The sequence below is a fragment of the Palaemon carinicauda genome, chromosome 27, assembly GCF_036898095.1.
Source record: "Palaemon carinicauda isolate YSFRI2023 chromosome 27, ASM3689809v2, whole genome shotgun sequence".
Taxonomy (NCBI): Eukaryota; Metazoa; Arthropoda; class Malacostraca; order Decapoda; family Palaemonidae; genus Palaemon; species Palaemon carinicauda.
Window position 1 is genome coordinate 28,216,686 of NC_090751.1, and position 72,089 is coordinate 28,288,774.

Below are 72,089 nucleotides of genomic sequence, written 5' to 3' on the forward strand. Positions count from 1 at the left end.
AAGCTTTTTATAGGATAAAAAGCAATTTTGTTCGTGCATATACACATGGAATTTCTAGATATCGGCTATAGCAACCATTGACATCATTACTTTATGAGAAAAGTCTTCAATATTTGTATTTATATTTCAGAACTTTCAGTACAACACAATGGGCATTGGCAACACAGTTTAGGAGGTAGAAGAGATGACCAGTAACCGTTCTGTTTGAGCATAAACGATAATTGCAGTCACTACAGTATTGTGTTAAGTGCTTATGCAATGTTTGCTTTCCATGGAATGTTTGTGCAATTCTACTACATCAATAATGCCGGAAGAGCTCTAATAACCAGAGAAAAATCAAGAAGGATGTCTAGAGAGACAAAAAAAAAAAAATTAAAAAGAAAAATGGACGACTAAATACCAGAAGCTTTATAAAGCTATTGAACCTGGTAATAATGAGTAGTTGGCAACTATGAAACACTGGTCTCTAAGGTGTTATAATTTAATTTAGCTTATTATATTACTATTATTACTATTATATCTCTTTACTATGAGAGGAGACTAGGAGCCTAGTAACACGCCTAAAAGATCTAAGAAGGGAAGTAAAAGAAAATCTTGAAATGCATTTTTCTCAAATCATACTTTTTTCATTTCAAATTCCATCTACTTTAGTTTTAAACATATTTAAAAAATTTAAAAAGCTTTATGCTCAATTCTGATGTTTTTCAAGCAATCACTTGAAAATTTCAGCCACATATCTTTTTAAGTTAATGAATTTATAAAAAAAATTTTTTTTATTTTTTTCAAAATTCGAAATAAAAAAAATATTCTATAGCATATAAAGTAACATTTTTTATTCTATATAAATTATATTCATTACTAAATGGTGATTTTTAAAAAAAATTGAGATATAATTTGAAAATAAAAACATTTCACGCAAAGTAAAATTAGGGGAAATAGCTTCTGATATACATATAATCAAACTGTGACTACAACACCCTGCTCGGAAATGATCCCTTCCCCGTCAATACCCATAAGGGTCTCTGCAACATCCCTTTGGTCCGATCTATACCTTCTGTTATACCTTCGTTTTCATTTCCTTCTTCCACCTTGCCATACAACTAAGCAGAAAGGCTCATGACTTTTGGCCAGGGACAAACTCTTTTATGGTGAGCAATGTTGACATTTATCAACCTAATCATGTTTGATATTTCTGGGAACAATTAATAAAAAAAAATAAATTAAAAAATGAAAATTGCATTAGGGAGGTAAATAAATTTTCTAGATACCACTTAAAGTTACATAAACTGATGATATGACCCTTTATAGTGCAATTTCAGGATTTCCTCCAGTTGCAACTTGGCAATGAATGACATATCTGGCTCTTACCCCCTCCTTATAGGCCAAAATCACAGGTTTAAAGGTCTAAAGGTTGCTCATGAATGGCAGAGGCAATAGATAGGACTATGCCCTATAGACAGGACAATGTTCTAGAGACTGATCATATTTACATATGATCAGCACCCAAGACCCCTCTCCATCAAGCTAAGATCCGGGAGGGCTAGGTAATGGCTACTTTTGACTCAGCAAGTACTTAGACTCCCATAAACTCATCATCCCTAGCTCACAAAGACAACGAGGTTGCAGGCACGACAAGTTGCAATATTACAGAGCTCGAGTGGATCTCGAACTTCTATCCAGCAGAATATCATGGAGGGATGTTTCCAGTAGGCTACCACAACCGTAAAGATAATCCGATCTACCTTTAGCTCAAATCATTTCTATACGGAAAAATAACCTCTACCATGTAAAGGAACAGCTTAGCTTTAAAAATGCAAATTTTTTGAAGACTTGAGAATTAAAACCTGATATCAATGATTTTCTTCAAAATCCTGCTACATCCAACTTCCTAAGCACTTGATGGTAACCAAATAACCCTAGGGTAGAATGACACCAACTAACAATAATTCCTGTTGCAGAAGCCTTATCAAATAAAAATGGCCCTCAACCATAAGTGTAGATCATATAACCTTGCTCTTATAAGAGTCCATGACACTCTTGCTATCCCGATGAAGTGGTATCAATATTAACCCTTTCACCCCCAGGCTCTTTGGAAATTTCCAACCCTTAACCCCCAAAGGGTTATTTTTCCCCCAGCACATTTTGCAGGATATATTTTTTAAATTGCTCTAACAGCCTTAATTTTCGTCATAGAGAGGTCAGGTTGGTCTCATTCTCTTGGAAAATGCCTGAATTTTCTCAAAGAATTATCAAAAATATGAAAAAAAAAATTTATAGCATTTTTTTGCAAGGACATACCGGTACGTCCATGGGGGTAAAGGGATAAGTTTTGTGAAACGTACCAGTACGTCCTTTGGGGGTAAAAGGGTTAATCTACAAGTAAAATAGATCCTTTTCACGTGGTTTTGTGGTCTAGTGAATGGCAGTAATGAATTCCTCATCAATAATCTACTACATGAGGGATGTAGGGAAACTGTAGCCACCCAATGAACCTTGTTTACTTGATCTTTTAATCCTTAGATTTTTCATGAAGCACGAGCTAATCCCTTTGATGTCATGAAAAAAACATTCTATTTGTTCAGTTATACTAATATCAACTGGTATCTTTTAACACAAAAGCAAAGCAACTGTTGAATTGAAATATCAGAGCAATATACAAGCAAGAAAACCTGCCCCGGAGGAACTGAATGCGATATATAATCAATGCCCTCTAAATCCCCAATATAAGATGATGGTTCGTTAGCTTTAAAGATGTTGAACTCATTCTAAACCAGGAAAACCACAAATCACAAGACAACACATTCTAATCTGCCTACAAAATACTGTCAGGAAACCTCATAGGATGCCCTCATCTCATTTCAGCCAAATGACCAAGATATAATTGACTATTTGTCCTACAACTCTAATGTGAAAGCAACATACCTCGAAATCTGCGACATCACTTATTTCTCTGGTAGATAGATCTTAACCCTATGAGATTCTTGGAAGGGTCCAATACTGGCCACACTCGTCTATGGTAAAACTCACACTGTTCTGTAAAATTTATATTTCATGATATAGAGCTAATTTTGAACTCATTTTAAAGCTGAATTGAAATTTTTGTCTTTATAGATCTTGAAAAATTAGATAAAGCAAACTTTTTAACTCAGGATTTCTTTAGTTATTGTAATAAAAAAAATATGAGGTCTATACACTACAGTACAGCATAATGTTTTTACACAAACCAAGTATAATAAATTTCCCTTCCAATGACATAAACCTACAATATCACTTAGGTAACCAATTTCATGAAAATGCAAGTCCTACTATAGACTGTTTACCAATGAAACAAATTAACATTTTTGTCACTATCATTATGGTCTTGAGGGGTTTATCTATACTGTACAATGTTCATATAAACTGTACAATATTCATACATAGTACTGTACATATTTATTTCCATGTACTATACATGCACATACATAATTGCATGTGCATAAACTCAACAACCCAAGAAGGAAGTATGAACAAAATTAAAATTACCTAGAATTATAAACAGGTATTAAAAACTTATATGAAAATACCAATACTCTGTTTCTGAAACTAAATACATCCTCAATATTAAATCTCTGGTCAAAGATATCATATTAAGATATCATAAGGAGAGAGGAGATACAAGAAAACACAAACTCTATTATAAAATATCTTTATTCGTTTACCTTTGAGATTGTTAAAAATATTTCACAAAACCAAAATACAGTTGACATTATCATGGGATATTGACTGACAAATGTTTCAAAAATATCTATATTGTACATAAATATTGTACAATAAATATCCTATTTCAGATATAATTGTAGATCATTTGTGTTTAAATCACAAAGCTATTAATTAGCGTATGCATGCCACTATTTTGTATAAATTTAGAGATAATTACCTATGACCTTGAATAATGGAACAATAACAATAAAATTTGGCCAATGCAAGTAAAGTAAATTACAGTTACCAAATAAATCATCCATGTTGTACATGCCATCCCACTCATTAAACATAAAACTTTGATTATTATATCTACAGCATATACCGATTTATAATAGAAAATATGTGACATCCCCACAAATAATAATGTCTAACATCAACCTCTAAAAATAGGGGTACAAACTTCAAAGTTTTACTTCAGTACCATCATTCTTGGAGCAATATTCATTGCCATAAGTTCTTGGAACAATAATTTACATGCATAAGGAAGTTTAACTTGCGAAATTTGGGTTTTGTTGCGACAGCCTTTGCACTCAAAAGTGTTGTTGCGTAAATTTGCAATACACATCAACCCACATAAATTACACACATGAATTGAGTAAGGATCACTAACTTCAAAGAGACGTTCCTTAAGGAATTGCGCAGCACCATGCGCAATCTGACAATCCCGTTCCATCTCTCCAAATCGCAAACCTCCCTCTCTCGCACGACCTTCCATAGGTTGTCTGACCAATATCTGTACGGGACCTCTTGCTCGGGAATGGATCTTGTCATCCACCATATGCTTAAGACGCTGATAATATGTTGGTGTTAAGAAAATTTGGGCATTCATTTTCCTGCCTGTATGGCCACAGTACATAACCTCATTTCCTCTTAAATGGTAGCCATACTCCTGCAACAAGTTTGATATTTTCTGTACATTGACAGCATCATTGAACGGTGTTGCATCACCAATTTCTCCTTTGTTTGCACCAAGTTTCCCCTGAAGGGCTTCAATTAAATGACCAATGGTCATACGTGATGGAATAGCGTGGGGATTAATGATGATGTCAGGAGTAATACCCTCGACAGTGAAAGGCATATCCTCTATTCTGTACTGGATACCACAGGTTCCTTTCTGACCATGTCTTGAGGCAAATTTGTCTCCAATTTGTGGGATGCGCACTGATCTTACACGAATTTTGGTGAAACGGTCACCATCTACATTTACAGTTAACATGACTTGATCAACAATACCAGTTTCAGAACCTCTAAGGAAAACGCTGGCATCTCTCTTACTGAACCGTCTAGTCTGACCCTCTAATTCATCTTCATTTTCAGGTAAAGTTATAGTTTTGCCAATGATGACATCGTCACCTGAAACACGCATCCCAGGGGATATGATTCCATCATCATCCAATTTATCATAGATAGCATGTCGCATACCCTGACAAGTGTCTCTGGAGGGCTTTTCAAATACATTTTCTTCCTGCAAACCAGAACGTCTGGTTTCAGAATCTTTGTAAGAACGGTAGAAACAGGAGCGGAAGAATCCACGTTCTACAGCAGACAAATTCATAATAACAGAATCCTCTTGGTTGTAACCTGTGTAACAAGCAATACCGACAATAGAATTGATTCCAGCAGGCAATTCTCGGAAACGAAGATACTCCATGGAACGTGTGGTAACAAGAGGTTTTTGGGGGTAAAATAACACATGAGCCAAGGTGTCCATACGCACGTGGAAATTAGTAATATACACGCCCATAGCTTGCTTACCCATAGCACTTTGGTAAGTATTACGGGGACTCTGGTTATGATCAGGGAATGGAATAATGGATGCACATACACCAAGGATCATGGCAGGATGAATTTCACAGTGAGTGTACGTGTTACAATAAGTCTTTTCTTCTTCAACACCCAAGTCTTCCAGTGACATGGAAATCATGATTGTTTCTTCTTCTGAACAGTCAATATATTCTACTACACCACTAGCGACTAGATCTTGCCAACTGAAATTATTATATTCTCTTTCCTTCAAAAGATCAATGTGTCTTTTCTTTAAAAGTAACTTACTGTTTTCTACCACAAGTAACGGACGGCAGATACGTCCAGCATCTGTATAAATACGGATTTCTCTGTCTCGGATATCTCTCACCATACACACCTCAGACACAATGATGTCCATCTGACGTCTAAGTTTACGCAATGTCATAATCAGCTGTTCAGGATCTCTGTGAATACCAACCCAACAACCATTTACAAATATCTTTGTAGCATCTAGAATAGATGAAGGAGCAATTTCTTCCAAGTTTTCCATCGACCATTCTTCCAAGAACTCCAAAATAGGGGCTGGTTGAGAGCCTACAGAAATGTAAGACATCAGAGCCAAATTTTTTACCAAGCCGACAGCAGCACCTTCAGGGGTTTCGGCAGGACAGATCATCCCCCACAGAGAATTATGAAGCTGTCTTGGTTTAGCAAGCTTACCATCACGTCCAATGGGAGAATTGACTCGACGTAAATGAGAAAGAGTTGAAGCGAAAGTTAATCTGTTCAACACCTGAGATACACCAGCTCTGGCCTGATGAGCTTTCTTCTGATCTCCCCAGTTTCCTGTGGCAAGAGAGTACTTCAAACCATCTGTAATCAATTTTGGCTTCACAGCAGCATCTAAGCCATATTCTTGGCCTTTGTCCAGTAGTTTCTGAGCATGCATACGTACCTCCTTCATAAGTATTTTGAATAAACCTTTAAACAACAGTGCCATGAGAGGACCAGCCAAATCCAAGCGTTTATTACCATAGTGATCACGATCATCGAGTTCACGACGACCAAGAGCAGCTAACAAAAGTCGATGTACCATATAACCTAAGAAATAAGCCTTCTTAGTTTCACAAAAATCAGATACACCAACATGAGGCAACATTTCCTTCTGTAGAATTTCTCTGGCATACTTTATACGCTTTTCTTTTGACACACCTGGCCGGGCACCACGACCTCCAATGAAATTTAATGCCACATTTTGTTCCTGAATCACAAAAGCCTCATCAAGTGAGGGCTTGACCATTTCCATCATCTCAGGGTCATCAAAATCATAAATAATATGTTCTAAAATATCCCTGTCAGCTACAAACCCAAGAGCACGGAAAACAATCATAATTGGAATTTCCTGTTTAATATATGGAAGAACACCAATAATACGCTGTCCGATGGCTGATTTTTTAGCACTGCTACCACCCCTAGCCATCATGTTAACCCAAAGAGTTGATACAGGTCGAGCTGAATGCTCAATTCCAGAGCGAATCTCACACTTATATGCATACTTACCATCCTTCATGCTGAACACATACACAGTGTTCGTTGCCATTTTCTCCTGAGCAATAAGGACTTTCTCGGATCCATTGATTACAAAATAACCTCCAGGATCTAACGGGCATTCGTTGACTTCATGAAGATCACGATCAGTCAGACCACTAAGTAGGCAGTATGTTGACCTCAACATGATAGGAATTTTACCAATATAGATCTTCTCCTCTTTGTGTTCAATTGGTTTCTCCCCATCTTTGATCACTGTCTTAACAATATCCACATACAGAGGTGACGAATAGGTAAGGTTTCTCAGACGGGCTTCGTTTGGCATCATGCTGTAATTGTAGCCATCCTTCTCCCAGTTGGTCGGCTTGCTCAGATAGATCTGCTCAAACTTTAGCAAATGTCTTGGGGGAGTCTCTAACTCTCCACCAACGTGCTGTGCTTCAGCTTGTAGATCTATGGCTGGAGAATCTTCCACTATCCTCTGAATGGTCATAGTTATGAACTCATCAAAGGAATCCAGCTGCTGTCGCACAAGACCTTTCTCATCGAAATAGGAGGAAATTACAAGCCAACAGGCTTCCTGCCAGATATCGGGGGATATTTCATCCCCTTCTTCCTCTCCATACGCCAGGTCCTCCTCGATGTCTGCGTAGGCCATCATCTTGCAGGGCGTTTATGAAAATCTTCTCTCTGAAAAGAATAAAATAAGACTAATAATACTGTTAAATATGCTATTAAATTTAAAATTCTAGCATCCATCCAATGGGAATGTTAAGCTAGAGAAGGAAAAAAGGCCATGATAGCATCGTACAAACTGCTCTTAATTCAATACAGTACTAACTACATTCTAATCAACAAGAATCCTGACTTTCTGCCACCATACAATCTATTGAGCACTCTAAACTACGGTAATTTATTTAATATGTACTATATACTGAACTATTAACTACATTATGTGTACAACAAATTACACTAAATTCACTAAACAGTAGTTTGTTCAGACACAGACAAGAGTGTAAAGCAAGACTGCTATTACTACTAAAAATCAAATGTCATCATGCCACCTTTGCTCTACTTGTCTTGCTATGCCCACAGTACCGTATGTGCGTTAACTTCTTGCATGCTTACCATCTTTTGTTCTACTTTTACCATGGGCTTAAAAGGCTGTGTTCTCTCTCATCAAAACTAATAAGCGTCTCATTACCTGTTATTGAAAAGCTTGTACTGCCATAGGGATGAAAAATGACAAATTTGAGGATAATTTGTATTTTTCCTAACCATACAAACCTTAGCTATTTACATAGGGTTTCCTTTCGGCGTAGCTGAAATGACGAGCCATTAAAGTTTTAACGAGGGTTTAACTACCCCCGTGCTAACTAGCACGGGGGTAGGGAGGGGTAGCTAGCTACCCCTCCCCCCTCCACACACCAGTGAGCTGCCTCACTTCACTTACGAGGTACTTGTCTTGGGGGACAGGGCTGGCGGGCAAATATGTGTAAATAGCTAAGGTTAGTATGGTTAGGAAAAATACAAATTATCTTCAAATTTGTCATTGTTCCGTAACCGAAATACAAACCACGCTTTTTACATAGGGTGACTTACCCTTCGGCAGGGTGGAAAGTCCCCAGCTTTACTGGCTTTGGCTTACCCGGGGACTCAGAATCCGAGTGCGTAGCACTTCGAGAAAAAGTCCCTGCACCTCACAAGTTTATTGCTACGCAAGAAACGAGCGGCCTACATGAGTGTGTGTGGAGAGATGAAGTGTGACTCGTCCTAGGAAGTTGACCTGAAGTCCTTTATATGGAATTCTAGGCTAGGACGTCCCCATACCACCTCGTCAGGGTATGGGGGACGCAACAATATTGTACTTAATACTAGGAACACAAGGAAGCATGGTTTACCTGCAGAGATTTGAGGTCAGCTATGCAGAGACCCAGGATGCTGCATTCCCCAAGATAGGGGAGGATGAAGAAAGAAGTAAGGGCCAGACATACTTTTTCATTCACACAGACTAAAACCGGGTAACAGTGCCCTCACCCTTCTGCTACCTGTCCATTAAGGAGCCTGAGGTTAGACCAGCTGTTGTGCAGCCACCACAGGGCCGATAGAAAAAAGTATCGAGGCTCCTGTGGGTCACGTCCTGCAGGTAGTGGGCTGTGAAGGTCGTCTGACGCTTCCAGACTCCAGCTTGTAGAACCTGCGTCACAGAGAAGTTTCTCTTAAAGGCCAGGAATGTGGCGATGCCCCTGACATCATGTGCCCTAGGGCGACGTGACAGAGGAGGGTCTGGATTTAAAGCATGATGGATGGTCAGTCGAATCCAGGCTGAGATGGTGTTCTTGGTGACCCTCCTCTTCGTCCTACCCATGCTCACAAACAGGGCTTGCACGCGGGGACGGGCTGCAGCTGTTCTCTTCAGATAACGTCTCAGACTTCTCACTGGGCAGAGTAGCAGGTGATCTGGGTCATCTGTTACGGAGCGGAGACTCACAACCCTGTAGGAGTCGAACCGTGGGTCCGAAACTCCAGGGTTCTGAGTCTGGGCAACAAACTCAGGGACGAACTTGAACGTTACCTCCCCCCATCCCCTTGAATGGGCAACGTCGTATGAGAGACCATGAAGTTCACAGACTCGCTTGGCCGAAGCCAGAATGAGCAGGAATACCGTCTTCCAAGTCAGGTGTTGGTCAGAGGCCTGGTGTAATGGTTCGAACGGAGGTCTCTTCAGAGCCCTGAGGACCCGAACCACGTTCCAAGGAGGCGGTCTCACTTCCGACTGAGGGCAAGTAAGCTCGTAGCTAGGTATGAGTAAGGAAAGTTCCAGCGAGGAGGAAATGTCTATTCCTTTTAGCCTGAAGGCAAGGCTTAAGACCGAGCGATAGCCTTTCACCGCCGAGACTGAAAGGCGCATTTCCTCCCGCACATAAACGAGGAACTCAGCTATTGCTGGAATAGAGGCATCGAGGGGAGAGATACCCCTCCCACGACACCAACCACAGAAGACTCTCCACTTCGCCTGGTAGACCCCTGCGGAAGACTTTCGCAGGTGTCGAGACATCCTTTCCGCAACTTGTTGCGAAAAGCCTCTCTCAGTGAGGAGACGCTGGATAGTCTACAGGCGTGAAGCCGAAGCGATGCTACGGCTCTGTGGAAGATGTTGCAATGTGGTTGTCTGAGTAGCTCGTGTCGTAGGAGAAGCTCTCTCAGGGGATGCGTCAGGCGCTGCAGAAGGTCCGGAAACCACTCTGCATGATGCCATAGCGGAGCTATTAAGGTCATTGACAGGTTGACCAATAGTCTGGTCTTGTTGAGCACCCTTCTCATCAGACAGAACGGTGGGAAGGCGTAGACGTCGATGTTGTCCCACCGTTGTTGGAAGGCATCTTGTCAGAGTGCCTTGGGGTCCGAGACTGGGGAGCAGTACAGAGGCAGCTTGAAATTCAAGGCTGTCGCGAACAAGTCCACTGTCGGGGAACCCCACAAGGTCAGGACTTTGTTGGCTACTTGAGGATCCAAAGACCACTCGGTACTCACTATCTGCGAAGCTCTGCTCAGATTGTCAGCGAGCACATTGCTTTTCCCAGGAATGAAGCGAGCTGATAGACGTATTGAGTGGACTTCGGTCCATCTTAGTATCTCTACTGCAAGATGGTATAGCTGTTGTGAAAAGGTACCTCCCTGCTTGTTGATATAGGCCACTACTGTGGTGTTGTCGCTCATCACCACCACAGAGTGGCCCGCCAGGGTCTGTTGAAGGGCCAGAGCTCATCACCACCACAGAGTGGCCCGCCAGGGTCTGTTGGAACTGTTGAAGGGCCAGAGAAACGGCCTTCAGCTCTAGCAGGTTGATGTGGAGATACTTTTCTGATTCTGACCATAGGCCTGAGGACCTCTGGTTCAGAACGTGGGCACCCCACCCTTCTTTTGACGCGTCCGAAAACAACATCAAGTCTGGGGGAAGGACGAGAAGATCCACTCCCTTTCGGAGGATGTCGTCGGTCAGCCACCACTGCAGGTCCGTCAGTTCCGCAGGTCCTATCGAGACCAGGAAGTCCGGGGAATCGGTGCCTTGATCCCACCGGGACTTGAGCCGCCACTGCAGAGATCTCATCCTGAGGCGGCCGTTGGGAACTAGACGGGCCAAGGAGGCTAGGTGACCTAAAAGACGTAACCACGATTGGGATGGAAGATCTTCTCGACTGAGGAAAGGTTTTGCAACCCTTCTCAGCCTTGCTATCCTGTCGTCTGATGGAAAGGTTCTGTGGAGATCGGTGTCTAATATCATGCCTAGATATACCAGTTGTTGTGTTGGGAGCAGAGAGGACTTCTCGAGATTTACCAGGATCCCTAGATCTTGGCAAATTAACAGAAGCTTGTCTCAGTGTCGAAGAAGGGTCGACTCCGAGTCTGCCAGGATCAGCCAGTCGCCCAGATAACGAAGGAGACGGATGCCGTTCCTGTGCGCCCACGAAGATATCAGTGTGAACACTCTGGTGAACACCTGAGGTGCTGTGGAGAGACCGAAACACAGCACCTTGAACTGGTAGATCTTGTTGTCTAGGCTGAAACGTAGGTACTTCCTGGAAGACGGATGGATTGGGATCTGGAAGTACTGTATGCGTTCTTCAGATCCAGTGTGCAAATGAAGTCCTGCGGTCTCACTGCAAGTCTGACCGTGTCTGCTGTCTCCATGCTGAACGAAGTTTGCTTGACAAACTTGTTCAGGGCTGAGAGGTCGATGACGGGTCTTCAGCCTCCAGACGCCTTCTTTACAGGAAAGAGTCAAATGAAGAAGCATAGGAGCTCAACGACACTGGATTCGCTGTCAGGGGAGGTGGAGATGAGATGAACGGGACGCGATATCTTTGTCCGACCACAGAGGTCGTCCAGGAATCGGCCCCGAGTTGATGCCACCTGAGCAAGCAATTTTGTAGGCATCCCCCCACAGGTGGACACGCAGGGGGATTGCCAATCCTAGCGGTTGCGGCCACGGCCGCTCCTCCTAGGATTTTTGCCTCCTCTGGAGGACTTTGTGCCCTTCTTGTCTTTGACAGGAAAGGGCTGCAGTTTAGACACCTTGGTCTTAGCTGCCGGAGCCTGCTTCGGTGTCCTGCGAGGCTGCTGTTGTTGTTGAGGAGCTGGAGGTTTGTAGGGCCGGGATGTAAGGGCCTTCTGGAGGAGCGAATCTTGACTCGTCTTCCTCCACCTCTCAGCTGTCCGTTCTACGTCCTTGGGCTCGAACAGGCTTCCTCCAAGAATGGAGGAGTGTCTGAGCTTACTGACATCCATAGCGGGGACCTTCGGGTGGAACCTCTCGGTCACCGTGTCACGGCGCTTGAGAATCGAGTTAGCCCACCTGGTGAGCTAAAAACTCGATAGAGCGCGTTCCCGAGAGGAGGAAGGTCTCCAGGGCCTTCCTATTGCTCTCCTTGGACAAGTCCTCAGAGCGCAATAGGATGCCCAAAGACCCTAGCCAGACATCCAGCCATGAAGTGGTCTGCATGGCACACTTCGCGACCTTCTCCTGGCTCAGGACCTCCGACGCTGTGAATGTCATCTGCCGGGCGTTGAGTTTCTCTACAGAGACCCCCCTGGTGAGCTCTTCCATGGAGTGGTGGAGGGGAAGAGCTAAACAAGGCTCCTCCCTGATCTTGAAGTACCTCCTCTGCTGTACGCGAGGAGGTGGGAGGAGCTTGTTCCCGGCAGAAGAACGGCTGGAGGAGGCAAGCTCGGAAAGCTGGCCCTCGACCTTGTCCCTGGCGCTCTTCACCCCTTGGGACCAGGGCAGGGCTGCACTGGTCTTGGGGGGCTTCTGAATGCCATAGACCTGGTCCAGGACCGTATCCCTGCCTTCGCGTGGGGCGGTCTCGGGATCCTTGAAACCATTGAGTTGCCTCATTAGTCCTAGGACCTGTCAGAAGGCGTGCTCCGATTCTTGCAGCTCTCCTCCTTGTGGAATGGCAGCTAAGTCTCCTGTCCCCATTGGCTCTTCGTGGGGGGACACACGGACGTTCTCCCGGGGAAGGGCTGGCTCTGGACGAAACCTCGATGATGATTTGGGTAATGTCTTGGAGTCCTTGGGCTCCCTCCTGGGAGGGATACAGGACTCCAGCAAAGTGGTCTGGAAGGTACTTCCTACGCAAGACGTTTCTCTTCTTTGAGGTGGGGTTCCTCCCATTGGTGCTGTGGGAGAGTGTCTCACCTCGCTGGATTCTCCCGAGGACGGGAAAGGTTCGTCCACAGAAGGAGAAAAAGTCTGTGAGGGGGAAGGGGCCTTCCCGACGGACCTCTTGGGAGCCAGCTTAACCCGAGGAGAAGTCACCGCGAAATCTACTCCTCTCCTTCTCTTCAGTGGGGGTGAGGGAGCCTTTGGTTTTAGTCCCAGATCAGTGAGGGCTGGCTTCATAGCCTGCACCACCGCTTTCATCAGGGAACCGAACCAAGGCTGGCGGCTGACTAACGCAGTGTCAGCGATCCCCGCTGGAGGGAAGGGGATCGGTTGATCCTTCGGAGTGGATACTACAGGGCCTGTCTGGAAAGAAGAAGGGGAAGAAGAATGTTGTCCGGACCTCTCTGATGACTCTTCTTGCTCCTGGACGCGTGCTAGGCGCTCCCGTGATGGCAATCGCGAGGATGACCTGGAAGTGTGTGGCCCTGGTGCCTCGCAAGGCTGGGCGCGCTGCGAAACCCGACGGGAATCGCGCATGGGTGCTGGGTCACGCGCATGCGCGTGGAGATGAGGGCGCTGGCGACTTGGCGCGTGGGCGAGTGGGCACGCAAGCGAGGGTGTGCGTGAATGCACAGGTGAGCGCGAGTGCCTGGGTGATCGCTGGCGATCAAGAGAATGATGGCGCGTAGGCGAACGATGTGGCCTAGGCGAGATCAAGTGCATTAGTGAGCGATGTCGCGTTGGTGAGTGACGGCGTGCTACCGAACGACGGCGCGTCGGTGATTGATGATGCGTGGAACGCGTGGGCGACCGACCGCGTACAGGTGAGTTGGCGCATGGACGAGTCGGAGCCCTGGGGCGTGTTGGTGAGCGCTCGCGCGCAGGCGAAGAATCGTGTGGGCGCGTAGGCGAATGCTGGCGCGTTGGTGAGCGCTCGCGCGCAGGCGAAGGATCGCGTGGGCGCGTAGGCGAATGCTGGCGCATCGGAGATCGCTGACGCGTAGGATGGCGCGACGTGGCTGAAGGTCTCGGCGGTAAAGTCTCGTGGGCGGGCTCAGGAACTGGTTCGTGGCTGCGCGGGCGCGTAGGCTATGCACTTTAGTGCGCGCTGGAGACTGGAGCGCAGGCGGTGGTCGGCGCGTAGGGGAACGCTGACGAGGCAAAGGAACAATGTCCTTGCCTGCGCCCAGATCCGAAGATCGTGGGAGCGCGGGCGAGCGTTGGCGCGCTGGGCGTGAACCAGGAACTGGGCATGCCGTAGTGCGCTGATGTGCAGGAGGTTGACGGTGCTCAGGAGACTGTCGACGCGCAGCAGGGGCTGAAGTGCGCGTGCGCACAGGTGAGCGCTGGCGAACAGGGGTGCGTTGGCGATCAGGAGAGTGCTGACAGTCAGGAGAGCGCTGGCCAAGAAGAGTCTAACGACTCATCTGCCGTAGAGCGCTTGCGCGCAGGGCGCTGACGAGCAGGAGAGCACTGGCGAACAGGAGATCGCTGGCGAGCAGGAGAGCGCTGGCAAGGAGAGTCATGAGACTCTACGGCAGGAGAGCGCTGGTGAGGAGAGTCATGAGACTCTACGGCAGGAGAGCGCTGACGAGCAGGCGGGCGCTGGCGATCAGGAGAGCGGTGGCGCTTGCGCGCTACAGAAGAACGCACAGGTGAAACCTGGCGTGGAAGGGCCTCCCCCACATTGTGAGAGAAGTCCTTCTACCCCGAAGAGACCGGTGCTTGCGTAAGCAAGGGAGATCTGGCAGGCACAGGAGATTGAGAACGATCAGCAGAGAGGTCCAGAGGAGTTACTGCTACGGTCTGCTCCCGACGAGAAGAATCCTTCACAGGAGACGACGATGATGACGACCCGAAGAGGAGGCGCCTCTTGACTCCCTTGTAAGGAGAAGGAAGGCCTTGGCGACGAAGAGGAGGGCGAGCCTTACGGCGAAGACGACCTCGTGGCAGGGTATCAGCATCGTCGGTCCTCCGAAGAGGAGTCTCTGTTAGTGCACTCCCCCGAGAAGGAGCAACACTCGCAGGAGAGACCGTTGGACCCAGCTTCCCCCTCGAAGGATGTTCGGAGGGGGAACCTGGACCTTCAGCAGCAACAGCAACAGTAGCAGCAGGGGTTTGACCCGACCCGTCGGACGCCTCTGTCACAACAACGTCGTCAATAGCCAAAGGATCTACCTCTGGTATTACCGGCGACTGTTGGACAGCTGCCCCCAACTGGATCAGATCAAACAGGGCTTCCTTTGAGGGCGAGCCCTTAAGCGCCAAGGAAGCTCACGAGAGACCGAACGAGTGGGAGCTTTGGAAGAGGTTCGGGCAACGGAAGAAGAGTCCTTGGAGCCTTCCTTCCCCTTGGGGGGGGGGGGGACGGTCTCTCTTAGAACTCTTCTTACGCCGCTGCGCAAACCTCTCCCACTGGGAGGTAGGCCACTCCCGACATTCCATACACAGATTATCACTATTACACCGTTGACCTCGACACTGCGGGCCGACATAAAAGTTCCACGTGGGCGATCGGGAAGTCCAGGGCATTTCCGCATGGTGGAAAGCAAAGGTAGAGGCCAACTTCAAACAAACACACACTGGAAGAAAAAGCAAACACATTAAGGCTGTCAATATGCAAGGACGGGACAGAAACGTCTGTACATCGTCCGAGCCAAAAGTGAAGTGAGGCAGCTCACCGGTGTGTGGAGGGGGGAGGGGTAGCTAGCTACCCCTCCCTACCCCCGTGCTAACTAGCGCGGGGGTAGTTAAACCCTCGTTAAAACTTTAATGGCTCGTCATTTCAGCTACGCCGAAAGGAAACCCTATGTAAATAGCGTGGTTTGTATTTCGGTTACGGAACAACTTCAACTTTGAAGTTCATATTATCTAACTACAAAGTAGACCAATCATGCTTCTGACGCTACTAAAGCTATCTACAGGGAATAAGTTTGATCAGGGACAACAGGTGGCCATGAACAGTCAACTGGATATCACAATGTGAGAATTACTTTGGTACTGTACTCTTAAATATTGACATATTTACGGTTCCAAAAAATAAAAGGAACATACATTTACCCCCTCATGATCACTTTCTTATATGTTGCCACTCCTTATCTGCAGGTATTATGTCCAAGTGTCTCCCTTGGATAAGGAATTCCAGGGATAATAAGAGAACCTAAAGTCTAAGGATAGTACTTTACTTACAAATATTGACTGAAGAACTATAGTTGTATTTCAAATGTATAATAAATTACAGCAGTCAATACAGTATATTGAACTGTAATGATGATAAACAGTCTAGTACAGTGCATTACAACCTTATAATGCCAACACTAATATCCCCATTTCTCTCACTCTATCATATACATATTGTATATGCATTTTTAATATGATATACAAAAAGTCCTCAACTTAAAAATTTCATAAGATTAAAGGAAGTTGTTTGCAAGTAGAATTTTGTTATATTTTGTACTTGGGTTGGCTTAAGCTATCTTGCATTCCTATGTTTCTTCAGCTGTAAAAGTCAACAAATAGTACCATTTCATACTGTATTGCACATACCATCTTTCTTACTGCATTATATGATAGTTTTATTACTATATTTCATTACAAACTTTTGATACAATATCTCATATTAAAGTTGGATTTGTATTTATATCTCCAAATGTTTATGTTGAAAACCATCTGTAAGACACTAAACTGTTCAGTATAAGAATTACAAGTAGTTTATAATATACTGCATTAGTAGTAACATGATACTGTTCTATATGAAAATAATAGTACTGTACTGTACAATAGTAATGAAAAAAGCAGATAAATACACTTCATCACTAACACCCACAAACTATTTGGTGTAAATTGTATCAAGTCATATTATCTCATACCGTACACTAGAGATATTACAAAAGAAAATCATTGAGGATCTAAATATGTACAGAATATGTACTCTCTCTAAAAAAGGAGAGGCTACCTAAAAAATCAAACTTCAAAGTAATTTGTAGTTTTCCTAATTATATAAACTGGAGTCTTTTTATAGGAGTATAACTTCAGCAAAGTTGGAATAACCATTAAACTAACGAGATATAACTACCCGCTAAGGTTGGGTGACAGTGTGGGAAGCAGGACCCTACTTGATCAAATAGACAATAGTGAATTCTCAGACCCATAGATCTAAGAAATCCCTATGTCTAAGGCACACACAAGTTAGTTCCAACCATGGTAACTCAAGAAGCGAGGTCTTTGAACTTTGAGGCGTGCCGAAACAACGATAGACATCTGTTAAACCCACTTTAACAAAAGTTGCTATTGTCTCTGCAATATCATTACATTCACAAGTGAGTAACGAATACTCCTTTTCCTTAAAAAGGGAGGAGGTCTCAACAAGACCTTATAAAGACAGTTTACAGTACAGTATTTTCCCCCCAGAGTTATGATCTGGACAGAACAGAACCAGGAGTGTACCCTAAAGAGGATGAAGGGGTGGCCAAATCGAAGATCAGCCTCCTGTTTAGAGACAATACTGTACAGCATTCTGCTTTTATGCCCCCAGAGACTGGCTAAGTACAGCATACTTTAGCCTCTGTGGTGTATACTGTATAGGGTGGCAAACAGGTGTGTTGTGTGAGTACCGGTCACTTGGGGTGAAGAAGTTTGCCACTAATCGCTCAAACTAGATTTGGCATCTTTGAGCATTCCAGAGTGGCTATTTGTTCTTGATCCTGGTTGCGCAAGCCCATGGGAACTTCCGGCATGAGGAATGGCCACATGGGGAAGGAACAGGTGATCCCGTTCCCACATACACAAGGGCATGGGGTAGCCTGAAGGTCATAATGAGAATGATCACAATATTAACAAGAATCGTATTCAGATCACACTTACATGTGGGAATGTTTCATTGCTTGTAAAAGCAAGTAAACCAAATCGACAGTTCTGCTTGCACCATCATAAGCAAATTTTTCTCATTTCGGGACCAAAGTATCCTTAGTAAGAGGAAACAGGGTCTGTCTTTATCATCCAGAGGAAGAGACAGGTAACATCCCTGTACCTCCTACCAAAACAACTTCCCAGTCTAGGTTGGTTCTGGGTTAAACCCGCTCCCACTTCTATCTCTTTAAGAATAGAGATCGATCAAACATCCGGAAAAAGGGGGAACAAGAGCTGAATTCTTCATCCAGACTACAAGTGCATGTGCTCGGTCTGGAACAAGAACGAACTCTGGTAAAGTATGAGAGCCCCCTGCCACCCCCCCCCCACTAAGTTGGTTCTTTGCACTAAATCGCCTTTCTCGTGCTTAATCAAAGATCGTTCGGAGTATTGAGCAATTCCTATCAATTAATCTTCCTGGACTTCAATATCTTCACTTTCTTAAAAATAGCATCGTTTTAAAAATCTAATGACAACTAGGAAAAGGAGGAGGAAAAGGAGGAGGAAGAACAAGAAGAGGGGGAGGAGTGCACATACTTTTCCTTTCCAGCCTTCTTTGGGGTCAAGGCCACAGGGGGCTCTTCAAAGCAGACACAATACAGTACCAGCAGGTCCTGCCACGCCCCTCAGTGCCTCCACAGGTGAAGCATGAATTTAGAAGAGACTGCAGGAGCAGCCTTAGAGCTCCTGGTGGAAGCAAAAAAATGCTTCTCCCACCGATGGAGCACTAGTGATGCCCAAGGAAGACCTAAGTCCTTAGGCAAGGTTGTCATTGTGGTCATACAGCCACACACAGCTAGGGGATAACTGTGGAGTCATACCACCTGCAAAAGGCACAAGGATGATGAAGTTAATGCTGTAACAAATTTGAACATAAATCTGTTACACATTTGCCATTATATCCGGAAACAACTGCATATCCTCGTACTGTATTTTTCATTTTACTTATCAAGGTTTATCTGAACATAACAGCATGTCTGCAGACTCATCCATTTATTCTGGAAAGAGAAAGCAAAATACTAAAACAACCAAGATTGAAGAGGCAGCACAAGTCCATCTATACTGATTGCGGCCAAAGTCAAAAGCAAGCATCCTCCCGACTGACAGATGGGATGAGATTACCTGCAAAGCACTAGTAATGAAAACTACCTTGGTAAAATTCTAACTGCCGTTCTGGGTTCACTAAAGTCATACTCCTAAGAATTGGTTTGTATTCATGTAGGAGCAAACAACCAACCAACATTAATTATTGTGAAATGTTATTTTGATAATAAAATAAATTTTTGAATATACTTACCCGGTGATTATATAGCTGCAACTCTGTTGCCCGACAGACAACTCTAAGGTAAAAACTCGCCAGCGATCGCTACACAGGTTGCGGGTGTGCCCAACAGCGCCATCTGTCGTCCAGATACCCAGTACTCAATGTAAACAAAGACTCAATTTTCTCCTCGTTCCACTGCGTCTCTATTGGGGAGGAAGGGAGGGTCCTTTAATTTATAATCACCGGGTAAGTATATTCAAAAATTTATTTTATTATCAAAATAAAATTTTTCAATATTTAACTTAGCCGGTGATTATATAGCTGATTCACACCCAGGGGGGTGGGTAGAGACCAGCAATATATGTTTACATTTTTATGAGCTAAGAGTTTTTATTTCATTTTAGAAGTTATCAAAATAACAAAAACAAAATAAATAGGTACCTGGTAAGGAAGTCGACTTGAACAATTACTCTGCCTTTTAAGTACGTCTTCCTTACGGAGCCTCGCGATCCTCTTAGGATGCTGATCGATCCCTAGGATCTGAAGTATCAAGGGTTGCTACCCATACAACAGGACCTCATCAAAACCCCTAATCTAGGCGCTCTCAAGAAATGACTTTGACCACCCGCCAAATCAACCAGGATGCGAAAGGCTTCTTAGCCTTCCGGACAACCCAAAAAAAAAAACAACAATAAAAACATTTCAAGAGAAAGATTAAAAGGGTATGGAATTAGGGAATTGTAGTGGTTGAGCCCTCACCCACTACTGCACTCGCTGCTACGAATGGTCCCAGTGTGTAGCAGTCCTCGTAAAGAGACTGGACATCCTTTAGATAAAAAGACGCAAACACTGACTTGCTTCTCCAATAGGTTGCGTCCATTATACTTCGCAGAGATCTATTTTGCTTAAAGGCCACGGAAGTTGCGACAGCTCTAACTTCGTGTGTCCTTACCTTCAGCGGTCTTCCTCACTCAGATGGGAATGAGCTTCTCGTATTAACAGTCTGATAAAATAGGATAAAGCATTCTTTGACATAGGCAAAGATGGTTTCTTAACTGAACACCATAAAGCTTCAGATAGGCCTCGTAAAGGTTTAGTTCGTTTTAAATAGAACTTAAGAGCTCTCACAGGGCATAAGACTCTTTTTGGGCTCAAGCCATGGCGTCCTGATGGAAGGTTCCTTTTTGGTAGCTTCCTTGGGTATAAAACTACTAAGATATTCCCAGAGAATTTAACCACAGGTTATCACAGAATTCTAACTTCTGGAGCGAGTATCCCAAAGGTTTCCCTTTAAGACATCGTATATCAACAGGGGACGCATGTCTGAACGCGCCACATAGCTATCTTCACCCCGAACAGAGTTAATGCTTCGGTGTGTAAGGGTTGAGAATAGCTGGGAGCCGCTCCACAGCCAATCTCACTCGTGGCTACTACTGATACTCGAGACGTAAACAAACGGGCGCCATTGCTCAAATGACGTCACGCCCGTCTTCATCCTTTGTTTAGTAGCTGCCCTACTTAGACGGATTTTCCCTGTGCTTCATTTATCGATTTGCATCTACGTTATGTCGCTACCTTCGGCCTCGCCTTCTTCTGGAAAGTTGAGTACAAGGTTCCAGTATTGTTTAGTTAAGCTCTGACCGTAAAGTAAATATTACTTTCCGAGATAATTGCTGTTTTGTGGCAGAGCTGTGTCTCTACCGGACCCGCCATTTTATGGCGTCGTTGTTGTTATGCATGCCTTATTTAGTTAGCCACAACAACGCTTCCGGCCTTATTTACTAATCGAATACATTAGTTTATTTAGTCTTCATAGCTAGGAACTTTTATATCGTGTTTCGACGCTTTTTATCGGTCATCGATTGACCTCATACCAGTCGGCTACTATAGCCCCCAGGCCAGAGAGCCTGCATATAAGTGTTCATGCATGATTTATTAGTGATCCTAGGCTAAGTTATGAAGATAGTGGCATTATTTTACAATACTTTTGACCGTGATGCAAATGTTTTTCGCCTTCAGGGACCATATAGGGGATAGGTTAGTTAGTGACTCTTTCTAACCTAACCTACTTGTAGGACCCCTATATGCTTCCTTCATCCCCTGCCTTGGCATTCCCTCTAATTAGCCTTGATTCCTTTTCTGAGTAAAGGGATCAAATGTCTAATAGAGTATTTATCGCCTCTCAGTCCTCCCTAAGGGAATGAACCCCCCCTTAGGGTTGCGTCCGAGAGTGAGGTTAGGCTAGCCCTACCTCTATGGCTAGGATTGTCTATGACTTTCCTGCGATAGCGATATGTCTTCTTCCTTTCCTAGTTCAGGACTTTTAGCCCTGCTCTAGGTTGGGTTAGGAAGGTTTCTCTGTTCCCTGCTGAAACTGTACTCATGCACCGTTTTAGCCGATCTGCCTTATCTTAGGTTAGGGAGTGTCCTCCCTTTCCCTAGTGGCCGCTCTGGTACAGAAACCCTTCCTTGGAAGACTTCTCTCTTCTCCCTTCCCCACCTATCTCTTGTATAGCCTAGCCTATGCTTAGGTTAGTCTATACCCATCTGTCCCCTGTCCTACAACTCCTCCTTAGGGTGGAGTAGTAGGGCTACCCGAGCTTCCATGTGCAGTCCGCTCTGGTACATATACCTTCATAGTGTCCTATGGGGTTAGTTTCTAGATTTGTTCTGCATATGGGGGTCTCCCCCCTTTTGGGTGTCCCCTAGCCCTCCCTTGGGCTACCTACAGTAGGGTCCCGAATTATGCGAGAATTTGGTCGATTAATGACCTCGTGTAAATGGAAAATCGCGAATTTCGAAACACACAACTAACAGAAATAATTCCATTGTGGCCATGGCAACCAGCAATTTGCCTATTCAAATGTGTTTACTACCCATTTCCAATACTTTCTTTGTACTATACTGTATTTCTTTATAATATCAAATTGTTTTTGTAAATAAATAAAACATTTAATATACTTTAAAGTTCTAATAACTTGAAAAATGGTTAAAATTATAACCAGGATAGGTGTAAACACCATATATTTCCCGTTACAACACAACCCAAAATACAGACAAATTTTAATGTTTGTCATATCTATTGTATAATACAACTGGTGAATAGCAAAACCATCACTCTATAGACTAGCTTGTTGTATGATTGAAAATCCAGAATTATCAAAATAAAGGCGATTTTATATCATGCGTTTCCTAAACACGCTAAAAAGCAGAATAGAAAACGACAACCAATGTTTTGTTTACGTTTAACTCTGATCACAACGAAGAAACAGACGCATTTATACATCTGTGTTTTTGAATTGACAGCAATTTTACCAAGTATAGATTATATGTTGAATTTGTTATTACCAATGTTCTAATTATTTTTTATTAGAACTTTCAAATAAATGAAATGAATGCCATTTATGAAATGTTTTCTTTATGATGCCGCCTGAAACGGAAACCTTCCATTTGTTTACGCTCCATCTTCGATCATAATAAACAAACGAATGCATTAAACACACATGATCTAAGTCATAACTAATGATATTACAAACATTTAGTAAACATTATGTTATTACAAATATTTTACTTACCGTATCCATATAAATTCCTAAATTCGTAGCAAAGCTGGAAATTTTTTTTTCCTTATGCGTTTAATCCACAATAGCAAACTGCCGCTAATGACAGAGTGATAACTTACGATAATTCTAAACTGTTACGAAAGATAATTGTCCTTTCCATATCCAAAATACTTTTCCTAACTTCAGTTATAAGTCAACTTGTACCCATCTCAATTATGGATCCATATGCAAAAAAGGTAAAAGAAGAAAGTACTAGGCCTATTTTTAAAGTCACCGAACAATTAGGTTACCGCTATAACGTTCGATGTGAGAGAGAGAGAGAGAGAGAGAGAGAGAGAGAGAGAGAGAGAGAGAGAGAGAGAGAGAGAGAGAGAGAGAGAGAGAGAGAGAGAGAGATGGTTTTAAAGTACTAAACAATAAATATGATAGGTTATAACACATTGGTGTTTATGTAATATTAACTGTATAGATGGTTTGAATAAGTTAAGAAATGGTGTAAACAATTCTTTGTTATTGTATTCGCGCGGAAGCTAGACATCAGCTGATGTGATCACAGCCAAAAGTAAAACAAAAATAAGTTAGCAATACTCGATTTTTAAAACACACCCGAAATTTTACAACATAAGTACATGTTTTATTATAGCGCAATTGACATTTAAAGAGTAAAAATTTTCTGGAACAGAATGATGTTTCCTAAAAAATAGTGGTTTGCTGACGAAATCGGTTACCGTATTTTAAGCTATGATTGAAATGGATGTATACACGGTATAATTTTTTCGTTTTGTATTTAATTGACACTTCAAGAAAACCGATTTTGGGTTCTTCATCTATTTGTAAGTATTGTATAACGAGAGAGAGAGAGAGAGAGAGAGAGAGAGAGAGAGAGAGAGAGAGATTATGACGCAGAAGGTTACAGACCTAGAACAGGGGAGGATGAAGGTGGGGGGAGTGATGAGATAGGCTGGGTGGACTCGCAGGGGAGACGGTAGGAGACGGGGGAAGGGGGGATTTGGTTGCCAGTGGCTAAAAATAGATTCTGAAAGACGGTAAAGGGAAAAACGAATCCCATCGAATAAACAGAATAAGGAAAGGGAATAAGATTCAGAGGAATAATAGATATAATGGAATGAAAATGACTAGATGGTGTTAGTTGTGATAAGAATAATTTAGATATTTGAAATAAGAGTGTCTGAGGAGGTATAGAAGGAATTCGTGATAAATATAGAGGAATATCAAAGGATACAGTTAGTTTGCATTAAAGGGTTTGTTATCGTTTATCGGCAGTGAATAGCCTAAACTTCGGTAACGAGTCGTCAATATTTAGTCATATTTTAAACAGTATACATTTGATTTGCAAACATTGGTTTTGTAGAGTAGACGGTAAAATAAAATCTAGAGAGAGAGAGAGAGAGAGAGAGAGAGCATTTGATTTGCAAACATTGGTTTTGTAGAGTAGACGGTAAAATAAAATCTAGAGAGAGAGAGAGAGAGAGAGAGAGAGAGAGATTTCTGCCATCAAATCTCTCCATCAAATCTCTCTCTCTCTCTCTCTCTCTCTCTCTCTCTCTCTCTCTCTCTCTCTCTCTCTCTCTCTCTCTCTCTCTCTCTCTCTCTAGATTTTATTTTACCGTCTACTCTACAAAACCAATGTTTGCAAATCAAATGTATAGCCTACTGTTTAAAATATGACAAAATATTGACGACTCGTTACTGAAGTTTAGGCTATTCACTGCCGATAAACGAACCCAGTCTACTCGTGAAAACCTTGAACGCCCAGAGGGAAAAATAAGGCTTTTAAATATACTGTACTAAACAAAAATAATGCTTTAATATACCATCATTAACACTACCATTACAATTATCGTAAGGTTGGAGAAAGATAAAGATTGCCGAGAACGTAACCACATTTCTGTTTACATTTTGTCAGCTGGACTCGCACAATTAACAGTTGATTTCATTGTTGATGTGGAATTTTATCCTTAAATAGGCTATTCATTATGAAATTATGTTAATGAAATGTAATGTTAATATTGTTTTGTAACATTTATTATAAATCACCGTATTTAGGGCTACCAATATACTTAAAAAGACTATAGATTTGATACATTTTGTGGTGCTTGACTCGCGAACTTTGAACAGCCTCGTGGATACAGAAAATTTATTTTTGAAAAATAGCGATCGTGGAAAAGGGGAATCGTGTAATTCGAACACGCTTAATTCGGGACCCTACTGTAGCTCCCGGTCCTCAGTGACCCCTGCTCCTGGATGATAGAGCCTGCCTCTATCATGGGTACACCCTCTCAGGGGGGGGATGTCCGGAGTCCATGACTGAACTTCCTGCATCCCTTCCCCCCCCCCTGTCTCTCTCACTATCCGGGTGCTGGTCTCTTGCCGCCTCTACTGTCGGCAATACCTGCCTCCTACCTTGGTGACTCTCCCTACCCTTGCCGCCAGCCCCCTGTGTGCCGGGGGACTGCCGACTGCCGCCGGCTCCTACCGGTAGCTCTCCTTCCTCCTAGCTTGTCGTCCGCTCGCCGGTCGGCCGCCGGAGTGCCGGCATCTACTGCCGGCAATCCGGTTCCGCTTTAACCATCCTTATCCCAGTCACCAAACCGGCATCCTCCGACTGCCGGAGCCGCCGCTCCCCTGCCGGCGTGCCGCCGTTGTACCGGCGGCCGCCACCCTGGTATATATTTGACTTTAAACATTGTCTGTCTTAATGCCAGAAACTCTGCTGGAGCAAACTCCGGCATGCCGGCGGCTTGCCGGAAACCCCCGGAGGCGTCAAGAATACTTGCACCCCCTTCTTCTAGCTATCATATGACACTGATAGCCCTATACCGCAAACAGATAGGCTGTTTCCACTATTAAGATCAATACCTTGGTACTGTTCTGTTAGTGATCATGCTGTCTCTTTGCATTCTTCTAAATTCCAGCATGCTGCGTGCATCTTAGCACGGCTGGTTGCCGGAAGCAGTTACCTTAAAAGGAGGCCTTCTAGCCCCTAGCTTGGGACCGAATGATCTCGGTCCCAATCTTACCCTTGGGTTTTTTCCACGGAATTCCATTGCCCTATGGAACTCTAAGGAACTCTATCCGGTGCCTTCGGTCGCTCGGATTATCCAAGGACAAAGCTTACGGTAACCAGCCGGGCGAGATGCATGGAGTATGTTCTCCTTTACTATTTCAATCTCTATGCATCACACCCTTCATTAAGTTAAAATTAATAATTAATATTAACTTAGTTTAAGAGCCATTCTTATGACTCCCCCATACTCATTTTCTCTTTCTTCCACAGGAGGAGCAGATGAAGTGTGACTTCGCCTTCTGCGCTGTGAAACGCCCGCAGTTTTACGGGCATATGGCTTGCAGGACTCACGCCCCTTGTGCCGACAAGAAAGGGGATCTGAAGTTTTGGAATCCACTGAACTGTACGGTCTGCCAGGCTCACCTAGTTGAAGCCTTCCATAACCCTCCCTCAGCGGAGGTCAGAGACATTTCTCGTGAAAAGCTACGCAAGTGGGTGCGTGGCTTCCAGAAAAATGCCACCGGACCTTACCTGGCCACCGAAGAATTGAGGTCACTTCTGTTCCCTAAGGCCTCCCCTGATTCAGTGATACCCAAAGACGTGATTCCCACTGTCCAAATTACAGTGGAACCTGATGTTGTCATGGCTCAGTCCATGCACGAGTGCCGCTTGGATTCCGAAGATGACGAACAGATATCGGATGTCTCGGAAGACACGGAGAAAACGCTTATGGCTCAAGGAGCCGAAGATGAAGAAGACAAGGTGGAATACGCCGAGTCGGAGCAAGAGGTCGCTCCTCCTTCCATCCCCGCTCCTACTCCTACACCGTCGGAAATGTCTATTCCGTCTACCTCCTCGACCCCGGATCCCTCTTCTTCCACTCAAGAAATGATCCGACTGATTAGAGCCGTCATGGACGACAGGTTGAAGGAGAATCAGGAGTTCATCAGGTCCATGATGGGATCCAGAGAACCGAAGAGGATTTCGGTTAAGGATCTCCCCGCTTGCTCACATGCCAACCCGTGGAGGTATGCTGAGCATATGGTTATCGCGACCGGCAGGATCTTCGTCAGTGATAAGATCGGCACGGTCCCTTTGGAAGACGTGGAGTTCTTCCCAAACTTTGAGGCCTACCCGGACTGTTACGTCCGTCTGCGTTCCGAACCTGCCTCGAAGGAAGAGACCGAACCGAAGGAAGAGATAGTGTTCGATCTCGCAAAGGCCCAGGCTATGCTAGCCACCGCATTCAAGAGTAGAGGCTTTACCTGCTCTAAGCTTCCGGCCCTGAGCAAGAAGCACCCTACTTATGTCGCACCTGAAAGTGCGGTTCTTCCATTCCTGGAAAAGGCCTTAACTGCGTGCCTTAAAGCTGCGGATGAAGGGAAAGCCTGCCCTGCACTGGAGGAGTGCAGACCCTTCTCCATAGTTACTCCCCCTGACGCTCGACACTGGAAGGATGTCCAGCATACTTTCGTCGTGGGAAGGCTAGATCCTGATGTCGCCGGACGTCAGTTTAATGAAGACCTCCCTAAGCTCAACGATCACCTCCTTCGTCGGGAACAAGATACGAAGGAGAGGCTCGCAGCATCCTTATCTCATCAAGTCCAACTTGAAATTATGGCCTGTGACACCAGAGTACCAGACCACTACATGGTACTCTCCGAATCCCACCTGATGACCGTGATGAAGGACTTGTACCACTTCATAAAGGCTCGGAGAGCCTGTCGTGAATTCGTGTTTGCAGGTGCCACTGTGAAACACGAACCCCGGAGGCTGATTTCCTCCAACATCTGGGGTAAACACCTCTTTCCTTCTGACCTCGTGAAGGAAATCACCGACAGAGCCGCCACGGAGAATAGGAACCTTCTCCACAAGTGGGGCATGTCCAGGAAAAGGAAACCCTCTCAGGACGACGGACCTCAACCTAAGAGGAAATCCCAAAAACAGAAACCCCAGCAACGTCAACAAAGACGTCAGTTTCCGGGACCCGCTACCTCCCAAGTGGTTGCCCAACCACAACAGACCTTTCAATTGGTCCCCCAACCGGTGTTGTCACAGTCACCGGTCTTCACCCCTGCTTTCGAGCAACAGTCAACTACCTTTCGTCCCAAAGGTAGAGGCTCATACAGAGGTGCAAGCAAAGACGCTTCTCGCCGTCCCTCCAGAGGCAGAGGAGGAAAGGGAGCTAGCGGCCGAGGCAGCAAGCCCTCGGGACACCAGAAGCAATGAAGTGCTTCCGGTGGGAGGAAGACTCCGCCAATTCCAGGATCGTTGGACCTTCGATCCCTGGGCACACAGCATCGTCAAGAAGGGTCTAGGCTGGAGTTGGACTCAACCACCCCCAATCTTCCAGCAATTCTTCCAACAATCAACCCCTCTTCTGGAAGAATATTTCCTAGATCTCTTGAACAAGAAGGTGATAAGGAAGGTAAAGTCCACCAGGTTCCAAGGGAGACTGTTTTGTGTCCCCAAGAAAGACTCAGACAAACTCAGAGTCATTCTGGACTTATCCCCCCTCAACAAGTTCATAACGAACGACAAGTTCAAGATGCTGACTCTTCAACAGATAAGGACCCTTCTGCCTCGAGGTTCCTACACGGTCTCCATAGACCTGGCGGATGCCTACTGGCACGTTCCAATGAACCATCACGCTTCCTCCTACCTAGGATTTCGACTCCAAAGGAAAAGCTACGCCTTCCGGGCCATGCCCTTCGGCCTCAACGTGGCCCCTCGGATCTTCACAAAACTGGCGGATGCCATAGTACAACAGCTCCGCCTACGAAACGTCCAGGTGATGGCCTACCTCGACGACTGGCTAGTCTGGGCTCCATCGCCCGACGATTGTGTAAAATCTTGCAACAAAGTCACCCAGTACCTAGAACACCTGGGATTCAAGATCAACGAGAAAAAATCTCGCCTCTCTCCAGCTCAGAAGTTCCAATGGTTGGGAATCCACTGGAACCTTCAGTCACACCGCCTTTCCATCCCCCAGAAGAAAAGGAAGGAAATAGCAGGGTCTGTCAAGCGACTGCTGAAATCCAAACGCATTTCAAGACGCCAGCAGGAACGAGTTCTAGGCTCTCTACAGTTCGCCTCAGTGACAAACCCAGTGCTTCGTGCACAGCTAAAGGATGCCGCGGGAGTCTGGAGACGTTCGGCATCCATCGCTCGAAGAGACCTCAAGAGACGGCTTCCAAACAGACTGCGACTTCTCCTAAAGCCGTGGTCAGAAGCAAAGGCCCTGAAAAGGTCCATTCCTCTCCAACACCCTCCTCCATCACTCAACATCCACACGGACGCTTCGCTGGAGGGTTGGGGAGGTCACTCCCACCAAAAACAGGCTCAAGGCACCTGGTCTCCCCTGTTCAGGACGTTCCACATAAACATCTTGGAGGCCATGGCGGTCCTTCTAACCCTAAAGAAGTTATCCCCGCCGCCCTCGATCCACATCCGTCTAACCCTAGACAACTCGGTGGTAGTTCGTTGTCTCAATCGCCAAGGCTCAAGATCGCCCCAGATAAATCAGGTGCTTCTCCCAATCTTCCGTCTGGCAGAGAAGAAGAAGTGGCACCTGTCTGCAGTTCACCTACAAGGATTCCGCAACGTGACAGCGGATGCTCTATCTCGGACAAACCCGATAGAGTCGGAATGGTCTCTAGACGCAAGATCGTTCTCCTTCATCTCTCACCAAGTCCCAGAACTTCAGATAGATCTCTTTGCAACGAGCGACAACAATCAACTTCCTCGGTATGTGGCCCCGTACGAGGACCCCAAAGCAGAAGCAGTGGATGCCATGTCACTGGATTGGAACAGATGGTCCAAGATCTACCTGTTCCCCCCCACCAACCTTCTGTTGAAAGTCCTCTCCAAACTGAGAACCTTCAAAGGGACAGCGGCCCTAGTGGCTCCCAAGTGGCCTCGGAGCAACTGGTACCCCCTGGTCCTGGAGCTGCAGCCCAAGCTGATCCCTCTCCCGGGCCCAGTTCTCTCTCAACAAGTACAGAAGTCGACTGTCTTCGCTTCATCATAAAAAATCAAGGACCTTCATCTCATGATTTTCTCTCCCTAGCCGCAAAGAAGAGGTTTGGGATCTCGAAGAAAAGTCTGGACTTCCTAGAGGAATACAAGACCGAATCCACAAGACGGCAATATGAATCATCCTGGAGGAAATGGGTCTCCTTCGTCAAGACAAAAAATCCTAAAGAAATCACGATTGATTTCTGCATGTCCTTCTTTATTCACCTTCATGGACAGGGATTAGCAGCCAATACGATATCTACCTACAAATCGGCCTTGACCAGACCAATTCTATATGCTTTCCAAATTGATCTGTCCAGCGACATCTTCAACAAACTACCGAAAGCATGTGCTCGCCTACGCCCAGCACCCCCACCGAAACCGATCTCCTGGTCACTAGACAAGGTGCTCCATTTCGCCTCCAACTTGGACAATGATTCATGCCCTCTCAAGGATCTGACTCAGAAAGTTATATTTCTCTTTGCTCTCGCTTCAGGAGCTCGAGTCAGCGAAATAGTGGCATTATCAAGAGAGGATGGACACATCCTGTTTACCGATACAGGAGAAGTTACCCTCTCCCCTGATCCGACGTTTCTCGCCAAAAATGAATTACCCACCAAAAGATGGGGCCCTTGGAGAATATGCCCCCTGAAGGAGGATGCCTCTCTATGTCCAGTAGAGAGCCTCAAGGTCTATCTTCGCAGAACTTCAAACTTTGGTGGAGGCCAACTCTTCAAAGGAGAAACATCGGGCAGCGACCTGTCACTGAAACAATTAAGAGCGAAAATCACCTACTTCATTCGCAGAGCGGATCCTAACAGTACACCCGCTGGTCATGATCCTAGAAAAGTGGCATCATCTCTGAATTTCTTTCAGAGTATGGACTTTGAAAGCCTTAAAAACTTCACGGGTTGGAAGTCCTCGCGAGTTTTCTTTAAACATTATGCGAAACAAGTGCACGAAGTCAAACATTTTGTGGTAGCCGCAGGTAGTGTTATGAAACCTGCACCTAACTCTGCGTAGAACAGTGAGTTACTTGGGACTCTAACTCTTCGGGTGCCTATGTTGACCCTCGAGCGATTCATAGTGATGTCGAAAACACTTAGTGCTTTTATAACTGTTCTTATCCCAGGTGAAATGTCATAGTTGTCACACAAGTGCCGCATGCCCTGAGCATGATGTGTTTTTTAATCAAAGACTTGCGTTCCTCGAGAACGAGTGCCTACTAATAAATTTGAAATTCCTTTTCAGATTCAAGAGCAAGTCTTTATTACTATGTACATTATAATTACTGTAAATGAACTTTACTTATTGCTGTAAATTATTTAATTTCTGCATTTGTGAAATAAAATTTCTATTTTATTACCTGTGCGTCTCAATCAGCTCCTACTTACTATGAAATACATGCCTGTCATAGTTTTATTATCCCCCCTTTTCCTTATGGTTATGAAGAAATTAAGATGCTAACTCTTAATTTATATTCACTCTGATTATGTAAGGTTCCAACACGAATACTTACTTTTAATACCCGGGAGATGAACCATCACTCTCAATACACAGTGCCCAACCACCACTGGTCTAATTTTCAGAATGTTCCTATACAAATACCAAACATTCGGCTTCATCTCCAAGTTCTTCAAGTTCTTCTATCAGGATGAATAGCCCTTCAATACCACTTTGACGTCGGCATGGCCCATGGGAACTTCACTGCCAAGGGGGGCAGGATGCTTCTTCCCAATGGTCCTTTATCAAAGATTACTATGCTGTTTTGTCAATGCCTTGGCACTTACTATTAGGGGAAAATCTACCACGATACATTGATTCTCTGGTATTCTTCCATCAGGACGCCATGGCTTGAGCCCAAAAAACGGATTTTGAGCGAAGCGAAAAATCTATTTTTGGGTGAGATAGCCATGGCGTCCTGATGGACCCTCCCTGCTACTTCGTCCAGTTTTAGATCCCACCCTGTTCTACTGTATCATGGTGATGGGCAAGCAACTGGCTTCAGGATGAAGACGGGCGTGACGTCATTTGAGCAATGGCGCCCGTTTGTTTACGTCTCGAGTATCAGTAGTAGCCACGAGTGAGATTGGCTGTGGAGCGGCTCCCAGCTATTCTCAACCCTTACACACCGAAGCATTAACTCTGTTCGGGGTGAAGATAGCTATGTGGCGCGTTCAGACATGCGTCCCCTGTTGATATACGATGTCTTAAAGGGAAACCTTTGGGATACTCGCTCCAGAAGTTAAAATTCTGTGATAACCTGTGGTTAAATTCTCTGGGAATATCTTAGTAGTTTTATACCCAAGGAAGCTACCAAAAAGGAACCTTCCATCAGGACGCCATGGCTATCTCACCCAAAAATAGATTTTTCGCTTCGCTCAAAATCCGTTTTCTAGTTCATTGCCTACCATATTCGATAAGCTGGGAATATCGAACGATTTCGGCCAAGGTCGAGAAAGTAGCTCATTTTTGGCTAGAAAACCAAGTTGTAGTGAACATGCAGCTTTTTCTGACGAAAATCCGATGTTCTTGCTGAAGGCATGAATCTCACTGACTCTTTTAGCTGTGGCTAAGCATACCAGGAAAAGTGTCTTTAAGGTGAGATCTTTCAGGGAGGCTGATTGAAGCGGCTCAAACCTGTCTGACATGAGGAATCTTAGTACCACGTCTAAATTCCAACCAGGTGTAACCAAACGACGCTCCTTCGTGGTCTCAAAAGACTTAAGGAGGTCCTGTAGATCTTTATTGTTGGAAAGATCTAAGCCTCTATGCCGGAAGACCGATGCCAACATGCTTCTGTAACCCTTGATAGTGGGAGCTGAAAGAGATCGTTCTTTTCTCAGGTATAAGAGAAAGTCAGCTATTTGAGCTACAGAGGTACTGGTCGAGGATACATATACTGACTTGCACCAGTTTCGGAAGACTTCCCACTTCGATTGGTAGACTCTAAGGGTGGATGTTCTCCTTGCTCTAGCAATCGCACTGGCTGCCTCCTTCGAAAAGCCTCTAGCTCTCGAGAGTCTTTCGATAGTCTGAAGGCAGTCAGACGAAGAGCGTGGAGGCTTTGGTGTACCTTCTTTACGTGTGGCTGACGTAGAAGGTCCACCCTTAGAGGAAGACTTCTGGGAACGTCTACTAGCCATCGAAGTACCTCGGTGAACCATTCTCTCGCGGGCCAGAGGGGAGACACTAGCATCAACCTTGTCCCTTCGTGAGAGGCGAACTTCTGCAGTACCTTGTTGACAATCTTGAACGGTGGGAATGCGTATAGATCTAGATGCGACCAATCTAGGAGAAAGGCATCTATATGAATTGCTGCTGGGTCCGGGATTGGTGAGCAATATATTGGGAGCCTCTTGGTCATCAAGGTTGCAAAGAGATCTATGGTTGGTTGGCCCCAAGTGGCCCAAAGTCTCTTGCATACATCCTTGTGGAGGGTCCATTCTGTTGGAATTACTTGTCCCTTCCGACTGACTGAGACAATCTGCCATGACATTCAAGTTGCCTTGGATGAACCTCGTAACTAGTGATATGTTTTGACCTTTTGACCAGATGAGCAGGTCCCTTGCGATCTCGTACAACGTCAGTGAGTGGGTCCCTCCTTGCTTGGAGATGTACGCCCAGGCAGTGGTGTTGTCCGAGTTCACTTCTACCACTTTGCCTTGAAGGAGAGACCTGAAGCTTTTCAAGGCCAGATGTACTGCCAGTAGCTCCTTGCAGTTGATATGCATTATCCTTTGACTCGAGTTCCATAGTCCCGAACATTCCCGACCGTCTAATGTCGCGCCCCAGCCTACATCCGATGCGTCCGAGAAGAGAACGTGGTTGGGAGTCTGAACTGCCAGGGGAAGACCCTCTCTTAGGCTGATACTGTCCTTCCACCAAGTCAGGCAAGACTTCATCTTCTCGGAAATGGGGATCGAGACCGCTTCTAGCGTCTTGTCCTTTTTCCAGTGAAATGCTAGGTGGTATTAAAGAGGACGGAGGTGTAGTCTTCCTAATGACACAAACTGTTCCAGGGATGATAGCGTCCCTATCAGACTCATCCACTTCCTGACTGAACATCGGTCCTTCTTCAGCATGTTCTGGATGCATAACTGGGCTTGGCTTGTTCTGGGGGCCGACGGAAAAGCCCGAAAAGCTAGACTGTGAATCTCCATCCCTAAATACACAATAGTTTGGGATGGGACCACTTGTGACTTTTCCATATTGACAAGGAGACCCAATTCCTTGGTCAGATCTAGAGTCCACTTTAGATCCTTCAGACAGCGACGACTGGAAGAAGCTCTGAGAAGCCAGTCGTCCAAATAGAGGGAGGCTCGGATGTCCGCTAAATGAAGGAATTTGGCTACATTCCTCATCAGCATCGTAAACACAAGAGGAGCTGTGCTTAGGCCAAATCACAGGGCTTGAAACTGGTAGACAACCTTTTCGAAAACGAATCTCAGAAAAGGTTGGGAGTCCGGGTGGATGGGGACGTGGAAGTAGGCGTCCCTTAGGTCTAAAGAGACCATCCAGTCTTCCCTTCTGACCGCTGCTAGAACAGACTTTGTCGTCTCCATGGAGAACGTCTGCTTTGTGACAAAGACATTCAGAGCACTGACGTCTAGCACCGGCCTCCACCCTCCTGTCTTCTTTGACACCAAGAAGAGTCGGTTGTAGAATCCCGGGGTTTGATGGTCCGAGACTTTGACCACCGCTCCCTTCTCTAGTAAAAGAGACACTTCCTGTTTCAAGGCTCGTCTCTTGTCTTCCTCTCTGTACCTGGGAGAGAGATCGATGGGAGACGTTGCTAGAGGGGGTTTCCGTACAAACGGGATCTTGTACCCCTCTCTGAGCAACTTCACAGATTGTGCATCTGCGCCTCTCTTTTCCCAGGTCTGCCAGAAGTTCTTGAGTCTGGCTCCCACTGCTGTCTGAAGAAGCTGGCAGTCAGACTCTGCCCTTAAAGGACTTGGTTCCTTTCTTCTTTCCTCGTTTCCCTTCGGCACGAGCACCTCCTCTGCTGGAGGTTCTGCCACGAAAGGGCGGAATAAAACGGGACGCTGGAGTGTCCATCCTTGGTCTAGCTGACAAGGTAGGCAAAGGGGTAGCTTTGCGAGCGGAGTACGCAACAAGATCGTGAGTGTCCTTCTGTATCAATGAAGCGGCTATTTCCTTAATCAGGTCTTCTGGAAAAAGGCACTTGGAGAGAGGAGCAAAAAGAAGCTCGGATCTCTGGCACGGTGTAACTCCAGCTGAAAGGAATGAGCATAGGTTTTCACGCTTTTTAAGGACTCCGGACACAAAAGATGCAGCAAGCTCATTAGACCCATCACGTATGGCCTTGTCCATGCAGGACATAATGAGCAAGGAAGTCTCTTTCTCTGTTGGAGAGATCTTTCTGCTTAGGGCTCCTAGACACCAGTCTAAGAAGTTAAAAACTTCGAAGGCCCTAAAGATACCTTTCAAAAGGTGGTCCAGGTCCGAAGATGACCAACATATCTTTGAGCGTCTCATGGCAAGGCGGCGGGGAGAGTCTACGAGGCTTGAGAAGTCGCCCTGGGCAGAGGCAGGAACTCCCAAGCCGAGAACTTCTCCCGTGGCATACCAGACGCTCGATCTAGAAGAGAGTCTAGCAGGGGGAAACGTAAAGGCTGTCTTCCCTAAACTCTTCTTGGACTGCAACCATTCTCCTATCACCCGCAAAGCTCTCTTGGACGAGCGTGCGAGGACGAGTCTAGTAAAGGCAGGAGTGGTAGACGGCATGCCTAACACAAACTCTGACGGAGGAGAACGAGGAGCCACAGAAACAAACTGGTCCGGAAACATCTCTTTGAAAATGGCCAAAACTTTCCTAAAGTCCAAAGAGGGTTGCGTAGACTTAGGCTCGTCCAATTCTGATTGTGGTTCATCTATGTGTGCAGCAACATCATCATCAGAAAGTCCCTCATCCGATAACTGATGAGGAAACGGCAACGGAGTGGGTAACGGCTGGTTCGCTGAGTCCGGTCGCACGGGTGCATGCGTGACTGAGCCGGACGCAACGTCATGGAACTGCTGCCCAGTCTGTGAGCTGGCAACAACCATAGCAGCGCGGGTACGCACAGCGTCTACTCCAGACTGTCTGGACTGATGTGGGTGCGCAGTGGCAACCACACTGGGTTGCGGAGGTTGACGCACCGCGTCAAAACAAAACAACTCTGACGGTTGTTGAACCTCTTGAACGTCAACGGAGACCTCCGTGGGTCGTTTAACGTCAACATGCGGCTGGCAGATCACACTGGAACGCATGAGTGGCGGAACTCTCTCAACTGGTGCGCGTGAGAAGGTTACCTCAGCGTCCACAGGACGCACAACCGATCGTGTGGAAGGTTGTGGGCTAGGTACTGCACTAGCTGGTGCGGCAGCAACCTTCTCCGCACGAAAGTCCTGCATTAGAGACGTCAGTTTAGACTGCATGTCTTGCAGAAGAGACCACTTAGGGTCTACGGGAGCAGGTGCGGCGACAGACGGTGTTACTGTCTGAAGCGGTACCGCTTTGCCTCTCTTAGGCGGTGAGCAGTCATCGGATGACGGCAGCGAGTCCGAACTGACCCAGTGGCTACAACTGGGCCGTTGGACTTGCGCGGAAGGGACCGACTTGCGTTTTGCCGGTCGTGAGACCTTGGTCCAGGGTTTCTTGTGAGAAACACCTTCCGAAGACGAGGTATAAATGGGCTCTCTCGTCTTAGTTAGGCAGGGGCGATCTTGGGTAGATACGCCCGATACCACGGAGGGAACGTCTGTTCGCTGATTAAAGCCTCTCGAACCCATTTGTCGTACGACATTGCTTCTCCCCTGGACTTGGGAGCTTGCAAGAGGTCCCGGACTAGGAGGACGACAGGCACGAACAGACGAACCCTCAAGCGCAACACTATCACTCGGCACTTTAGCACTTCCCACTGCACTTTTGCACTTAAGCTCCTTCACATCCGCCATGAGCTGATTACGGTCACTAGCAAGGGACTCAACTCTCTCACCCAGAGCCTGGATGGCACGCATCATATCAGCCATCGAAGGTTCCTGAGTGCCAGGAGGGGGGTTAGGAGCAACCACTACAGGGGAAGGAATAGGTTGTGGGGCATGAGGAGAGGATATATCAATAGAACGAGAAGAACTTCTCCTAACTCTATCTCTCTCTAGCCTACGTGTATACTTTTGGAATTCGATAAAATCGAATTCCGAAAGCCCAACGCACTCCTCACACCGATCTTCCAATTGACAGGTTTTATCCCGACAATTGGAACAAACAGTGTGAGGGTCGATAGAAGCCTTCGGAAGACGCCTTGAACAGTCCCTAGCATTGCACTTCCTAAATTTTGGGACTTGTGAAGGGTTAGCCATTTTGAATTGGTCAAAGGGGAATTCAAAAAACTATCAAAAAGTCATCAACAAAGAATCCGTTATCAAAAAGAGTTCAAGGATTTGTGTGAAGAGAAACCCTGCACAGCGAAAGCTCAAAACTAGAATAAAGTACTTCACCAATTAGTTGTGAAAAAACTCCAGTTTAGCAACAGTGAGTAAGTACGTCTTGTCGATAGCACGACAGAGAGAAAATTGAGTCTTTGTTTACATTGAGTACTGGGTATCTGGACGACAGATGGCGCTGTTGGGCACACCCGCAACCTGTGTAGCGATCGCTGGCGAGTTTTTACCTTAGAGTTGTCTGTCGGGCAACAAAGTTGCAGCTATATAATCACCGGCTAAGTTAAATATTGAAAAATGGTAATTCCAATTCGTTATACATTGAAATAAACCAAACTAGCTAGAACTCGTCAATTTCCTATAGCGAATTCCAGTAATGACTCAAGATACAAAATTAGTTCGTTCTGGAGTAGCTTTCATTTCGTGAAAATTTTGTATTATGAGTCACATTTTACATGTTAATAGCCTAATTCACTCCAAATCCTACAAAAACACGACATTAAATTTTATAATAAAGCTTACAATATAACCACAATGAAATACTGTACAGTACAGCCAAATACATTTGAATCATCGAATCATTCAATATACCTAACCTAACTGTTAATACCTGTAAATTACGTAGTTATTAGAACAATGCAATAATAAATGGAAAATAATACAATACATACAGTACAATAATATACATACAGTATATGATATATACAGTACCATATGTACAGCTTTTACTATAGTTACCCTTAATGTAGAGAGGTACATATTCTATTACTGTATGTATAAACAACCCATTTTATTCAACTGGGCTCATAATTTAACAAGTGATTAGTTTATTCTTGGCCTGGCTGGTGATTCTCTTTTCGTATAATGAAAAATTTTTTCGTAATACGAGGCGAAAAAATCTTCACATCTCTTTTCGTATCATGAAAATTTTGTATGCAGATACATTTATATCAAGTGGTTATCACTTTTTAATTTTCGGGTAATACAGGTATGTAGAATGTTGGAACACATTCAAAACTTCTTTAATACAGGCCCTTTCATTTCTTCTATGGAGATATGTTCTAACCTCCATAACCTTACCTATATAGGCATATTATTGCTGTGAGGGGGGGGGGGGTGTTCCAGAAAAAAAACCCTAGTTTGTGAGTACATAGGCTACTCTTCTAAAAATTATCCAAAATGCCTACATACTGCTTGTGGTAAAGATTTACTTAACTGTAGTACAATATAACGAATGAAGAAAATAAGAATCCCTGCTGAATATTAAATGCATTATTATTGGATACAGTTAAGGGAAATAGCAGGGAGAGAGAAGGACGAAACAATACGACAAAGAGATAAAACAGGGGGGGGGGGGGTAGCCAAGTTCCGTCTCCTTGCACATTTCCTTTGCCACATCTAAGCTAACTCAAATAAATTAGTGAAATCAATGAATTTGGGAAATGCGAGAAGGAATAAAAAATAGGAATGGAATACATGGAATGAGGGATAGGAAAGAGGTTTAGAATTATTAACATGAAAATGACGAATGAATGCTAGAAAACAGAGGATGAATGAAATCGCCAGAAATAATCAGAATCAAAAGAGTTGGAAAGATATGTTGTAGATGTGTAGGAGGGCAAAGTAAATGTATGAAAGGGATTTGGGAAGGAATTGGGAAAGGGATTAAGGTTATAATAATAATAAGCGAAGGACAATAATATGAAGGAGGTATACTAATATGCATAATAATATGAAGGAGGTATACTAATATGCATAATAATATGAAGGAGGTATACTAATATGCATAATAAGTTATATCAGGAAGGTAATTCTGTGAAAAAGTGAATGGTTATATCAGTGGTATATCGTGAAAGTGAATATAGGTTGACTATGGACTACGAAGATTTGAATTTAAATGATGAATGAGATTACAATTCGCTATGTTTTTAATTATAAGATACTAAAATGTGAATATTACATGCATTATTAGTGATACACCAGTTTAATCAAAATTCTGTTTGTTTCAAATATAGCTGTAAATTTTTTACCACCATAAATGGATACACACTGTACAGAGAGAGCTAAGACCAGCCGGGTGTACAGATAGGTAGTGGCGGGCAGTGCTTCCAGCGTAAAGGAGCGTGGGCTGTTTGAAATCATGGCCCAGCTTGAATTTTATTGCAATTTTTATGAGAACTTTTATTTTATAGGTATTGCATTGTTCTTGGCCATCCCAATGCTGTTGCCAACTATTAGAAATCAAATTTTTAATGTTTGGTAAACAATCATCACAAAAACTTTTTTTTCTTTACCGCGAAAAAACAAAACCACGATTATCGAGGTCTGATTATATATCTTTCACTCTAAGTCCATTGTATACATCTGAGAGACTGACGGCGAGTTATGCACACGTTGGTTCCAATTGGTTTGGGGAGCTTTCTGTGTATTTACAATGATGTCTGTCAGGTTTTTTTTTTTTTTTTTAAACAATTAACAGCTTACAGGTACTTCTTCATATTTCCCAGATGTTGTTCTACAACAACCATTTTTTTTTTTTTTACCTCCTCCCTTCAGTTTAACTTCACCACCATCACATAAAGATGTCTCCAAGAGGGAACTTAGGGGAAGTACAATATATTTCAAAATTTGATGTAATATCATTTGTGTCGGCAATTAAATATGATGTAAATGCTCTCCGTTCAGTGTATAGCTATTGGCACTCATCTGAATTAAAATATAACCATGAAATAATGATGAACATTTTCTAAAAGCTCATTGTGTTATCCCTCAAAGGTAAAAGTGTCCCAAGTGCAATTCTGACTTAAATTTTATGGAAGACCAGCACATTTTCTAATGCAACTCTTCTGTAAAGATTGCCAAGAAAAAAAAAAAAAGATAGGAGTCAATCATAAGGTAAGGAATTACTTGTGATATACTTTACCATAACGTAAGGATTTATTTGTGATTTACTTTTAGTTTGTGACCTGAGAAGGGGATCAGGGGCTTGCCCCTCTGGTTAGAGGTTGTGACCTGGGAACTCCTAGGTTAGGTTAGGAGGGTTTCTTAGGTTATGTAGCCTTTTAAAAATCTCAAGTGTTAGATAATAACGTTCTGTCCTGTTTTCCTATACCTAAATTTCTAGCCAAATACATGAACCATATATTTTTCCAAATACTGTAGTTATCTTATGTTTATTTAGCATTTTGTATTGCTGACCATTATTGTTGCCGCAAATCACTTGTTTATGACATTTGCCTACCCAAAAACCTGTTTCTCACTGGTGTTCCCCACATGATTATCTTTATTTAAGGGGGTAAAAAAATTAATGAATGGGTGGTTTGCCCCAAATAATCAAGGTCAGATAAGCTTAAAACACAAGATAACAAGTAGGAAAAAAATATGGTTTAAGTATTAGGCTAGAAATTAAGGTATCATATATTTACCAGTATTTGTAATAAGATGAACACCGTTACAAACGTCTCCATACAAAATGGGATAGAAAGTCATGTTTTCTATGCATCTGGAAGTCCTGGCAAACTAAAGCTCAGGTGTTTTGATGGGTTCATTAATATAACTCAGTTTTCATTGCGTTGACTATTTTTTTTATTACAATTACAGGATTTTTATGATGATAACTGGAGGAAACAAAGTTTAATCAAGTTAATTAGACAGTATACGACGTATTTAAGGTGCTTTGAACGTAATTGATGACAAAATCTAGCATAAAACCACAGCTTTTCAGTTACGGTAGTCGGCTCACCATAACTCATAAAACTTTGGATTTCGCCCAGAAATCTATCAAAAGCATTCAAAACACCTATAATTACACCATAATCCTGATTATTTACACTGTTAAAGATATTGTTCTCAAATAAAACTACACCTAAACTTCCCTACCTAACCTAACCTACAAGCCATATCTTTACATACAATACTTATCTAAAGAAGGGTTAAGGTCATGCAGCAACCATCCCTTAGACCCCCATATTCTTAGTGATAAGGTTGGAAACAAAGGAGTTATGGCACATGACCGTCATCATATGTACAGCCCAAAACCTTTAAACAGAAAACAGGCCTTGAAATCTTACAATGCAATGGGGTGGAAAAAATTTTTGAATATATTTAGACACCATTTCAGAAATATGCCAATTTATATAGAAACAGAGAGAAAATCAGACAGGGGCAGATGCTAATGGTGGTTGAGCAGGGTTGGAGAAAGACGGCAGGCAGGTGATCTGTGGGAGACATGGCCTAAGTGGGGGGAGGGAAATCTTTAAAATTTGGTGACCTTCCCATCGCCAGTTTCTCAGTGCGTACAGTACTATATAGGCAAATTCTCGCGGGACAGGCCTACCAAGTCTCAAGGCAGTTCGTAGAGTACTGTATAGGCAAAAACAGTAACTTGCCGGATAGGCCTACTAGCCTGAAGGTAGTTTACATCGCTACAAAGCAGCACCTCGAAGTAGCTTTTTACCAAGCTAGAACAGCCTTTCCTCGAAGCTACTAATATCTACACATTGCAATTTTAAAGGGAATCTACTCATGATATACAAGAACATACAAAACGATGCAACGGTTAAAAACAAGCGGGATGTAAGCCAGGTTGACAAGCGTTGGAAATCTCTATCGGTACAGTAAAGTAAAAGGAAAAAGTTATTTAAAGGAAATCCACGAGTTACAACACCTTGAAATAGAACTCTAGAAAATAAAACTACAAAACTTTCGTCTTGTTTGTTCTTACCCTTGTAAAATATCAATGAAATACGGATTTACACTTTATGCGGCCATTGTGACTGTAAGTCCACCAACAATAATAATAGTAGCCGTAAAGTCTACGTTAGAAAAGATGAATTAATATCAGTAATGTTTCTCAGTTCTACTGGAATAATGTTTAGCTCTATATTTGTAACAATATTTTCCTTGTTGTAAGCACAATATCTATATGGTAAGATGATATATATCAATTATATGAGCTGTTATAACCTAATAAGACGGTTCATATCGCATTCCAACTCTATGGAAGAAGGAGCATCTCTCACTACAATGAGTAGAATATTACGCACACTTTAGACGCAGAATCTGTCGGGGTTTTTGGTTTCATAATATTCGTTTTAAATAACTTATCTAAAAAAAAAAAAAAAAAATAATATCCAGGGGAACATTCAATCTTGAGTGATAGGTCTCTATGGCGAGGTACCCTGTAAAAATAACGTGGCTTAGTTATTGCACAATGTTGTGCATTGAAATGCAATGTCTATTTTTGACATAGGAAAACGTTTTTCAATTGTGTCCCATATTTAATGTTATTTCCGTAAATAATGAGGAAGATGGCTTTGAGGGCGCTTACTAAGATTTATTCAATTTCGCTCATGTTACACTTTCCTGAATTTGGAAAGTTTGGTGTGATGACTTGGTATTGCAACCAAATTAAACCAATAGGCTATTCAAACTCGGTTTCCAATTAACAACCCCCCCCCCTTCCAAAACGTTTCCCTACCAAAACACTCACTCCAAAGGTCTCCCTGTATGAGATATTGAAAGGAAGGCATCGGCAATAATAGAAAAAAAACCGTACTTGTATTAAAAAAAATCGTAAATTTAATATACTACATATGTTGCATTTCACTTTATTTCAAACACATAAAATTCTCCAATTGGCTAAAAGGAGAACATTCGTTTTTATTAACCTTAAGACAAGGATGGCCCAGTTATATACCGGCACATTACCTAACGACTTATTGAGACTCATTCTTCCTTCTATGTATTTGTCCCAAATGTGAAACAGTTGTCCTTGCACTTGATTGTACACTTTCCTCTGTCTGATGGATAATTGTCCTTCAGACACTATTTGCACATATATTAACTAGTCTTGACTGCTCCATCAGTTAACTGTCAGGTCATTTTCTTTATGTCCTGGTCCACCCTGCGGTAGTAGCTTCTTTAGAGACTTATTGTAATGGTAGTTGGTAACTCTGTGTATTAACTACCTATTTAGGCGCCGTTGTAAAGGCTATGCCTCACCCCAGAACCTGAACCTGAACCTGTGATGGTAGCAGTGCTGCCACTCGTAGGGGAAAATCCCTACCGTAGGGGATTCTAGTGAAATGTAGGGAGTAGGGAATCCCTACGGGATAAATGCTAAAATGTAGGGGAAAATTAAAATTTGTAGGGATTTAGTCCGTGGGCCACGAGTGTTAAAAAAACCGGACGGAAATAATGTAGTTTTTATGAAGTATTGTGAAATAAAATCAAAAGATTGGTTCAGTATAGAACCCAAATCCTTATCCTATACAGAAGACGAGGGGTGGAATTAGAAAATCGAGGTCTTAACTCAGTTGGAGGAGAAAATCGAAGGATTGCCCAAGTCTAGTATTAAGGAAACTTTTAATCGGACTCCAAATGGTATGCTATCACAGAATACAACAGGACATCATATTATAGAGATGGTTTTGCTATCTAATTGGAATTTTTCGTTTTGAATAAGAATTAAAGTTATGTTTTATTTGCATGCATGCATCAAACACTTAATGCGCTCTGTTTCTAAATGTATTTCTCTCTTCCCTATCGATGGTTTTGTACATCCAAACAAACACAAAATATCCATATCTATAGGATTTCTCTGACCTCACCAACTCTTCTACTATGATCGCATTGGCCTGTATTAATCTTCAGCCTTCAAAGAAGAAAGTAAGTGTTAATTGTAAAGAGAATTCAGACTTGTCTACAATTCTTTATCCAGTTCTCGTTTATCGACAATGACCTGGACTTTTAGGCATTTATTATGTAAGTTAATTCATTTTTTTTCTATTCACTTATGTCAGATATCAATGGAACTTTATGCATATAATTTTTCCTAGTTTATTGTGATTTTTCGATTTTCCGTACATTATTTTCTGTCATTAGTGGCCGTCTGGGGCAAGACTGCCAATCTTCCTCCCATCAAGACTCCTTTCTCGAAATTGACTAAGTTACCAAACAGTTCATTGACCCAGTAACTGAATTACAAGTAATTGATATAGATGTGCAAATTAAAATCAGTAGCCAAGAGCTTTATCATTTGTATCGTTCATTTTCTCTTTGCCCACACACACACACACACACACACACACACACACTGAATAATCTGGACACCCCAGTATAAAACAATTGTTAACCAAGTCTTGATTAGTGCCATAGCCTCTGTACCAAGGTCTTCCAATGTCTTGGGGGTAGAGTTCTCTTGTTTAAGGGTACAATCGGGCACACTATTCTATCTTAGTTCTCTTCCTCTTGTTCTGTTAAAGTTTTTATAGTTTATATAAGAGATATTTGTTTTAATCGTGTTACTGTTCTTTAAATATATCATAAGTACTGTTTATATATATATATATATATATATATATATATATATATATATATATATATATATATATAATACACACACATATACAGTATATATATATGTATATATATATATATATATATATATATATATATATATATATATATATATATATATATATATATATATATATATATATATATACATATAATACACACACCTATACAGTATATATATATATATATATATATATATATATATATATATATATATATATATATATATATACATACATACATACATACATACATATATATATATATATATATATATATATATATATATATATATATATATATATATATATATATATATATATATATATATATATATATATTAAAAATCGTGAGTTTAAAGTGACCTAAAAGTGCAACAAAAACAAAATTATTGCGTAGGGGAAAGTAGGGGAAAATGGTCCTCGTTTGTAGGGGAAAAGTAAAATTCTGAGTGGCAGCCCTGGATGGTAGCAAATCTTGTGTGCTGGGCCAGAATGTTAGGAGGGGCATTTTAGTAATGCCACATTTTGACTGATGGGAGGTGGAAGTGTTAACTGAATACCTTCAAAACCATATCAATATGCTATATCGATGGAGATTCAAGAGGCTGAATAATAAAATAAGATATTTGGAATTAATTGCTATGAAGTATAGAGATCTATTGACAAAACTGTCAGAAATCATACTGCTGTAAAATGGAGTAACAGTTAAGGGAAGCTGCATGGTAAGACATAAGAAAAGAAAGGGAGCTGGACAAGAATATAAGATACAACATAAAGGTAGCTGGACAAGAATATAAGGTACAACATAAAGGTAGCTGGACAAGAATATAAGGTACAACATAAAGGTAGCTGGACAAGAATATAAGGTACAACATGGATGCAGCTAAGTACAGAGGGTACTTTTCAAAAGCCTCTTGATAAAAACTCCTGACTCTTGAAGTGCACTAACAGCACTCCTCATTAAGTTCCACTTTGTTACTGGTTTGACTGTTATAAATAAGCAACTTATAGTTTCTTGAAGATTACATTTATAGTTTACTGGTTAATTACAGTAATTGGTTTCCAATACCATTTTAGCTAAACAACACAAAAATCTCTAGGGAATATTTTAAGCAAACCATTTAATAGTTTCTTCCTTTCTAAGGAATGATCAAAGAATTTATAAAGGTGGATTTAGTGTATAAATCTTATTAAATAAATTGAAACTTGTTAAAACCCAATTGATTGGATAAACTTAAAAATAAATTAAAAAGCATGTTTCCCTCCATGTGTTATATACCAGGTAACTCTGCACCAGCATGTGACAAACAGATAGAAGATAAAACATGAAGACTACAAGAACAGAATCAATTTTATCAGATTTTTAACTCAACAAAGTACAGCACTTAGCCAGGATAGATAATGAGACTCATAAATATAGTCCAATTAAGCCTACTGACTGCTTCGATAGCTTGTCACTTAACATGATGAATGCAGGGTTCCAATGGATTTCAACACTTGAGCTAACTTCCTTCACAAAATCTAATTTTATAACAACCAAGTTTCTCTAGTTCTCCACATCTTTGTGGTGTCACATTTATAAAGTAACCCCAGCTACTAAACCTACTGGACACAGTTCTGCTTTGAAAATACAGTGGTACCTCTACATACGAATTTAATCCGTTCCACAACCGACTTCGGATGTAGAAAATGTTCGGATGTCAAAACGAATTTTCCCATAAGAATACATTGAAATAGGATTAATCCGTGGTTGAGCCCAAAAACTTATGATAACTTCTTAATAAACTACTACACATAATTTCCCATGAGAATAATGCACACTAAGTTAGATAATAGACATGTTAAAAAGAAGAATTATCAAAAAATGATAAATAAGAAACGGGTTTTTAGCGTCACTTTACCATAGAAACTCCAGCGCATGTGTTGTTGGTCTTGCTACGCAGAGAGGAGACGGACGGGCGGCGAGGAGGTAGAGAGGTTATCTACGATAAACGTACACTACCGTAACTTATTCTAACTTACACTAAGTGAACTTTAACTTAACTTAGGTTATTTTTTTTTTATATTTTTTTTTTACATTTTCTTTTTTTTCTTTTTGATGATTAATTTTAATCACTTTCACTCTCTACACTTAAAATTGATTGAATTTCTTTAGCTTCGCTCTTTGCCGTTTTCTTTGTTTCACTTTCTTTCGCTTCACTCTTTGCCGTTTTCTTTGAATCACTTCCATCCTCTTCATCACGAGTTCGCTTCGTATTTTTTTAAAAGAAACTATCGATAGATAGTTGCTTGGTACAGCTTTTCAGAATGTTTCGAAAGTGAGTTAGGCAAACATCATCGAACTGCGCAACTACACGACAAACCTGCAATTTTTTTGGGTGGTATTTGTCGATGAAGTCAACCACGTCTTGATATTTTCCTTACACCTGTTTTATATGCGCCGAACCTAACACATGTTCTACCTCCTCGATCCCTTCCTCGTCATCACTCATGTGCTCAGACATAGCATGGAGTTCCTTGAGCTCCTCTGTGGTAAGTTCGTCGTGATGTTCGGCGACGAGTTCCGTAACGTCATCTGCGTCGACCTCCAGACCCATGGACTTGCCAAGGGAGACGATTTCCTCTACGTCTTCCGCTGCACCCACCACGGGATCAGATTTGGGGTCAAAACCTTCGAAATCTCGGGGAGAAACTGCATCAGGCCACAGCTTCTTCCAAGCAGAATTGAGGGTCCGTCTAGTTAATCCCACCCAAGCCTGATCTATGATCTTCAAGCAGTGCACGATGTTGAAGTGGCTCCTCCAAAATTCACACAAAGTTAAGTTGGTGCTTTGCGTGACATTAAAGCACTGCTTGAATAAGTGCTTGGTGTACAGCTTCTTAAAATTAGAGATGACTTGCTGGTCCATGGGCTGGAGGATAGAGGTGGTATTCGGTGGAAGATACAGCACCTTTATGAACTTAAATTCATCGAAGATATCATCTTCAAGTCCGGGGGGGTGAGCGAGTGCATTGTCAAGGCATAACAGGCACTTTAAAGGCAATTTCTGTTCATGAAGATACTTCTTCACAGAAGGGCCAAAAACTTGGTTAACCCATTGCACAAAGAACTGCCTAGTGACCCAGGCCTTCGAGTTGGATCGCCAGAAAACGTGAAGCTGGTCCTTATCGACGTTGTGTGCCTTAAAGGCCCTAGGGTTCTCGGAATGGTAAATCAGTAAGGGCTTGACTTTAAAGTCCCCGCTAGCGTTGGCACATAGGGCAAGAGTCAACCGATCCTTCATTGGCTTATGCCCAGGCAATTTCTTCTCTTCGGTGGTGATGTAGGTTCGACTGGGCATCTTCTTCCAAAACAGCCCGGTTTCATCACAATTAAACACTTGCTGCTCTACGTAGCCTTCTTCCAGCACGATCCTTTCAAAGTTCTTGACAAAGTCACCTGCAGCCTTTGTGTCCGCACTAGCAGTCTCTCCGTGGCAAACAACTGAATGAATCCCGGCCCGTTTCTTAAATTTCTCAAACCAGCCACGAGATGCCTTGAAATCGTCTGAGGGAGGTTCGGTTGAACTCTCCCCAGCATCACCCCTAGAGCTCTCCTCCTTCAAGTCCGTAAAGATGGCGTGCGCCTTCTCGCAGATGACGATCTGGTGATGGTGTCGCCAACAATCTCTCTGTCCTTGATCCAGATTAGCAGAAGTAGTTCCATCTCTTCTATGATAGGGCTACGGCGTTTTGAAATAATGGTGATCCCCTTAGAAGGTTTCACTGCTTTAATAGCTTCCTTCTGTTTAAGGATTGTCGAGATCGTCGACATATTATGGCCATACTGTTTAGCAAGTTCACTCACGCGGACACCACGTTCATGTTTTTCAATAATTTCCTGCTTTATGTCTAAAGAAAGCATTTCCTTCTTCCTTTTCTCACCACTACCACTACCACTTACAAAACTAAGCCTTTTAGGACCCATACTTTACATAAATTACCGTAAAAGGATGCACGTAAAAAATCACAATTAAAACAGTACAATAATAGCAGAACGCACAGAGCACAACCGCAAGAAGCCGACGAGAACAGAGGACTGACCCAAGCCGTGCTAATTGAGGGTCCCTCCAAGGTCGAAGTGCTGCTATGTATCGGCGGAAATAAAAAACACATCAGGCGCTATGAGCACCGACTTCGCGTACGAGTATTGTTTACTTCGGGTGTCAAAAAAAAAATTCGGGTGTAGAGTAGGAACGTGTTCGAATTGTACTTCGCGTGTCGAAAAATTCAGATACAACCAGTACAACGAAAATTGCTTACTTCGTGTGTCGAAATAAAATTCGGGTGTAGAGTCAAAAATTTGCTCGAATTTTACTTCGGATGTTGGAAAATTTGGATGTAGATACGTTCAGATGTAGAGGTTCCACTGTAGAAGTATTGTTAGGTTAAAATAACTTTCCAATGTCATTAGGGTAAGTATATTAAATCCTGAAACTAACAGTGATTTAGGAACCATCAGTTTGAACTGTGTAATGCGAATTCATCTTGTGTTCTATTGTTCATTTCATATGCTACTCTGAACTTTATTTTTGTACTGTAAAAATTCATAGTTCAGAAATGAGTTTTCATACATAAGGAAGTGTAATCCTGAGATTTACTGTATTGATTCATCAAGGGAATTGGCTATAGCTGCAAAGAATGAGGGAATGTTATTTGTTATCTCTTAAGTCTTAAAAAAACCTTCTGAGTTAACCATTTGCTTATATCTTCATCGCACTTAATAGCTACAAAGGTAGAGTTGAGATAGTAGGGGCTAACAGTAGCAGTCATATAATGTATTTGCAAAAAGATTAAAAATACAGATGCAGATTTCAGTCAATTAGGATTAACAATAAAGTTGGTTCTTTAGCATAACAGGTTGTAAGATATCATAACTTCCAAGTTAGATACTATATGTGAAGTTTGTTATTTCTTCACACAATTTTACCTTAATTCCCAAGTTCTTTTATGTGATAGCATAAGTTCTTTTATGTGATAGCATGTCCTACTTTCAATAGCATTTCACATTTTCTTAACTTTCTCTTGTAATCTGCAATGTTTTTAGTCTACCATTAATTTTATTTCTAACATTAGCATATGGCCAAGGATTGCAAGAGGCATACACTCAGAAGTGAAAGAAAATTTTACATGCAAGTTTTGGTGTGATTGATAAATTTCTTTAAATAATTTACAGCAAAACCATGAACTATATTACTGTTGGTACAATATTTTAGGGTTTAAATTATACATATATATCATCTTTGAGAAGTGAACACAGACCCAGAGACCAGTAATATAATTCAATCTTAGGAGAAAGACAAAAACTCTATTAATGTGGCTGGAAACCTCCATGTACAGTATACAGTAACGTTTAGGGTTTGTTGCTTAATATTTCACAAAGAGAATGTTCTTATCTATAAATTTATTTATAGAATCATGAGCAAGCAATCTTGTCCCAACAGTAACACCTGTGGTCAAGCAAAGTTCTACCACTGAACATTACTGCAGACAACAAATAAATTAATTTCCAGGCTAGGCAATGAATTATTTCCAATTCCATTATCATATCTGCTGTTGCCTGAATCTTTTATGGGCAGACATAATGCAGAACTAGGCATCCTACCTTCATTCCAGACTAACATCTAAAAGTTACCTTAGACAAGATACTGCCCTGCATGGGAGCTGGGGTTGCTATACAGCTACTTGAGCAGCCACCACAGGACTAAGCACGAAGGTCCCAAGGGACTTGTGGGTATACTCCTGCATATTAAAGGCTGTGAAGGTGGTCTGGTATTTACACACCCAAGCCCTCAACACTTGGTCAATTGCAATATTCCTCTTGAAGGCTAGGATAAGGCTTATACCCCTGACTTTGCAAGCTCCAGTCCTCGCTGGTACCTCGACCATTTCAGCAGTCAAGGCGTATGCTTTATGGATTATCTTAAGAAGTCATATAGACCTTGATATATCTTTCTTGGTCCTGAAGGTTTAGCACCATGTCTCTGCAAAGTTGCCCAATGACAAGACAAGCAAAATCCTACTCTTGGCAGCAGGAGAGGGGGGACGCTGGCAACAGCGTTTCCCTCTCCCCCTTCTGCTTAGAAGAGCTAAGTTGGCTGGCTCAAAAGAGTAGTGCATGAACAGCACCTGGTCTTCATCGGGGTCTCGGAAAGTCCCCAGAGTGCTTCTTTACACCCGATACCGGGGGATACCGGGGTAGCGGTAACCTTAGCTACCAGCTCCCTGAACAAGGTCATAGAAAGCATACCTAAAAATTTTAAGGGTGCAGCGAACACTGGAGAAACCCCACACGCCACCAGAACCTGGAAAGCCCGCAGACCTAGCTCCGAAGGCTTCTTGCTGCTGACGCATACTTCCCAGGGACCAAGCTAGGGGCATATACAGAGGAACAGCAGCAGTAGACTCACTCAATGAGATAAAAGAAGAGGCAAAAGACCTCTGTGTCTTGGGCATTGTTAAGACAGACCTCAGAGAAGGCTCGGCTATCTTTCCCTTCTTACGGCCTATGCCTGCCACTACAATGAAGGCCATCACCTACATTAAGCACACATCGATGATTATGAACAATCATGCCCTTTACAAGACACAAAGAGAGAGAGAGGATCTACTGCAAGTTAGCTAAATTAAAAAACAATGCAATGTCCAACTTTTTCCCTGGCAAGTCCAAATTTTACGTTTCACATCCATAATCCTAGCAACAGTCAGCTTTCACTTCCTGTAAGAAAAAGAAAGATGATAATGTTTGGAAAGGGCCTAACAGTACAGCCGTACTTGTTGCAGCCAAAAACAAAAGTGAAGAGCTCCCGACGGGTTGGGAGGTGGGATTCCTCACTCGTTCGTACCACCTGTTATTAACTACCTTATTTATGGATTCAACAGCCATTCCATCTCCCTATTTTAAAGGACAAAAGGTTTGTATACGTGCAGGAATCAATATTAGGTATTCTAATGGAAACCTTTCTCTAGTGAATAATTGGTAAACTGTACAGTATTCCCAAGTCACCTTCATGAATAATGTAATGGATTGAATTTATGGATCTGGGTTCTATAGCCCAGTGCTGGGGTTCACCCAAGTGCATCTAGGGTGAAACCCTAGTGTTACACCACGAAGGAAAAGATAGAAGAGGTTGGAGAGCAAGGTGGAAGAAAAGAAGCAAAATCAGAGTGAATATTGTAATGAGACTTACCGGTATGTTGCGTAGTTATTTGTGGAAAAGAAATTAAAATTTGGACAAGATCACATATACTGTAGTGTGTTACAGGTTCAGGTTCCTTTTAAATATATCTACCATTGCTGAGTAAGCAACAGGTGATATCTAATGATGTAAAGGTCTCATTTTTTTTTAACATACCTTCTTTCATTGTCCTTTACAAAGTATAACTGGTGCAGAAGAATGATAAAAAAAAACCCTGAAATAATTACTTCATACAACAGTGTAAGTAAAGTCTTTGTTTGAGCATATTCGAGCTCTAATTGGATGCAAAACAAAGATCAAAGTAATACTTACCATCTTAACATGATTTACATTTTAAGAAAAATATTTGGTTCATAATTAAGAAACAGTTTCTGCACTAGTAACTTCATGCTCTACATGTGATCCAATATTTTCCTTCATAACTAAAAATTAATAGCATTTTCATAATACGTGTATTCTAATATTGTTTCTCTAAATTAAAAATAAAGTTTTTTTTTTATCTTAGACAGGAGTTGCAATGACAATTTATGGACTTGAATAATTTTCATTATAGTTTATTACTAAATTTATAGAAATTATTTACAAGAGAAAACAGAAATATTTCAAGACTATAGTAATTTATTAAGAAAAATAATTATTTTTTAGAGTTTAGGGTTTCACTGGGCTTGGTAATAACACTATTAAAGTATAAAATATTACTGTACATAGAAAATAAAAAATAGTTATTCCTGAAATTAAATACAAGAATTTTATTCTTGCATGTCATATCTGAAATTGTACTGGACATCAATCAAACGATTGAAAAATAGACATTTGTAGTCATACCTGACAAAATTTATAAATAACTGTATATCCAACTATAAAAAAATCTTTCCATTTCCAACAGAAAATAAAATATATCATAAATTGTTATGCTCTCACAATTATAGCGTCACATCTTAAAAAGTAAAAATTTTCAGGATAAACTTGAAAGTGTAATATAAGTATCTACGGTAGAGTAAGATAGGTATATCTTAGTTCAGGTAGTGAAGATCTAAGAAATTCCTGTTTTCACTCAATTAAAACAAAAACAATGAAGAATTGTTTAGAAAATCAAATAAAAACTTTACTTTGACAGCCTTGGCAAAATAGATTTGCATAAGAAATGAAGTTACAAGTTTTATCAGTAAAAAAACAATTAAATTTTACTTCAAAATCTTGGCAAAAAAAATTTAAAATGACATGATAAAAATCATATCAAGTAAAATTAAATAAAAGTTTGACTTCAAAGGCCTTGGGAAAAAAAAGATTTGCAGACGGCTGACATCACTAATTCTAACAAGTAAAATCAAATAAAAGTTATACTTTGAAAGTCTTGGCAGATTAGGAAAAATGACCAAGTCAAAAAAACTAGCAGATACCCAATCAACCTACTCTCGTGAGAAATTACTACTGTATAAAGTATATGTCCACCTATAAATTCTACAAATAAAATTATATTTCTAAACTCCCAATGACAGTGAAGTTAATAAAGCCATACTGATTAAAATGTACTGTGCAGAATTGTATGACAGTAGCAAAGGTATTATTTAATTAGCACTACTGCGTTTTGCAGTCATCCTGATTTTTTGTCGCTTTAGGGCGGGAACCAGCCAGAGTAGTTCTACGGTTATGTGCATGCCTTGTATTAGTGGCTTTGGGACTGTTTGTATCAAGTGACTTGAGAGGCCCAGACACCTGAAAAAAGGATGGTAATAAAAAACAACATTAGAGCTGATAATAAAAATTACAATGTACAGTACAAAGGAAAAATTTGAAATATACACTAAAAAAGATTACATTTTCATTTTGGCAAACTACACTCGCTATTACAGAGTTCAATAATTTTCATTATGGAATTAGATTAAATAACTGCAAACTGCAATCACTTCAGGTAGTTATCAATTTATGACCTATACGACTTACGACTGTTTGACTTTACGACCACTTTTGCATCTGTTGTAATGACGTCATAAGTCTGTTGGAAATAGTCCACTAAGAGGACAAATATTTCTTTGGAAATTATATTTTTTCTATTATAAAAATGAACTAATTTATCTTGGCAAATTATTTTCTTTTATTGATAATATATAGTAGAGTATCAGGAAAAAATGAAAAAGCTTTGAATAGGATGCATGCAACAGTGTGTCTACACTCATTGCAGCTGAAGACAAAGGTGAAGTTTTTGACACAAGTGGGAGGGGCTACTTACCCTGCTCACAACCTGTTGTTAACTACCTCATTAACAATTTCAATGGCCATTCTATCACGTCTATAGACATTGCCTAATTTGAAGTATGAAAGGTTTGTACTGTAGACACATAAGAAAAACTAAGTACTGTATTTGAGCACAAATAGCAATTGTGAAAAAACAAAATCTCCCAAATAACGGATTTTGAGCGAAGCGAAAAATCTATTTTTGGGTGAGATAGCCATGGCGTCCTGATGGAAGGATCCTTTTTGGTAGCTTCCTTGGGTAATCACTACTAGGATTTTCCCAGAGAATTAAACCACAGGTTATCACAGAATTCTAACTTCTGGAGCGAGTATCCTAAGGGTTTCCCCTTAAGACATCGTGTATCAACAGGGGACACGCATGTATAAACGTGCCACATAGCTATCTGCACCCCATATAGAGTTAACGCTTCAATATGGCGGACAGGGAGTGGCTGGGAGCTGAGCCGCAGCCGATCTAGATGTGGCGATATCGGTACTCGCGATGTAAACAGACGGACGCCATTGCTTTTGATGACGTCACGTCCGTCCTCATTCCGAAAGTCTGGAGCTCGCTCATCACCATGATACAGCGGCGCAGGGCGGGACCTGATCACAGACAGGGTGGGTCCATCAGGACGCCATGGCTATCTCACCCCAAAAATAGATTTTTCGCTTCGCTCAAAATCCGTTTTTTGGGCTCAAGCCATGGCGTCCTGATGGAAGAGTACCAGAGAATTAGTGTATCGTGGTAGACTTTTTCCCCTTTATAAGTGAGTGCTAAAACATTGAGCCGAAAGCATAGTGGTCTATACTAGAGCTACCGTGAGGCAGTTGCCTTCCTGCCCCCCTGGCATGGAAGTCCCCACGGGCTATGCTGAGATCAAAGTGGTCATGGGAAGGCTATTCATATAGGCTGAAGGAACAATGAGATCCATAAGATAAGTCAGAGCGATTTGGTATTCGCGTCGAAACAAACTTGAAGAAGTGGTGGTTGTACACTTCGTGCATGGAGTTGACTCATCTTCATAATTGAGTAAGTATTCGCTAAGGAAACTTACTTGCTCTATATAAATAAATGCCCGTAGTAAATCCTGGCATTTTCCTTAACCAAGAATAAAGGGTAATAAAACTATGACAATTAGTATATTTCATAGTAAGAAAGGAGCAAGGGAGACGCACAAGTAATAAAATAGACATTTTATTATATAATTGCAGGTAAATCAATACATGTCATGCAATAAATAGTAAAAAACATTTACATTGATAAAAATGTACATAGTCATAAAGGCGTGCTCTTGAGTCTGAAAGGGAAGAATCAAGTATTAGTAGGCACTCGTTCTACGGAACGTTAGTCTTTATGTAACACACGTCATGCACGTGGCATGTAGCACTCATGTGGTAATCTACTATGACATTTCACCTGAGGTAAGAACAGTTAAAGAAAACACAAGGTGGTTTCTGCTTCACTACGTATCACTTGAGGGTCAACATAGGCACCCGACGAGTTAGAGTCCCTAATAACTCACTGTTCTAAGCAGATTTCAGAGCAGGTTTCATAACACTACCTGCGGCTACCACAAAATGTTTCACTTCGTGCACTTGTTTCGCATAATGTTTAAAGAAAACACGCGAGGATTTCCAGCCTGTATAGTTCTTGAGGCTTTCGAAATCCATACTCTGAAAGAAATTCAGAGACGAAGCGACTTTCCTAGGATCATGACCAGCGGGTGTACTGTCTGGATCCGCTCTGCGAATGAAGTAGGTGATTTTTGCTCTCAATTGTTTCAGTGACAGGTCGCTGCCCGATGTTTCTCCTTTGAAGAGTTGGCCTCCACCAAAGTTTGAAGTTCTATGAAGATAGACCTTAAGGCTCTCTACTGGACATAGAGAGGCATCTTCCTTCAAGGGGCATATCCTCCACGGGCCCCATCGTTTGGTAGGTAATTCGTTCTTTGCGAGAAACGTCGGATTAGGGAAGAGGGAGAGGTCTCCTGAATCGTTGAAAACGATATGTCCCTCTTCTCTAGATAGAGCCACTATTTCGCTGACTCGGGCTCCCGAAGCTAGAGCGAAGAGAAATATAACTTTCTGAGTCAGGTCCTTAAGAGGGCATGAATCATTGTCCAAGTTGGGGGCGAAGTGTAGAACTTTGTCTAGAGACCAAGTGATTGGTCTCGGAGGGGGTGCCGGTCGTAAACGGGCACAGGCCTTCGGTAGTTTGTTGAAGATGTCGCTAGACAGATCTATTTGGAAGGCGTATGACAAAGGTCTGGTCAAGGCCGATTTGCAAGTAGAAATCGTGTTGGCTGCCAAGCCTTGTCCATGAAGGTGAATGAAGAAGGACATGCAAAAATCTATAGTGATTTTCGAGGGGTTCTTTGCCTTGACGAAGGAGACCCATTTCCTCCAAGACGATTCGTATTGCCTTCTCGTGGATTCGGTCTTGTATTCCTCGAGGAAGTCTAGACTCTTCTTCGAAATCCCAAACCTTTTCTTAGCGGCTAGGGTGAGAAAATCATGAGATGAAGGTCCTTGATTTTCGATGATGAAGCGAAGACAGTCGACTTCTGTATTTGCTGGGAGAGAACTGGGTCCGGGAGGGGGATCAGCGTTGGCTGCATCTCCAGGATCAAGGGGTACCAGTTGCTGCGGGGCCACTTGGGAGCCACTAGAGCTGCTGTCCCTTTGAAGGTTCTCAATTTGGAGAGGACTTTCAGCAGAAGATTGGTGGGAAGGAACAGGTAAATCTTGGCCCATCTGTTCCAATCCAAGGTCATGGCGTCCACCGCTTCCGCTTTGGGGTCCTCGTACGGGGCTACATATCGAGGAAGTTGATGGTTGTCGCTCGTTGCGAAGAGGTCGATCTGGAGTTCTGGGACTCGGTGAGAGATGAAGGCGAATGATCTTGCGTCTAGAGACCATTCCGACTCTATCGGGTTTGTCCGAGATAGAGCGTCCGCTGTCACATTGCGGAATCCTTGTAGGTGAACTGCAGACAGGTGCCATTTCTTCCTTTCTGCCAGACGGAAGATTGTCAGGAGCACCTGATTTATCTTGGGCGATCTTGAGCCCTGGCGATTGAGACAACGCACTACCACAGAGCTGTCCAGGGTCAGGCGAATGTGTATCAACGGGGGCGGGGAGAGTTTCTTCAGCGTCAGAAGAACCGCCATGGCCTAAAAGATGTTGATGTGAAACGTCTTGAATAGGGGAGACCAAGTGCCTTGAGCCTGTTTTTGGTGGGAGTGACCTCCCCAACCCTCCAACGAAGCGTCCGTATGGATGTTGAGAGATGGAGGTGGGTGTTGGAGAGGAAGGGACCTTTTTAGGGCCCTTGCTTCTGACCACGGCTTTAGAAGAAGTCGAAGTCTGCTTGGGAGCCGTCTCTTGAGGTCTCTTCGAGCGATGGATGCGGAACGTCTCCAGACTCCCGCTGCATCCTTTAGCTGTGCACGAAGCACTGGGTTTGTGATCGAGGCGAACTGTAGAGAGCCTAGAACTTGTTCCTGCTGGCGTCTTGAGATCCGTTTGGATTTTAACAGTCGCTTGACAGACCCTGCTATTTCCTTCCTTTTCTTTGCTGGAATGGAAAGGCGGTGTGACTGAAGATTCCAGTGGATGCCTAACCATTGGAACTTCTGAGCTGGAGATAGGCGAGACTTTTTCTCGTTTATCTGGAATCCCAGGTGTTCGAGAAACTGGGTAACTTTTCTGCAGGATTCTATACAATCCTCGGGCGAGGGCGCCCACACTAGCCAGTCGTCGAGGTAGGCCATCACCTGGACGTTTCGGATGCGGAGCTGTTGTACTACTGCGTCCGCTAGCTTTGTGAATATCCGAGGGGCCACGTTGAGTCCGAAGGGCATGGCCCGGAAGGCATAGCTTTTCCGTTGGAGTCGGAATCCAAGGTAGGAGGAAGCGTGATGGTTCATTGGTATGTGCCAGTATGCGACCGCCAGGTCTATCGAGACCGTGAAAGACCCTCGAGGCAGGAGGGTTCTGATCTGTTGAAGAGTCAGCATCTTGAACTTGTTGTTCGATATGAATACGTTGAGGGGGGATAAGTCCAGAATGACTCTGAGTCTGTCTGAGTCTTTCTTGGGGACACAAAACAGTCTCCCTTGGAACCTTGTGGACTTCACCCTTCTTATCACCTTCTTGTTCAGTTCAAGAGGTCTAGCACATATTCTTCCAGGAGGGGGGTTGAACGTTGGAAGAATTGCTGGAAGGTTGGGGGTGGTTGCGCCCAGCTCCAGCCCAGACCTTTCTTGATGATGCTGTGTGCCCAGGAGTCGAAGGTCCAACGATCCTGGAAGTGGCGGAGTCTTCCTCCCACCGGAAGCACTTCATTGCTTCTGGGGTCCCGAGGACTTGCTGCCTCGGCCGCTAGCTCCCTGTCCTCCTCTGCCTCTGGAGGGCCGGCGAGAGGAATCTCTGCCGGAACCCCTGCCTGAGCTTCTACCTTTGGGACGAAAGGTAGTGGAGTGCTGCTCGAAGGCGGGGTTGAAGGCCGGTGATGAGGACAAAACCGGCTGTGGGACCAACTGAAAGGTCTGTGGCGGCTGAGCGGCCACTTGGGGAGTAGCGGGTGCCGGAAACTGACGTCTGTGCTGACGTTGCTGGGGTCTATGCTTCGACTGCTTCCTCTTAGGCTGAGGACCGTCATCCTGAGAGGGCTTTCTCTTCCTAGACATGCCCCATTTGTTGAGAAGGTTCCTGTTCTCAGATGCAGCCTTGTCTGTGATCTCTTTCACTAGATCAGACGGGAAGAGGTACTTGCCCCAGATGTTGGAGGAAATCAGTTTCCGGGGTTCGTGTCTGACAGTGGCACTGGAGAACACGAATTCTCTGCAGGCTCTACGAGCTCGCATGAAGTGGTACAGATCCTTGACTAAGGTTGCCATATGAGATTTGGCAAGGACCATGTAATGGTCAGGGACTCTGGTGTCGCCAGCCATTACGTCCATCTGGACCTGGAGAGTGAGAGATGCTGCCAGCCTCTCCTTCGTTTCCTGTTCCCTACGAAGGAGGTGATCGTTTAGCTTGGGGAGGTCCTCATTAAACTGACGTCCAGCAACGTCAGGATCTAGTTTGCCCACCACGAAGGTGTGTTGCACATCCTTCCAGTGTTTGGTGTCGGGCGGGGTGACTGCGGAGAAAGGTCTGCATTCCTCCAATGCAGGGCAGGATTTCCCTTCTTCTACAGCCTTAAAGCAGGCAGCGAAGGCCTTTTCCGTGAAGGGTATCACCACTTCATCGGGCGCAACGTAGGTGGGGTACTTCTTGCTCAGAGCCGGAAGTCCAGAGCAGGTAAAGCCTCTGCTCTTAAGCGCTTTGGCAAGCATAGCCTGGGCCTTCGAGAGATCGAACACTATTTTCTCCTTCGGTTCGGTCTCTTCCTTTGAGGATGGTTCTGAACGTAGACGGACGTAACAGTCCGGATACGCCTCAAAGCGGGGGAAGAACTCCACTTCTTCCAGGGGTATGGAACCGATCTTATCGCTGACGAAGATCTTGTCGTCAGCGATGACCATATGCTCGGCGAATCGCCACGGATTGTCGCTCGACCATGCGGGGAGGTCCTTGATGGAGATTTTGCGAGATTCCTTGGAACCTCCCATCGACCGAATGATCTGGTGAGTTTCTTGGAGCTTCTGCTCCATCACGGATTCAATGAGCCGAATCATATCCTGTGCCGTAGGTAGAGGAGTCGTGGTGGAGGACGTAGACGGGAGAGACACTTCCTTATCGGACTCGGTATACACAACCCGGTCCTCTTCTTCATCATCCTCCCCTTCACCCTGGGCCATAAGGGTTTTCTCGGTGTCCTCCGAGATCTCTGACATGTGTTCATCATGTTCTGAATCCAGGTGATAATCATTCATGGACTGAGCCATGACAACATCAGGTTCCACTGTAATCTGGACTACGGGGATCTGTTCGACTGGGACCACTGAGTCTGGAGAGGCCTTTGGGACCCTCATTTCTTCTGTGGCTAGGTATGGTCCAGTGGCGTTCTTCTGAAAGCCACGTACCCACTTGCGTAGGTTGTCCCGAGCAGTGTCCCGAATCTCCGCTGAGGGAGAATCATAGAATGCTTTCTGTAAGCATTCTTGGCAGACCGAACAGGTGGTGGGGCCCCAGTATTTGAGATCCCCTCTCTTGTGAGCACAAGGGGCGTGTGTCCTACACGCCGTGTGTCCATAGAAGTGTGGCCGACGGACCGCGCAGAAGTCGTGGTCACACCTGACGTACTCCTCCTGTAAAGGAAAGAGACGATGAGTATTGTAGAGTCATAATATGGCTCGTATATAGTTAATTATTAACAAGTTAATATTAACTTAAATTAATTGTGATGCACAGAAGGGTGGGTGAAAGGAGACAGACGCATGCCTCGTGTAACCCGCCCGGCTGGTTGCCGTAGCATCGGACAGTCCCAGGTGGCCGTAGGCCTCCATGGAAGGTGTCTTGATAATGGGAATTCCATCTAGAATAACCATATTATAGACTAGGCTTGAAATCTTATCAAGAAAGTCTGGGGATCATGAGATCCTAGTAAGGTTCCGGCAACCAGACGTGCCAATTACACGTAGCGTGCTGGAAAGATGAAACACGCAAGAAGACAGAGTGAAAACTGAACAAAATGTACGATTCCGTACCAGTTTGTCTGCGTTAACAAGCCGTCTAGGTGCGGTTTTTAGGAGCTATCGCTAGTAAAGATAGCTGAGAGAAGGGGTGCAAGGCATCTTGCCGCCTCCGGACGGGTCCGGCATACCCCCGGCACGCCGGAAGCCGCTCGAGCAGAGTTTCTGGCATTCAAGAATGATCATTCTATGGTCAAAAGAAGCCAGGGTGGCGGCAGCCGCCGGCAAGGAGCGGCGGTTCCCGCAGCCGGAGGCAGTCGGAGGGTGACAGGGGTAAGGATAAAGGAGCATAGCCGGGGCCGAGGGCCGGCTGCTAGTGCCGGCACTCCGGGAGGGGTCGGCAGTGTGCCGAGGCTATGAGGGAATGGAGAGGCCACGGCGGTAAGCCGGCGGCCGGCGGCGATCCCCCGGCACTCGGGGGAAGGCGGCAAGGATAAGGAAGTCACCTGTAGCGGCGGTAATGCCGGGGTAGAGGCGGCAAGGGACAAGCACCAAAGATGGAGGTGGGATGGCAAGGCTGTACTAGCCTAGTCAAGACACCTCTGGAAAAGGTACCACCATGATAGAGGTGAATCTATCATCCTAAGCAGGGGCCGCAATGGCCGGGGGCTAAGGCAGTCCAAGAGAGGACAGGGTGTACCCAAAGAAGGGGTGGAGACTCTTCATGTCGACCAAATGATAACTGACTCCATAGCACTATGGAGGGTCTATGTATCAGAGCGGACAACACTGGGAGCACCACGGGGTCCAGCACTCCAGCCTAGGGTGGAGTGTAGGACAGGGGACATATGAAGCCTAACCTACTGGTAGGTTAGGCTAGGCAAGAGATAGGTTGGGGGGGGAAAGGGTCTTCTTATAAGAAAGGATGGGTTATGCACCAGAGCGGCCACCTAGGAAGGGAGATGCTCACCCTAACCTATAGTAGGTGGACCAACTGAAAAACGGTGCACGCGTATATTTCAGCAAGGTACATAAACCAGCCCTCCCAACCTAACCTGGATTAGGGTTGTTAGACCCTAATCAAGGAAGGGAGAAGACGTATCGCAAGGAAAAGGTCAAGGACCGATTCAGCTTAAAGGAGGTGATCCTACCTTTAAGGTCCGCAACACTAAGGGAGGGGTCATTCCCTTAGGTGGGGAGGCGATACAGTACTCTCAGGAGTCTTGTCCTATCACATGTAATAGGGTACAAGATTACCAGAGGGAAGCCCTAGGGCTAGGGATGAAGAGAGCATATAGGGGTCCTATCATAAGGTTAGGTTAGCAAGGCACTCAAGATAACCTACCCCCTATATGGTCCCTGAAGGCGAAAAACACTTGCATCACTGTCAATGGTATTGTAAAATAATGCCAAAATCTTCATAACTAACACTAGGATCACTGAAATATCATGCATTAACACTGGTATAGGCTCACTGGCCTAGGGGCTAATCAAAGCCTACTGGTATGGGGTCAGCGAAGACCCTAACTAATGCGTCAAAAACACGATATAAAGTTCCTAGCTATGAAGACTAAATAACTAATAGCGCTGATTAGTAATTTATATACCGGTAAGGCTGTTGCGGCTAACTAAATAAGGCATGCAAGCAACAGCAGCGTCATAAAATGGCGCTGACCGGTCTGGCAAAGCTCTGCCACAATTATGCAAATATCTCGAAAAGTAAGATTTACTTTAAGGTCAGAGCTTATTTAAACAATACTTAAACCTTTGTACTCAACTTTCCAGAAGGAGGTGAAGCTGAAGGTTGAGACATGGCGAGGATGCAAGCAGATAAAGTCGCACAAAGGGAAAAATACGTCCAATCGAGCGAGCTACTAGCAAAGGAAATAAGGACGGACGTGACGTCATCAAAAGCAATGGCGTCCGTCTGTTTACATCGCGAGTACCGATATCGCCACATCTAGATCGGCTGCGGCTCAGCTCCCAGCCACTCCCTGTCCGCCATATTGAAGCGTTAACTCTATATGGGGTGCAGATAGCTATGTGGCACGTTTATACATGCGTGTCCCCTGTTGATACACGATGTCTTAAGGGGAAACCCTTAGGATACTCGCTCCAGAAGTTAGAATTCTGTGATAACCTGTGGTTTAATTCTCTGGAAAAATCCTAGTAGTGATTACCCAAGGAAGCTACCAAAAAGGATCCTTCCATCAGGACGCCATGGCTTGAGCCCAAAAAAGGTTCATTGTTGAACTAAACATCAAGCACTTGCTATAATGTTGGATGACATAGGAGTAATAACAAAGAAATAAAGATATAAAATAAGAATGCAATTCACTGATACAGAATAAATAAATATCACAACTTAACATTCAGTGCAAACATAAATTGACCATCGAACAAAAAAGGAAATATAATGGTGAAAGATAAAAAAAAGTTTGTCTTTGGGATGAAAAATATGAAACCTATCAAAAGAATAAAAAAGTATATATCCTTACCTCTAATCTGTTTACATCAGAAGGCATCACGCATGCACGCTTCTCCTTCTGAGCCTTAGATTCCCCCAAGTCGGACAGTTCTTTAGGTAAGAAAGATGAAACCATTTATCATTTACAATGAATAAAATGTCTCCTATTTCAACATATGAAAAAAATCCTATGAATATAATTATGAATACTGTATCATGAACAAAAAAATGCACTTATATTTCATCATAAAACAACATTTCAGAAAAGTGTAAAGAAGGACTCTTTTCACAGGGCGTCACAGGTCTCTCCCCAGAAATAGATTTTTCCTTCGCCAAAATCCCTTTATGAAGTCAGACGAAATAAAGCCATATTCTTTCAATGCATACTTTTTACATTATTTTCAATATAGAACCGGAAAGCAAAATAGATTTAAATCTCCATTTACAAATTTCAGGTTCATTTTAACTGGACTAGAAGATCAGGCAGCAACTAATTGCTGCAGTGTTCTGAATATAATTTATTATCATTAATCTGCATTTATCCTAAAAAAATCTATAATCTTCATATACTATCAATAGAGCATAAGGAAAGGATCATTTTAACTTTCACTTCATTTCTTCTCTAGGCATGAAAATTAAAATCTAAGTTTACTTGAATCTACAGTATATCACATGCACAAAGAATAAAGAATAACATACTGTGTTTCTTTGAAGACAAGCCACTAGTAGAACTATTCATATCAGCCTGTATACGAGGTGATTTTCGTGAAGGAACCACTTGATTTGCGTTCTTAGAAGACTCTGGAGTTGATTTTACGGTTGCATCTACCTTGCTTCTTGACTCTCTCGAGTCAGAATTTGAATGTGGCGAGTGGAATCTTGGAGACTTTCGAGCTTTTGTGTTTTCCAGTTGAGGCCTTTCACAGGAAGTTCTTCTTAAATGAGACTGTATAGACTTGGGAGTGACCTTTGTCTTGTGTAATTCATGTTGATTCAATGAAGTGTTCAATTTTCGTGACTGGCTATCTTTCTCTTTCACTACTACTCTCTTGATCTGCAAGGGTTGTACTTTTGATCCTGCGTTTGAATTCTCGCCATCAACTTCAGTACACCTATTCACAGTTTCTATCTGTTTACAATCCTGCCCAACAGCACTTTTCTTGTTGGTGGAAAATGACATCCAGTAATCAACTTCCTTCTTTAGATTTCCTATGTTTAACTCAAATTCCCCTTTGTTGACTTTCATCTTATTTTTCAGTACTTCAACTTCAGATTCCAATTTCTCATTACGACTTATTACCATTTTTAATTCTTCCTCTTTCTTCCGTCCATAGTTTCTGTGATTGTATAATTTTGCACGGAGAGAGTCTAAATCAGTTCTAGTTTCTTTGAAAAGTTTACCAAGTTCTTCAATCTTTTTGTCTTTGTTATTTACTGACTTCTCTAATTCTGCTAAAAGCTTTTTGGAAGACGAAAGTTCTTTCTGCAACTCATTTTTCTCAATCATCATACCATTAATTTCCGAGAGCTTGTTGGTGAGGTTTTCTCTGGCTAGTATCAAGTCTTGATCAACTAATTTAAGTTCATCTTTCATGCTTTTTATTTGACCAGTGAGCTTGGAGTTTTCTTCATCTTTCTTATTCAGAGCCCTTTTCAAGGTCTCACAGCTCACAGTCTCTTTCTCCAATTTAATTCTTATTTCATCATTCCTTTTTAAAGTTTCCATATCCGACAGATATTTGCTCAGCTCTGTTTTCAGATCTTCTTTCTCTGCGATTAGTTTGTCCACTTCTTCGAGGAGTTCCTTATTCTTCAGGGAAAATTCCAGTTTTTCAGCATTGATGCTATCAGTCTCCTTTTCAAAGGCTGACTTTTGAGATTCTTTCTCTTTTTCAATGGCTGTTTTTTGTGATTCTAAGTCTACAATCAACAATTTAACTTTACTTAGCTCACTTGCGAGATTGCCCTTCTCGGCTGAAACAGCTTCAGTCTCTTCTTTCTGATACTGAACCTCTTTCATGAGATCTGTTTTCTCTGCAACCAATAATTCAAAATCCCCTTTCAACTTTTCATATGATTCCTCCAAACTATGACAATTCCCTTCCAAAGCATTATTTTGTTCTCCAGCTTTCTGAATTTTATCCAAAAGTTGTTCTTTCTCAGCTGTAGCACGTTCCAAGTTCTTGGTGTGTTCTTCTATTTCATTCTTAAGCTCCAGCTTTTCAGAAACAGCTGTGTTATAGCTCACCTGAAGTTTTTCATAATTTGCATTTAAGGCCCAATATTTTTCATTTAGAATTTCTCTTTCCTCTTCTATTTTCTTTAGTTCATTCAACTTTCCTTCATTTGCAGAAGTAATGCTTTCACCCTTATTGATCTGTTCTTGCAAATCCTTCGAAAGGTTTGCTTTCTCTGTGATTAACACTTCATAGTCACACTTCAGTTTGTCATACGTTTGGTTCAACTCCGCATCCTTCTTTTTAAGAGCTTCGTTCTCCTCTCCTAACATTTTCACCTTGGCTAAAATCTCTTCTTTCTCAATTTCATGAAGGCAAATCTCTTCAGTTTTCTCTTTTATGTCTTCCAAGAGCTTGAACTTTTCTATGATTAAAGATTCATAATCTGATTTTTGTTTCTCCTCCACTGCAACCAATGCTTTACACTTTTCATCAAGAACTGCATTCCCATCTTGCATTTTTTTCAACTCTGTCAACACTTCCTCTTTCTCAGCTGTGACCAAACTAATTTTCTCAGAAAGGTTTTGAATTTTTTGGGAAAGTTCTGTCTTTTCCATAGTTAGAGATTCAAATTCTGATTTAAGATTTCCATAATCAACATCCAAAGGCTGAGACTTCTTTTCCAGGGCTCCACAGCATTCTTTTAATGTTTTTACTTCGTTTAATAGTGCAGCATTCTCAGCGACTAAAGAGTCGGTTCTACCAGTAAGTTCCTGCATGCACTCTGAAATCTTGTTTTTCTCCTCAAGCAAAGATTCATAATCAGCTTTTAATTTTTCATGAGTTTGTGTTAAAGTTTCATACTTACATACTTCCAGAACATTTTTCTGTTGATCGGCTAAATCAAGCATTTCTTTAAATTCTTTCATCTGTGTTTCTGACTTGACAGACTGCATCTCCTTCAATGCTGAAATAGCCTTTTCCTTCTCAGACAAAGCTCTCTCATTCTCAAGTACAAGGTCTGTATTTCTTGTCACCAAGTCCTTGTTTCCTGATATCAGATCTTCGAGTTTCTTAGTTAAAGCATCCACAGTGTCACTAAGCTCTTGCTGTAAAAGCTTGATACCATCATTTTCATCACTCAGAGAATTTGCCTGCTTTAAAAGCATCTCATTTTCTGACGTGAGTTCGTCATTTTGTGCCATTAAACCACCATTTTGACTCCTAAGGTCTTCCACTATCGATATGAGTTCATCATTCTTCCTGTTAAGAATATCATTCTTGGCATTCAGTTCATCATTTTTGGCACTGATTTCAAGGTTGAGGAGAGCTAACTCTTCATTCTTGTTTTCATTATCTGTATTTTCTTCTTTCAACTTGACCTGAGCTCGTAAAGCAGTGAAGTCTCTCTGCAAATTGTTATACTGATTTTGAAGGAGCTTGTAATTGTCTTCAGTACTTCCATCTCCCGGATACCTGCAAGTAAAAAAATTATATACAAACTGAAGGCTGTTCCAACAACTTTAGTTACCACAATTGTGGCCCAAAATATTCTAGTCATAGGATAAATTCACTCTTATTACCTGAAAGCAATAAAACAAATATCAAATAACTTGTATAGATATACCAAATTTGATACCCAATGTGTTATGCTTAACAATAAAAAAAATAACTGAATAGTGCTTAATTACTCATTAGAATTCCATACTTCTTAAACTATTCTAGATGGTTTAACAAGACCAATAGGGTTGGACTGGCCTGTAGAATCTGTTCTTAAAATTAAAGTGAAAGTAAGGCAATAAAGTATTATCATTATTATTACTGACCAAACTACAACCCTATAAGGAAAAGCAGAATGCTACAAGTTCAACAGCTCCAACAAGCAAAGCTGATCAATCAAGAAAGGAATTGGAGAAGTAAGGAGTAAACTATAAATGAGAAATATCTTACAATATTTTATCTACATCAGTAATGTCAGATAAGTCATATCTATACTATGAAATGAGATTTATGTCTACCTGTTTAGCAAAAGGGCATTTGCAACAAGTTTGAACTTCCGAAGTAGGAAGAGTCCAAACATAACAAGAGCTACATAAAAGTCAGAAAGTAATGGAAGTGAGGACTACAAGGATGTGCTCAACACAGCATCTCATCAATTTCCAGCTGCACTGCTTTATGCATTTTATTCTTGCCTGTTTCCTTTGGTCTCTTCTCTACTGGCTGAATGAAAGGTGATAAGACAGAATCTACCTCATTATTGGTGATTTTAGAATAATCAATATTATTCATATTCAGTATTTATTTACACTTTTTTTCATTAGGATTTTGATTAAAAACAAAATAGAATTGGATAACGGTAAAAATTGTTAACCCGACAAAGAACTCCCAAGACTTTTAAAGAGTATTTAAAAAAAAAAAAACCTTCCTTCTACCATATCAATTATGAAATACTGTAGTAATATAAGTAAATATAATACTAGTTCGCTAATTTTGGGGGGATAATAAGTTTTTTTGTTGGACGAGTACACGTATGACAGATGTTATAAACTATGTGATATACACACTGACAGCTATAAACAATTATTTTTCTTGTGATGGAACTGGAATGCTTTTCTTACTCAGATAGTATACATACCTTTCCATCCATTAATGTTGGTAGCCCTATGGAATGAACTTTAATTTACAAAAACTATCACTACTTCACATCAGATTATGGTACATATTTTCACTCATTCTAACTAGGTTAGCTTGAAGGTTTACTATCATTAATTTGATATTTAAAAAGTGGGCCATATGGCCAGCTGCTGGGAAAGTGTAATTAGGGAAAAACTTAACATTCGCATTATGAATTATAAAAGCTAAAAGAGGTTGGTCATCAAGGTGGTAAAAATGAAGTGAGAACAGTAGAAAAGTAGAAAGCTAAAATATGGAAGAAACTAGCGACCAAAGGAGGACTACAAAGACCCCTAAGTAATCCTAGTGTACCATTTGAGATGCAATGAAGGCCCTACAGGATATCCTGTCTTGAGTATGACAAAGTTGTTAAAGGAGATAGACAGCGAAGTGGTTGGAACTGGGGACAAATAAAAGATAAGAAAGTGATCAACCTGGGAGCAAAAGTATACTGCAATAACCTTTAGTTTGTGGCCATAAACCACAACATGATCGAATCTATGCCTGCAGGTGTTCACTGCAGCATTAACAACTTCACCCAATAATAACTTTACGCTGTATGCAGTACCTCTCTTCATCTTTGTACCTTTATCATCAAATATATGCCTTCATGTTTTATTTATCATTTGCTATCTTTTAAAACTTTGTTTAATTTGACTCTTTTATTTATACTTTGTCTTATATATTTAAGCAATATATTCTTTTTAAAATGCACAGTAAATAGTCGCAGATAGGGTTATGATATGTATTTCGTTATTATACGTAAAGGAAAATTAGAAACAGGTAGTTCTAGTGAAATAGATAACGGGAGGATATACCAGAACAAGAAAACACTGCATTTAGTTTCTCATTTCAATAGCCTTCCGTTTCCTTCTAAACATTACTATATGATTAATGGAGCAAGTTCTCTCCATAATAAGGACTGGACAGTTGAAACAGTGTAACAAGGAACTCATGACAAATTCTGATGCCATATTTACAGCTTTCTGGAGATGATAATCAACCATCTTAGGTATTAATAACATATTCATAACTCTTCAGTCTGGTAATCTTGCAAATATCTTACATAGCCAGAGGTTAGGTACTGTACTGTACATGATGGTCTCGTGAAAATTCTTAAATTCTTACAAGTTATAAATTCTCCAGATTTTGGCAAGAAGGTTCTAGATATTAATTGAATAATTATCCTCTTACTAAAAGGAAATCAAATTAATTACAGTGCTGTAGAAAAAAATCATAAATTACATACACAAGTATAATCTAGAGTTGAAGAAAGTGGTTATAATAACCTGCTATAGGTGACTTCAAAAGTGAAATAGGATCAGCAACACTTCAATAATGGCAGAATATTTAAATAAAAAATATCAACTTTAAAACAATTGATTATAAACATTAAATCTTAAATATAGAAGGGATAAAATTCCACAACTGTATTATAATAAAATGCACACCTACCTTACAACTCCTTTCACATCTTCGTCCTTGCCTTCATTTTTGCAAGTGTGGTTATTCTCAGATGGAACCTAAAAAGAAAAAATAGAGAAAATTTCTAGACTACTAAAGTCTTCAAGATTTTTATAAAAAGGACAAACGTCTACAAAAATAAACAAGAGCGTTCCTGCGAATCATAAAAGTTTTCTTTCTAAAACTGTAATGGCTTGCAAAATTATCTTATTCACCACATCACGAAATCAAAGTTAAAGGGCAATGATTATAACTTATTTTTACAAATCAGTTCCAAAAATTAAATCGGCTTTACTAAAATCTCATAAATCTTGCCAAAATGATATACAGTATGCTAAAATGAGAATTTAAATAATGAAAAAAATAAAAGAATTTACTGCTAAATGAGAATATCCACCTCGACATCTGAATGTTTCTTTAGTACAGTATACAACATCATGTGCTTTCCATCAAAATCATATTTCTAGAACATAATCCTCTCCATCGTACAGAAAGATAAAACCGTTTAATTCACTTGAATGGAATTAGTACAGCAGTATTTCCACTCTTTTTATAGTGATGCCCAAAAGTTGATTACCAAGTATTTTGACACAGGAAGCCATTATTTCACTCGCACAAATTTTTCCCTTGCAAAAACTCTTTGATTATTACCAATATCAGTAATAAACTAGAAAAATACTCTAAGTGAGGACCTCCACCATGGCAGCTTATTTCTCGAAACAAGCTTGCCTTTCCCAGAATCAATTTAAACCATTGGCATAATTAAAGTCTGTGTGACAACCATATGCAAACCTGGGGTTAAGGTTATGGTCAATTCAGTTGATCTTTTGCTCGACCTTGACCTTTGGCCTGGGACTTTCAAAATTGGGTAACTTCCACGTCTAAACATAACAATTCATCCTTGAAAGTTTCACTATTCTGTGAGTAAAATTGTAGCCAGGAAGTTGTTCACAAACTAACAAACAGGGTTAAAACATAACCTCGTCCCAACTTCGTTGGTAGTGGTAATAAATTACAACCACTGGACTTTCATCAGAGAATTCTATCAGCTCACTTTCCTCAATGAATTTTCAATGAGAGATTTACTTATTATTAGCCTATTAATCACTGAATATCTTACTTCTGTAGACTGAGAAAAAGAAATATATTACCTGAACATTGACAAATTAATCATAAAATTTTACATTTAAAAAAAATTACTTTCTTCTTTCCCACCGTTATCCCCACATTAAAGGGTGGGTTGCCTGATGCGCTCTCCTATACCTTCTATCAAAGGCATCCTCTTCAACCGATCCTCTTCTCTTCCACATCATCCTTCACCTTATTTAACCATCTAATTCTCTGTCTCCCTCTTGATTTTCTCCCCATAACAGGTTTCTCTTAAGCTCTCCTCACACTCTCCCCCACTACCCATTCTCAACACGTGCCCACACCATCTCAGTCATGACACACTTATCACCTTTGTAATCTTGACTACGCCAGCCATTTTTAGTCTGCAAATGCAGAATTACAATGATCTTTATTAATGGCTGTATTAAGATGCTATTGAATGTTATTCTGGGACTTACAAGACTTTTAGAATATACAGGAGGTGTATATTTACCTGCTCTCCCCTGTCATTTGAAGTCAGACTGACATTCTCACCAACACTGGATCTGAAGAATGAAGAGGATAAAACTTGAAAAACTGCTAAAATATTTATGAGTGCATTCTATGTATCTTAGTTTTAAGTGTTACCATATAAAGTAATTTAATAATAATGAAAATAATTCAAATGATCCTTACAATGTTTCCATTTGCTTCTTAAGTGTGATATATTCCTCTTGAATGTTTGCATTCTTGAATAACTCATTCTTAAGCTGACAAATGTCGGCATCAGCTTTAGCCTGCTGCTCCTTCAGGAGTCTTTCAGCCTCTTCCTTCTCTGCCACAAGTTCAACAACTTTCTGCTTCAACTCGACAATTTGTGATTGGGATGTAGCCAGTGAAATCTTATCTTTCTCTAAATCTCCTTCTAAACTGTGCATTTTCTCCTGCAGGGCTTCGTGATTACTCCTTAGAAAAAACAAAGTTTGTTATTAGTTACATATGACATCTTTTTCTTTTTTTAAACATATAGGGTAAAGTGGAACAGTTTGGATAGCCATGTAGGAATAACTTATTAGGAATGGATGCAAAGCAAGACAAAACGCAATGCATCTCAGGGATTACTATATACTGTATCAAACGTTCTTTATAAAAAAAGGGACACCATGCACGGAATATTGAAAGTAACAATAAAAGGAGTAATATTTTTGTAATTAAATAGAATCCAACTATAAATCTATTGCATACCTTAAATCATTATACTGAGATTGTAGGTTGTTCATTTCTTTGCTGGCAACCTCTGTCTCCATTAACAGTTTATCTATTGCAGCTTGTTTTGTTGAACAGTCCTCTTCAATGGATAATTTTTCC

At 42.3% G+C, this 72,089-nt stretch overlaps 2 protein-coding genes across 4 annotated transcripts in view; both read right to left on the bottom strand.

The window, feature by feature from the left end:
* Positions 1-3,693: 3,693 nt before the first annotated feature.
* Positions 3,694-42,245, bottom strand: Polr2B (RNA polymerase II subunit RpII140). Its single transcript, XM_068350941.1, has 2 exons — positions 42,157-42,245; positions 3,694-7,725 (listed from the first exon to the last, which is right to left on the bottom strand). The coding sequence occupies exon 2, from the start codon at positions 7,694-7,696 to the stop codon at positions 4,151-4,153; it is 3,546 nt and encodes a 1,181-aa protein (XP_068207042.1). The 5' UTR covers positions 7,697-7,725; positions 42,157-42,245; the 3' UTR covers positions 3,694-4,150.
* A 10,325-nt stretch (positions 42,246-52,570) lies between these two features.
* LOC137620639 (centromere protein F-like) overlaps positions 52,571-72,089 on the bottom strand; it is a 265,316-nt gene continuing 245,797 nt past the window's right edge. For all 3 annotated transcript variants that reach the window (XM_068350944.1, XM_068350942.1, XM_068350943.1), the window contains exons 16-22: positions 71,967-72,089; positions 71,418-71,687; positions 71,236-71,287; positions 69,624-69,691; positions 64,018-66,971; positions 63,350-63,429; positions 52,571-53,748 (exon numbers count right to left, since the gene is read on the bottom strand). The exon at positions 71,967-72,089 is cut by the window's right edge and continues 2,066 nt beyond it. In XM_068350944.1, coding sequence (XP_068207045.1) covers positions 53,611-53,748; positions 63,350-63,429; positions 64,018-66,971; positions 69,624-69,691; positions 71,236-71,287; positions 71,418-71,687; positions 71,967-72,089 — 3,685 coding nt within the window. In that variant the 3' untranslated portion in view covers positions 52,571-53,610. The remainder of the gene's footprint in view (positions 53,749-63,349; positions 63,430-64,017; positions 66,972-69,623; positions 69,692-71,235; positions 71,288-71,417; positions 71,688-71,966) is intronic.

What these genes read in the sequence shown, in the direction of transcription:
- Polr2B (XM_068350941.1), bottom strand. Translation starts at nt 7,696, where the DNA reads ATGATGGCCTACGCAGACATCGAGGAGGACCTGGCGTATGGAGAGGAA.